Below are 71,788 nucleotides of genomic sequence, written 5' to 3' on the forward strand. Positions count from 1 at the left end.
TGCCTCCTCTTTAAATGCCGCCTAGAGATGCTCTGTGAAGCAGGGCTTGTCAGGGGGAGCACTCCAAGTGCTCCCAGATTTGTCTGCTCTGAAGGCAAATTAAGTCGAGAGGTTTAGGCTAAAGTGGGATGGATTTGAACTAGACACCGGGAGGGACTTTCATCTTGTCCACGAGGCTGAGTGCAGGGAATCTCAAGAATATCGTCTGCACCAATCTCCTCAGCTTCCCTCTTGGCCGTGCCTCAGGGCCTTTGTACTAGCTCTTTCCCCCCTTTTTACTGGACCCTTGGCATCACCTCCTCAGGGAGGCCTCCCCACTGCCTGGTTTTGTTTTATTATCCCACAGATCACCATCTGCCACAGATTTCTTTATTCCAGATCTGGTCATTATCTGTCTGCACCCGTCAGCTTTCGGAATTCTTTCTAGAGAGTCCCACTCCCCTCCCCCCAACCCACAGTTCCTGACACACAGACTTGTGGATGGAGGATCATTTAGCATGGCCCAGAGTGGCCCTGCCTGTGCCTAGTTAGGGAGAGTCTAGCAAGTTCTGCTGGGTGTAGGGTGAGGGTGAGAACGGGAATGGTCCCTTAATGACATGCATCCTTCAGGACAGCACCCAGCAACATTAGCTGAGCTCCAGTCACGGTGCACAGCCCCAGGCTGAGTCCATGTCCCATGGTGATCATATAACAACCCTTCCGGATGCTGAGCTGCGGTCTGGGCTTGTCTGGGCTGCACGTGAGATGCTGAGGTGAGGCGTTGAGGCTGTCTGAGATGGCCTCACAGTGGAGGTTTCAGGGCTTTGGGCACCAGGATATGGTTTGCTCCTGGGTCAGGCAAGACTGGCTATGTTTGGGCTGCCAAAGACCCTGTAGCTCATGATATGGATGCTGAGAGTGGAGTCTCCGGAGCCAGGTGCCTGGATTCCAAGTTGCAGTATATTAAAGGGCGGGCTAATTCACTTCCTTGTACCCCACTCTCCCCATTTATAAAGTCGAGACCAGACTAGCACCTTCCTCAAACTTCTGTTCAGATCTGGAGGATGAAATGAACCCCCAGGGAGCTTGCAGCCTTGCAACTGCAGGGAAGTTAGCATCGTGCATAGCCGCTGCTGGAGCCAATGGCTACTGCTGCTATCAGGCCTCTAGGAGCTATGCCTGAGGTTCCCCTCCCCCACTAGAATCCCAATCTCCAGTACGTCAGAGTGAGCCTCTGATTTCAGATCGAGTCTTAAGTGAGTGAGTGTTGAAATGAAACCATTGCGTGGGGGTGGGGGTGGGGGTGGGGGTGGGGGTGGGGGTGGGGGTGGGGGTGGGGGTTCTAATCCTATTGGGCTGATGTTACTAGAAGAAGAATGGACTAGAGGATGGGGGAGGGGTGCTACACAAGCACACAGAGAAGCCGACACCCCCCCCACCCCCACCCAAGCAAGCCTACATCTTGTTCTTGGATAGCATCCTGGCAGCTGTGGGATGATGGAGTCTGGAGTTTACATTGCTTGTTCTGTGGTATTAGCGTGTTGACATCCGCCGCAGCCCAAGACACTGGATTAAGAACTCCACAGGCTGAGCCGGGGCTGGGTTCAGTGAACACAGTGCTGCTGCACAAACATGAGGACCCCAAGTAACTCGTGCCCTCTTGTAAATGCCGGAAACCAGAGCGTGCGTCTGGGATCTCAGCACTCCTAAAGAGAGGTGGGGTCAGGCAGAGACAGGAGAATCCCCACAAGCTACTAGGCCAGCAGTTTAGGGTATGTAGCAGGGAACATCTACCCCCCAAGTCAAGAAGCTGAAGCTGCCCTGAGTGGTTGTCCTCTGACACGAACGCGCACACACACACACACACACACATGCACACACACGCACACACACAGGGGCAAACTAAAAAGAAAACACACACATAAATACAAAATAAATAAAATATCTCAGGCTCAGAAATCTGGTTTGTAAGCCGGGCATGGCAGCTCACGCCTTTAATCCCAGCACTCGGGAGGCACAGGTAGGTAGATCGCTGTGAGTTTGAGGCCAGCCTGGTCTACAAAGCGAGCCCAGCATAGCTAAGGCTACACAGAGAGACCCTGTCTCGGAAAAAAAAGAAAAGAAAAGAAAAGAAACCTGGCTTGTGTCAGGGCAGCTCAGGCCTCTCTCTGTGTCTGCCCCCCTCCCTCTCCAAGTAGGTGTCACGGTGTCATCGGAGGTCATGGGATTTGTTCACCAGGTCAGAGCTGAGTAAGGAGGCTGAGATGTTTTTGGTGACAAGAAAGCAAACAAGGTGTTCCCTTGCCTGGGCACCTGGGCAAACACAGCCTGTGGCCCTGGGCCCATGCCTGGCTTTTTCCAAGCACAACCTCGGTCTATCTGCTTCAGCCACAGGAGGAGGCAATGAGGGGCCGACTGGAGTGTGGCTCTCTATTCACAACCTACTGGCTGGAGCTCTGTTTTCCTCTGGGTGATGCTCCTGGATAGAGCCAAGCAAGACACAGATGGAGCCAGTTTCGTTTCACAGATGGGGAAACTGAGGCCGAAGAATGTCACGTTGGTTTCCACTAACTGGATACTCAGGGACGTTAAGTGTCAGTCAGAAAGCAAGGGTCGCTTCCGCAAAAGAGAGCCTTCATCCTTTCTCCTCCTTCCCTTGCCCTCAGCGCCAACACTGGAGCTTCTTATACTCCAGGTTAGAGCCAATCCGAGAGAGGCAGGCGAGAATGCGCACAATTGATTGGAGCAAAGCAAGTCTAAGGCGGAGCCAAGCAACTGACTGACGGCCTGGGCGGCTAGGGCCCTGGGCCAGCGCAAAGACTGCAGGCGAGCCAGGCCCTGGCTGGAGGGCAGGGAGTGCAGAGGCTCGGGAGCAGCTGGTCAGCCCGAGGCCTTTGGCAGCGGCAGTGGCTCCGCTCAGCTGGTGAAGTGATGTTCTCTTCTGATTGAGCTAATTATGCTGATTGAATTTCCTCCCTCTCCCTTCGGAGCTTCGTCTGCCGCCTCCTCTCCTGTCTCTCCCCACCGCTCCCGGTAGAGAAAGAAAGGGAAGGTTTCCTTAATGTGACTGGTAATTGTTATGCACACAGTGTCAGATGTTAATGTTGGCCCTGATTGACAGCTAATCAGCCCATCAGCTGTACAAAAAGAGTGAATAACTCGGTAATTTGATTTCCCCTGATTCCCCTGCGTGGGACGGCAGGGAAGTCTAAATTAGCAATCAGGGAGGCTGTGGCAGATCCTGGAGGGCGGCGAGGAGGATGTGGAACCAGGGGCTGGGGCGCAGCTGCGGCCAGGGGCGCCGCTTCCACGATGGGGAGCCCCGCTGGTAAAGAGCAGCTCAGAGTTGTGCCCAGAACATGGGGTGAGTGAATGTGCTATCCCAGGGCTCCCTCAGAAAGGGAGCACTTGGGGGCACTGACATGTGCTTGTCCTCTGGAACCCCATGGTGAGGGAGAGAGAGTGTCCTAGGTGGTAGGCAGGGGCTCCATCTTGCCAGGGTTTCTACAATTGTGACCCAAATTGTCCTCATTTTGGAGGAATAGGAGTTCCCTAGCTCAGCTTCTGGCAGATTCCATTCAGGTAAAATGGAACACCTGGGGATGAAATGGTCTTAAATGAGGGGGCTCTGGTTCACCTCGGCAGGTGGGCAGGTGAAAGGATTGGGTCCCAGCATCCACTGGGGAGCCACAGCCGCCCAAGGACTGTGCCGAGTATCTCCATGGCATAGAGGCTGAAAGACAACACGCCTGGTTGTGTTTCACAGTAAGAACGTGGACAGGTAGGACTTAAACCCAGGGCAGCTCCAGCTTTTTGACTTGTGGGTAGATTGAGCAGGTGTGGTCTGTCCCAGGCGGCCACTTCCTGCCTACACCTTCTGAACACTGCCATAAAGTTTGAACCCAGGATAACCCCGCCCCACCCCCAGCACACTTGTGGCAAGTGTGTCTGCCTGTCTGTACATCTGTTCTTTTACAGTTGGGGAAACTGAGGCTGGCGAGTAGAGGGACTTGCCCGAGATCACATTAGGAGCTCTAGTTGCAGCTGGGGTCAGCCCAGACCCTCCTGTTCTGTTCCTCCCACTCTGGCAGAGGAACTAACTAGGTACCTTTGGGGTTGGCGTTGGCACCAGCTCAGCCTGGAGATGCCCAGTAATGTCAGGTGGCAATAATCCTGTTGGTCTTGGGTGGTAGAGGCAGCTCAGGGCTTCCAGAGAGGAGAGTGAGGAGCCTCCTCACTGCCAACCTCAGTGTTCTGGAAACTTGGTGGCCCTGACCTGAGAGTTCATTCCCGCTGTGCCACAGGTATCAACCACCCAAGGATTAGGACTTCCTCATTGGGCCTCAGAGGTCACCTCCCTTCCAGCTCTCTGTCACCATTGCTAAGGGAGCTGTGCGTGCTGCCTGTGGATCCTGGCTCTGCTGTGTACTGAGTTAACTCCTGCACAGCCTGGCCAGGGGCTGGGAGCGGGGAGGATCAGGGTCTGCAAGGCTGAGACTTTGGGGAGTTGCATCCATGGGGACAGTTGAGAGCTCATTGGATCCCAGTGGCTGGCGGATGGGGGTGAAACTGATAGTGATACTGAGGTTCAGGTGAAAAAAAAAAGCCATCCAAGTCTCAATCCTACAAAGAGGGAGCGCTCTGGTTATGCTTTGGGCCCAGTTTCACCCTTGTTCTCCTGGGAGGCATAGCAGGGATGGAGGCGCGGGCCCAGGGAGACGCAGCAGCTAGGGGTGCGAGGGTGGGCAAGGCTCAGATGACGGACAGGACTTGGATCTCAAGTTCTAGGAAAATGCAGAGTGGCCTTGGGGGTCCCAGGCAAAGTTTCATCCCGGTGAAGTCGTGCCGGGTCGGGGAGAGGTGGTGGGCGTGGGAGGAGATTAAGAGGGTAGAGGGACGGGCGTGACCAGGATGTATTGTATACACATAGGAACCTATCGAATCACAAGTTAGTAAAAAAGGAAACGTTCCTGACTTAGAGTTACTATCCCTGTGATGAAATGCCTTGACCAAAAGCAAACTGGGGAGGAGAGGGTTTATTTGGCTCAAGCTTCCACATTGTAGTCCATCGCTGAATGAAGCCAGGGCAGGGACCCTGGAGGCTAGAGTCAATGCAGAGGCCATGGAGGGGTGCTGCTTCCTGGCTTGCTCAGCCTGCCTGTACAACCCAGACCACCAGCTGAGGGGTGGCACCACCGGCAGCAGCAGGCTGGGCTCTCCCCCCATCAATCACTAATTAAGAAAATACCCTACAGGCCTGCCTACACCCTGATCTTAGGGAGGCATTTTTCTCAGCTGAGGCTCCCTCCTCTCTGATGCTTCTAGCTTGTGCCAAGTTGACATAAAACCAGCCAGGACAGTCCAAGAAGGTTACCAAGAGCCAAGAAGAACCAAAGGAGCAAGTAAGTGTGATTTTTGAAAGCAAAAAGGAACATTAGGGGAAACGGAGGAAATCTAAATAGGCTGTGGATATTGTTTAATAATAGTTTGTCCGTATCTGTCCAGCGACTGTTAACTGAGTTATTGCAGTGTGCAGAACATGGCAACACAGTCTATCATTGCTATTTCCCTATGAATCTAAGATTGTTCTAAAAGAGACTGGGAGGGCTAGGGATGTAGCTCACTTAATAGAGTGTCTACATACATGAAGCCCTGGCTTTGATTCCCAGAACTGCTTGAACTGGGAGTGTTAGTCCACACCTGTAATTCCAGCACTCTAGAGTGGAGGCAGGAGGATCAGAAACTCAAAGGTATCCTCCAGAACATCTCAGCCATCTTCTGCCTCCAGCCTGAGATATGAGACCCTATCTTAAAAAAGGGGTGGGGGCGGGGCTGCGTGTGATGACACAATCTAAGGCCAGACTTGCTATCTAAGCTTCCTAAGGGGCTCTGAGCTGTGGGGCTGCCTGAGACAGGAGGGGCACCTAGCATTCCACGCAGCTAAACTGGCCCACAGGCCTCTGGCTTCCTGACAGCCAGTGTGTCTGAGCAAATGCTGTACAGAGGGTGCCAAGCAGGGTGCTGGGCCACCTCAGGACACCTGTGGATCTATCCCTACTCTAATGAAGCTCACTGTTGTATGCCTGAATTGCACTGTGTAAGCATGCACGCTGGTGTGTGTGTGTGTGTGTGTGTGTGTGTGTGTGTGTGTGTGCACGCGTGTGCACATGCTGACATCACGATGTCTCTTGCAGGACAGTGGTGGTGACTGCTACCATGGACTGAGCTCCACCTTTGGGCTCTGATTTAAGGGCTTCATCTTGAAAGACTTGTTCAATTCTCTTGGCTGGCCATCCCAAGGGGTGCCCCTGATTCTCCCAGAGGCCACTCAGCTGGGAAGCAGTAGGGCTCACCCAGGACCTGGGCTCTTTTCAGCAACCACATCAATACGTTCTTCTGAATGGTACTGAGGCCTTAGAGAAAATCAGAGGCCTGCCGAAGTGGCCAGCACTGGGGAACTCATAGAGTACGGACACCCCCCCTGCATCATGTTCTCCTATGAACCGGAAGGAGAGGTGGTTAGGACCCCCCCACTCCTAATCAAACCCAGGGCAGCTCTCTGGATGTCATAGCCACTGAGACCCAGAGCTGCCATCTGGAGTGCTGTCGGCACTCACCAAGTGGCATGGGTACCAGTTCTGAGACTATTCAGTCCTGTCCTCACCTTCAGCCCTTGGAGATGCAAACCTGAAGGACCTTTACCTCCACATCTCTGAGTAGCATTTTTCCTACTCTGGCTATGCTTGGCCCATAGTAGTCCCTGAAATGGCTTGCCACACCAGAAAGGACAGCTCCACTGCAGGTCTGGATCCAGAAATGGTCCCCTCCCATTTCTTTCCCTCTCAGCCATCTTCTGCCTCCATAGGTCACTAATGGAGCTGGCTGGGGGTTGGGCCTCTGCCTGTGTTTCCTTGGGGATACCTGCCCCACTGGGAAGCCGGAGCTGGCATTCCAGACCCATGGCATCCTCCTCTCTATTCCTTGCAGCCCCAGTGGCTCCCTGAGGGTGACCACCTCCCAGAGCCACATGGAGATCACTGTGATCTCAGGCTCCTCTTTTATCATGGTGGCACCCGTGGTGACCCACTGACACTGTCCATGGCTGCCTCTTACAAGTCTCACCTGGAAGTTGGTCCCACACACCCATTGCATACATGAGTGACTGACCCTGGAAAGGGTGGCTGAGTGCTACTCCACCGAAACCTGGTGAGAAGCAGAACTGTCAGTTTTGGGGAGGTGGAGGCAGGGGGAATCAGGGGTTCTAGGCTCGCTTTCGCTACATTTTGAGTTGGAGACCAGCCTGAACTACATGAGATCTGGTCTCAAAAACAAAAATGCATGGCTATACTTTGGACTCTTGAGCTCAGACTAGAAGCATCTGCTGTCCTGTTGTCTCCTAGTCTCCCCCCCCCAAGCCCCCCTCACACCCTCTCTCTCAAATGCTAAAATGTACACCAAAGAGTCCAGTTCCTCCTGAGGGCACATTTGCTCTTGTACCACTGCTAAGCCTGTATCCCATTGCTAGTGATGCAGGGGTTGGGGTATTTAGGATAAATTGAGGATGGGGTCAGGCATATAGGGCTGAGGCTGAGTAAGGGCTGGACCAGAGGTCAAAGGTACAGAGAGAATAAAGGCTCTCCAGCCTAGTAGTGGGCCTGGTGGCTTTACAATGTGGCTAGAGAGCTCTTAAGGGTCAACAGTGGAGTGGGTAGAAGGAGAGGATCGTTATCAGTAACTTCCGTCCTCACTCCTTTCCTGCCTGTGGAGCACAATGCCTTGTGGGCTGACTGAAGTCACACAGGTAAAGGTAACCAGTCTGGAACAGCCCCCACCCTTGCCCAGAGTCCTGGCTCAGTTTGCATACGATCCTTCCTTCCAGGTTTGCCATGGTCTCTGCCCCAGCCACTTGTAGATCCTGCAAGGCAGGAGCCTCCTAGAGCAGGAAGTCAAAGCCATGAGTAAAAGTGTGGTTATGACCAAAGTGTGGTCAGGAGGGCTTAGCGTGGCTGTCTGTGGAAAGATGCCTATTTGTCTATTTGTCTGTGACTATTTGTCCTTTCTATGTAACCTTGACTGTTCTGAGCCTTACTTGAAGGTTTTTTCCGGTGGTTGTGCAGCCTTCATCTTTCAGGAACACCCTCGGCTTCTTATGAGCTCACTTGTCCTTTAGGGGCCTACATTAATCCCCAAAGAGCCTGGACAACCTACCCTGGGGTTCCAGACCTGAGAATTTAGGTGCTCATCCTTCATCTTCCAAACAGGGAGCCCAGACTTTTCCACTCTTGTGGCCTTGGCCTCCCCAGCTGTGTGGAGCAGTGGTTCCTATCCACAGGTCTCATTAAGATGTGCATCCGAGCTTCTCAGGCTGGGGGTTGAGCCCGTTTCTAACCCATTTCCAGACGGTGGAAGCTGCTGATGGTGGAGCTCTCTCTGAGTTGCATGGTCCTGAGGCTGGGCTGCCATTTCTCAACTACTATAGACCACAGACCTTGACTCCCCCACGTGGAACAGTCACCCCTTATCACAGCAGTCCCGTCTTCATAGAAAGTGCCATGCATGGAAGATGGGCAGAAATACAAATGAAGCTAGGAAGAAGTGGGCTTCTCAGTGCAGTAAGTAGGCTGGCTAGGCACCCATTAGACTGTACTCGATGCTCAGACCCTATCTTGACTGTATGGCCCTGGGCACACTATGAGCCTATGCCCCACTCCGTTTACCTCCTGGGTGGCAATAAATCATCTATCTACACAGTGTTTCTTATCGAAGGAGGAGGTCTTAGGAATTCATTCTGTACAGGGAGTGTTTAGAACTGGTTAGGAACCAGTTGTGTACAGAGACAAAGTTGTGGGTCTCTGCGAAGCCTATGGCAGAAGGGTTGGTTTTCTGGTGGGGTGTGTGTGGGGGGGCATGGGGTGGGAGAATTGGGCCACAGTGGTTGGAGAAGTGAGTAGAAAAGAGGTCAGAGACTCAGGGGCTGCCAGGTGGCCCAAAGTGGAAGTCATTGTCACAGTTCAAATGCTAAAATAAGGCCAGTGGGCACTGGCATGGGCATGGGTAGAAATGCAATAATGTACCTCTTCAGGACTGGTACAGGACTGGCTTGTAAGGAGTCAGGAGGAGGTGGCCATGGAAGGTTGGGAGCCCCATCCCTAGCTGGCCTTGAACCAAGCTCATAAGCCCAGCCTGGAACTCCAACCAATAAGAATAGGCAGAGAAGTGCCTCCCCCACTGTTCTAGAAGCTTCTTAATCCACCAGGACCTTGAAGGAAAAAGCAGAGATGCCCAGAGGGGAGCTTTTGAGGGATGCTATTTTGCATCTTAATTCTATGCTAAGCAGGCCCCATGGGCAGGCCAGCTGCAGAACATTAGGCACCACCAAACGGCGGTGACTCAGGCCATGGGGCCTTAAAATATTCATTTTCCTCTGCCGGTGGAATTCAGAGCCTGTGAGGGAGGTTGCGGCACTAGGAAGTACAAATAGAGACCTGTTGGAAGCAGCCAGGTGAGAGGTGGGAAAGGTGGGGAGAAGTCCCCGAGGCCTCACGCTGTTTGTTCCCTGGCTCCATGACATCACAATTCTATGTGGGTTCACATCTTCCTGGAAGGCGTTGCCACTTGGACCCAGAGCCTGCTGCCCAGGGCTCCTGCTCCTTCTGGTCCGCTTGAGGACAGAATCTAGTTTCTAGTCAGGGCCCAGGAGTGTGGGAGTCCTAGAAGTGTCTGAGATGGGGTGTATTGGGGGACACAGTGACAGCGTAATCTGGAAGGCAGCGGGGTTGTACTGAATCTACCCCTTTCAGCCAGCTCTTGGAAGCGCTCTATCCTTCATAGAAAGAACTGGGCCAGAACTGGGCCGTGTGCCTGCTGCTCAGAGAATCATGATGCTGACTGGCGGTGGTTCTTACCCGGCACCAGCCCAGTACCAACTTCTGGGTGCTCCAAGCAGATGTTGCAGTCATCAGCGCCCTCTATGGGACACATGCCCTTCTGACCCAGGGGAAGCTGGCTGAGGACCTCCAGGCTGGGACTGAGGAGTAGGTGGGGGAGTGAGGGGTAGGGGGTAGGGAAGGGGTATGCTGTCTCTCCCTCCCCACAGATGGCATCTGGGTTGCCATGGAGGACTTAACTGATGGGTGACTCTGGTCCAGGCTTTTTATCATCACAAAGTGAGAGGGAGTTGGTGCCTTTTGCAGCTGGGCTGCTTGCACTGGCCCTGCTGAGCAGCCAGGCTGCCTGGGATGGGGATACCTAATCCTGGGAGAGCTATGCACACACAGGGAAGCCTAAGGTCATATTTCTGAAAAAACAGACAAATGATTGAACCTAGTGAATGCTTGTCCTGCCTGAGGGATCCATAGCTCTGAACCAGAAGCTGGGCTGTCATCCTTTATCCTGCCACTCCCGCTCGCCACCCGCCTGGATGCCTCAGAGACATGAAAGAATGACCAGCCACCTCTAATCACCCTGCTGCCTTGCCCGGGCCAAGGATCCTGCTGATGAGGGGACACAGGCAGACCTTGGGAAGATCTTCCTGAAGGAATGGCTGAAGGCTGAGGTAGAGAGGACTGCCACAGGAGGAATGAGCCAGGACATGCTGCCCATCCCACAGGGAGAATGGCCAGCTTGTGGAAGGGACCTGGGAGCAGGGCTCGGGCAACTCTGGGCAGTTCTGTCCTGCTCTGATTGACATTCAGCTAATTGGTATGGCTGGAGTGGCTGAGGAGCCAACGATGGCTTTAGAACGCTTACAAGCCCTCCCTGATGAGGATAGAAGTTAGCCGTTGGATGAAGTTCTAGTGAGTGAAGGCTTGGAATGGAGCGAGGGCCAGGGGAGTCTGTTTCTTTACAAAGAACATGGCCTTTAGCTCTCTGCCTTCCTTCCTGTCTTATTTGCATTGTTTCTTGTATGCCACCATCTTTTCCAGGCAAGGAAGGAAGGCCACATACCCATCCACGGTGGCCTAGATGCCACCAGAATCTCTGAATCTTGCTGGTTCTTATTAAGAGCTAAGGAGTCCTCAGAATCCAGCCTGGAGCAGGAGCAGACGTGGTAGGGCAGAGAGCAGAGACTTGGAGCATCCCTCCCCCATGGCTTCTTCTGTGTTAGCTCCAGAAGTGAGTCAGGGCGCTTGATGTACAAGGAGGAGACCTTGGACAGACTAGATCAGCTTCATTTCTACCCTGGGTCCCTCAGCTGCTCGTTGTGTGACAGGCAAGCACAGTGACTTTTGGGTTCCCTCAACTACAGACTGTGAGTAATGATTGCACTGGTTCTTTCTCTAAGGCTGCAGAATAAACTCCTCAACACTTAGCAGCTAAACACGCACGCACGCACACACACACACACTGGTTACCTTAATTCCTATGAACTTGGGTTCAAGCTCAACTCCGGCAACCCCCACCCCCAATCTCACAGAGCTGCTGTCTCTGTGGAAGGCCAGACTAGAGAACAGTCCACTTCTAAACCTGTGTGTGTGTAGGTGTGTGTGTGTGTGTGTGTGAGGGAGGGAGGGAGAGAGAGAGAGAGAGAGAGAGAGAGAGAGAGAGAGAGAGAGAGAGAGAGAGAGAGAGAGAGATGTCGGCAGGATTCAGCTTCTCAAAGGCTGTGAGGTCGGTCTCAGGTCCCTGCTGCAGCTGGCCAGCAGCCTCAGTTTCTGGTGACATGGACCCCCCCAGGCAGCTCTATCAGAACAAGAGCTGGAAGAATTAGTGAGAGAAATAGGAGAGGGGAGGAGGGGGAGAAGAGGAGGGGAGGAGGGAAGGGGAGGTGGAGAGTGAGTGAGTGAGAGACTCTCTCATGTTCACATGTAAGTAGGACAGACTTTACAGTCTCTTATAACCTAGTCACGGAAGTGACAGGCAGTCTCCTCTGCCCTCTTCTCCTCATTAGATACAAGCCATCATGCCCAGTCACTCAGAGGACCCAGGAGAGGACTGCAGAACGTGAGCATCTCTGGCAGCCAGAATAGAGCGCTATTGGTTTTGTAGGAAACTGCTGAAGGTTGCATGAGACTTGGCATGGCGATAGTGTCTGTACCTGCTCAGTACACTGATGTTTTCACAGCTCCTCTTGTCTCAACACCCCTGGGAGAGTCATGTGCCACTTCCCTGTATCAAACCTAGCCTACCACCTCCCCTCCCTTGAACCCCACTGAACACCGCATTTTCCTTTCACCCTAGGCAAGTCTACAGCGTTTGAAGCTTACAGATATCTTAGAAACGACAATGAAAGATATGTATGAGCACACACACACACACACACACACACACACACACACACACACACACATATAAAATTTGGGGAGAAAAAATGTGAAGTTTACCTCTCTGGCAAATAAACAGAGCTGTGACTGGTGTATCAGGATTGACGCAGCTCTTTTGTGTACTTTTGACAGTTATAGCTTGTTCCTGACAGCTACAAGCTTTCTCTGCCTCTAAAAAAAAATCGGGGGAGGGAGTCACGTGATACCTTCCTACACGGAGTGCATGGCTCACGTTAAAGATGAGGAGATTATGATTCAGAGTAGCTAGGGCCCTGGTCCAAGGTCACAGAAATTATAGATTTTTCAGGGTGTGAGAGACTATGCATGATCTTTGTATTTCATTCATTCATTCATCCATCCATCCATTCATTTATTCATCATTCATTCATCCATTTATTAAAGACATAGCTTTCAGTCCCTGGGATGAACCAACCTCTGAATCTGGGTACTGGGGTCATAGCAATGAGCAAGCCTTTGGATCGATCAAACGGCCTTAATTTCCACCTTCTTCCCTGACTCCTTCCAGATTGAGATTTTCTCTAACTCAAAGGTCACTTTCCTAGCATCTCTCCCCTTCCTGTTTCTGCTGCTAGGGAGGGATTCTGGAGCCACGTTTGAGTGGAAGGCAACAGAGTCACCTGAGATCCTCAGAGAGGAGCCAATGAGATACAGTAGTTGGGCCATGGGTGGCCAAACTGGAGCACCCATGGAAAATGGGGACCAGAGTTTATGGGCTGAGGGAGTGCTTGGCTCTTCCCCTGAGGCCTTTCTCCACTTGGCCAGAACCTAGCCTCTCTCCTCAATGGCCCTTCAGGAGTTAAAGCCGGGCTGCTGCCTTCCTGCCCAGTGAGCCAGGTGATGGGATTGTGCTTAATGGTAATTTGTAAGAGTTTGGTCAGCTAGAAATACATAAGGAGATGGAAATATGAAAATGCCCTGGGAGTTTGTACAATTGATAGATTGTAGCTCAGCCAGCTGTTAACTCCATTGCAGGAGGGAGGTGTAACCAGCCTCGAGTTTGTGGTCTAAATCCCAGGAATCCCACTGCATAAGGCACCGCCCAGGGCAATCCTTTAGCTTAGGACATTCGTGTTCCAGGCACTGGGCATAGGAGCCGGAATCTCCTTCCTAGAACCTCCCTGTATCGTCCGTGAGCACTCACGCCTGGGAAGGGAGAGGCAGTAGAGGAGTGGGTTGAAGGAGGAGAGCCAGCTTAGGGGGTTCTAGATGAACAACTGGTGCCTTAGCGAATTGTAGAGGGCTTCTAAGTCACCATCTCTCTGCTCTACCCAGAGCCCATTCCACTTAGTAGCTGTGTATCTTTGGGAAAATGACCTAACCATCCTGAGCTTCAAATGTCCTACCTACAAAGGGACACTAATGGTCTCTGCCACAGAATTATGTGAGGTAAAGTGCATCATAGTTCTGCTTCCGTTGTAAAATGTTCTCGGTGTGTGAGATGTTATGCCTGCAGCAGGGACACACTGTGTCCGTCCCCTTTTTTCTTTCCTACCTCAAACTAGGACCAAGCATCTTTGTGACTCAAGGGCACCCAATTCATGGCTTGCCATTCAGGGTCAAACATAGGGAGACAGTAGCCCTGGTGAAAAAGGCCTGTAACATTTGAATAAAAGTTGACTGGAGCTTAGAATTGTTAGCAGGAAGAAGACATGGTGTGACTTGCAGGTTGTGTGCAAATGAGTGAGTTCATCTGTGAGGAGACTCAAAAGCCACTACATAGGGCCTGGCCTCAGCAGGTGTCTGTGTGCGGATGAAAATGGTCCCCATAGGCACATATGTTTGAATACTTGGTCCCCAGTTAGTGGAATTATTTGGGAAGGATTAGGAGGTGTGGTCTTGTTGGAGCGAATGTGTTACTAGGGGCAGGCTTTGAGGGTTTCAAATGACTCATGTCTTTCTCAGAGAGCTCTCTGCCTCCTGGTTGTGGCTCAAGATGTGAGTTCTCGTCTGGTGCTCCAGATATGCCTGCCATCGGCTGTCTCAGTTCTACCACCATGGACTCTAATCCTCTGAAACTATAAACCTCAAATAAACTCCCTCTTTATAAATTGCTGTGGGCTCGGTGACTTATCACAGCAATAGAAATGTAATGAGTGCAGCAGGCTTCAGGGTCCACTTGCTTCTTTCTCCTGAAAGGAACATTATGGATTCCTAGCCAGAAGGGTTTTTGGTTCTAATTCTGATATTCCAGAACAAACCACAGTCCAGAAAATGACCCTGGCTCTCAGCTCTGGTATTCCAGGTGCCTCCTGCCAGACAAGGAACCTAAAACTTCTTCTTGCAGATGCTCCTTCCTGTGGTGGGACCTTGCCTCTCTCAGGCACCTGGCAACTGGCCTTGATGTACTCAGGAGGGGTGTCCTTGAGTGTTTTCTGTTGCTGTCTGCATTCCCTCCTGTAGGGAGGGCCTTGAGACTCTCTCTCTGTGTCTCTGTGTCTCTGTCTCTGTGTCTGTCTCTCTCTCTCTCTCTCTCTCTCTCTCTCTCTCTCTCTCTCTCTCTCTCTCTCTCCTCTGTTCCTCTGGGTTTGTTTTACAAAGGTTCAGCAAACAAATGGAGTTGCTTGCAAACTTTCCACTCTTGTGGGTCTCACTGGCTGCCCTGACTCTTGGCATCGCTTCATCTCTTCTGTTTAGGTCCCCACAGGGGAGTGGGCTCCTGGCTCATGCCATCCCTCCAGCTCACCCTACCCCTTCTGGTGTACTACCACCTGCAGACTGCAACATACAGGGGTAAAAGCTGTTCTCAGATGTATCCCATTCTCCATAGTCACAGGATGCGAGCAGACTCCTTCCTCTCTGTGGCACACTCCCAAGCCTGGCTCTCTGCTTTGGTACCCTACCACCCTAGAGTTTCTAGAGAACATCAATGCCTGCTCCACTCTGGGTCGACGAAATTGGAATTTCAGAGGAGGCTCCTGCAGGTAGGTAGGTACAGTTCCTTGGCCATTCTGAGAAGTCGAGGACCATGAGCCATTGTTTCAGAGAAAGGACACAGTTCAGCTTTGCCTCTCAGCCTCGCCAGTCCTTGAATTTTCCCTGAGTGAGATTCAGTGTTCTGGCTTCTCTTCATTCTTATCACTGTGAACTTCACATACTCAAGATGGTCAGTGTCACTTGGGAAATATGACTTCTCCACTGAACTGGGCTGTCTAGAACAGGAAGACCAGCTCCTCCTTCGCTCAGGATGTTGTACCTCTCTCTAGCAATGTAGTTGCAAATCAAATAAGCGTTTTCTCTCCATGGTCCTCATACTTAAGGCCAACCATCCTGTTCCATCCAACAACACCTCCGTTTTCCTAATTTGCTTCTGGTAACCTACCAAGGCCCATTTAAGTAGGCTGAAAGGCTACTTCAACGGACACATGTGCAAGGCTCTGTTGAGACTCTTCTGTCTCAACAGGTCTGTCCTGAGGTTATCTGTTCCCTTTGGTCCTGCTTTGGGATGCTTATAATGAGCATCTAACTTCCAGCCACTGGCACCTGCTCCGCTTAAACATAAATACCAGATTCCGTTAGACGAGCATTAGCATAGGGCACCTGTAATTAATTTTTCTTGGGAGGAATGAATAGTTCAGAAGGCATGCAACAGAGCAGCGCCTTACACACAGCCTTACACACATTTCTCCTAATTGATTTATATAAGAATCATGTGTGTGTGTGTGTGTGTGTGTGTGTGTGTGTGTGTGTGTGTATTGGGGCTTGCACCCACTGACCCAGGGTGGGGGGACACCATGTGGGCCTCTGGAGTTGGGGAAGGCAGCAGGCTGGAGAGCTGGAGCTGAGGCCAGCGGGCACTGATCACAAACAACATAATGGGCCAGCCTCGGAGGTGGGCCGGCCCTGGAAGCTTTTAGAGGCTCTCAGCAGCCCTTGTAGTGCACCCAGATTACACACTGAGCTATTTCACATCATTAAACCCTCCTATCTTATCCCTGGGTACCACACATGCTCTCAGCAGCAGGCTGAGCTTCAAAGCAACTGCTCTGCCAAAGCAGGTGTAGCCACTGCAGCAAGCTGACCCTGGGATGCTGGGATGCATTTGGCGGCTGTTTGTTTGCTTGCCAGCCTCACAGCCACGGAAGGACTCACAGCTGCTTACCCTATCTGTTTATGTCCCTGCTATTGTTGGCCTGGGAGTCTGGGGGTGGGCACCACGGGGCTTCAAGACCCCTCAGAGCCTTTGCCACCTCTCCCTACCCTTTGTTCTGGCCTCAAACCCACACTTCCTTATCTGCCTGCCATCCGTGGGCACTAGGAATGATCCTCCCAGTGCTGGACCAGCTTGACTGGGTTGGACCTGCATTTATTCTTCTCCTGAAGAAGGAGCTAGGTACCAAAAAGGCAAAACAGATATCAGGGACAGACTCTGGGCCTGTGAGGCTATCGTTAGCCTCTTCGATTTCCTCTCTTGCCCCCCCCCTTTTTTTTTAACTAACTGGATTTCTTGTGTAGCCTGGGTTTGCTTTGAAGTTGCTATGTAGCTAAGAATGACCTTGAAGTTCTGGTCCTTCTGCCTCTTCCTCCCCAGTGCTAGGATTACAGGTGTGGATTGCCATGCCTGGTTTATGTGATACTGGGGATCAACTTATGGCTTTCGTATACTAGGCAAACACTCTACCAAATGAGACAAATCCCCTCTCCTCCCTGCCCCCAGCTCTTATCTGTTCATCTCCTAAGTTCCTGCCTGAAGCCCTGTCTGATGTCCATGCTTCTCCCTCTGAACTCCCACCGTCTGGCACCTGTACCTCATCTCCTCTCCCTCTAGTCTCCAGGCTGACCAGGGTTGCATTTTTCTACCCTTCATGCCCACCTCCTCCCTGAACCTGCCCTGGCCATCTGGAGTTGGGTAAAGCCTGGTCGGTTGTTCCCACGTAGTCCCCTGTCTCACTCCTTCAGGTTGCGTAGTTGCTCCACCAGGACCTGTCTGGAAACAGTCGTCATCAGCTCTACTCATCCTGTCAGCCCAGAGCACTCATACACCCAGTCTCCACCCAGCCCTTGCAAGTTGTATTTCTGTTCTCAGGGCTGAATCCTGTTCCCTGTGTCCATGGCAAACACTTATGAACTAAGGAAGTCATGATGTAGCCCGTCTTCCAGGTGTGACGGACTCTTGGGTGGAGCACCAAGGATACCATACCAGGAAATACTGCATTCTGGTCCCCCCCCCCAGCCTCTTCTATCTGCCATGGTCCTACTTCCAGGAAAGCTACAGAGTGGGGCATATCTTTAGGGTCCATAGCTTGTGCCTATGGCCTTGGGTAACTCCCTTCCTTTCTCTGAGTTTCCCATTTCTTATCTGGGGGATGAGGGGGTTGAGGATAATGATTCCCAGGGGTCCTTTTACCCTAGAAATAAAATGGAAAACAATAGGCCCTGAAGATAAGGGGGATTATTATGACAGCCAAATCAAGCTCTGCATCCTCTCCCCTCTGCCCGAGGCTGCCACAGCATGCAGCAGGGCTTGGCACTAGAGTCACAGAAAACTCTCAGCGCAAGGGCCTTGGGCTCTCACCTTTGGAAAACGGTGCAATTTAATGGTAATGCAATTACAGATGTGCTGAGATTGAAACGGCCCATCTTATCTCAAACTCATCTTCCCCACCAAGTATCAGGGCAGGTGCTGATCCCTAATAGCTCCTGAAATGAATTCACTAGGCATCTGGGGGCTCCTGGAGAAGAGTGCTATGTGCAGAGAGAGGAGAGGGGAGGGAGGCAGGTGGAAAGGAACAGGGAGAGGGAGAGAGTATATAAGAAAGGAAACAGAGGGGCAGGGACCAGAAAGGAATTGCTGGTTGAGGTGTGTGTGTGTGTGTGTGTGTGTGTGTGTGTGTGTGTGTGTGTGTGTGTCTGAGAGAGAGAGAGAGCGAGAGAGAGAGAGAGATACAGAGAGAGACAGAGAGAGAGAGAGACAGAGAGAGAGAGAGAGATCCATCATCATTTCTGAAATCTATTCTTCTTAGGCCCGCCCACTTAAGGGGAGACCAAGAAGAGGAAAAAAGAGAAGAAATTTTGAGCTGGGTTGTGAACTTTCCATAATGAAGCAAGCACGAGAGGAGGTGCTTGGAAAATCTGATTGAACTAAGAAGGGCTAGGGAGTCCTTGAAAGAAAACCCCAAAATAGGCTCAGCTCCCCGCATTGCGGGCCTCTCTAGCTTCAGGAAAGAGGACAGAGTCTCACTGGCCTGGGCCCCATTCCTCCAGTAACAGTACCGCGGACAGCGCCCTCCAGCGCCTGTAGCTTCAGCACTGTGGACAGCACGTCCCGCTGGGGTCAGGGCCTCTGCCCAGCCCCTCCCTGGAAATGGCTCTTTGGGGCAGCTGGAATGCAGGCCGGCCAGCAGCTGAATAGATCAATTATTTTTCAGAACATGGTTTTGATCCCGATGTTACTTCTCAGGATCACTGAGTGGAAAGGGCTTGCGGAGAAAATGGCATTTTTTATCACCCTGGCAAAATGCTCCCGCGCTGATGAGATGAGGCGCCCGGCGAGCGCGCGCGCGCACATGTGATACATAACTAACCAGAAGCATAATCTTCTAAATTGAAAGCCATAATGTTTGCTGTTGGAGCTAAATATTAACAGGGCGTTGTCTCCCCCAACGACCCTCGGGAGGCAGCTGGCTTAGCGGGAGGCTGGCGTCATATTCAAGCAACTTGATTAAATTCCTTTCTGCCATCAGAATTAAGAAATGAATAGTTTTATGAGAGTCATGCCACAGAGGACAGGAAAATGAAATGTTGAGAAAAGAGGGCAGGCGGGTTGCCTGTTTTGTGTTCCTGGAGGGAGTGCTGTCAATCTACCTAGAAGGGGCGGGCTCAGGACTGTGTATGGTAGGCAGTCTTGACTCTTCTCTGGTCACATGGAGCCTCCTCGGGAGATCTCTTTGTTATTCATGGGAAAGTCTGACTTCATGGCCTCGGGATCTATAATCATTGGAGTCGAATTGCATTGCTGTTGCTCCCTCGCTGTGTGACCTCAAGCAAAGTGTCTAGCCTCTCTGTGCCAAAGCTTTCCTAATTTTAATAAAATGAATGTATCCCAACATTTACCCTGCAGAGCCTCTGTTGAGGATTTATTGAGTCCCAAGACTCTTAGGACTGATTTTAACTTAGTAAAGAATATATAAAAATACTAGTGTTATCATTAGTATTAGAAGTAGGTCATACTATATAAAATTGCTGTTTGATAAGTTAAAAAAAATCACATTACCAGCAACTTAGTGTGATGTATGCATAAGTAATGCTATTTGTGCAGCAAGGATTTTGTCTGTGTGGCCACTCTTCCCCACCAATATGATTCTTCTGTTCTTAGAAAGGATGAAAGCACATTTTTTTCATCTATAAAATGTATCTGGCAACCAGCTCACAGGATTATTGAGAACATTAAGAAAACTTAAAATTGCAACAAAGCTGACAGGGCAGGAAAGGTGGGTGGGCACAGTTGGAAATCAGATCCTAAAATATACTTTGTACTGGAAAAGAAACACTCACAGGGGGAATGAGAGACAATGCACGATTTTTAAAATATTATTATTAGAAAAATCCCAGATAAAGTCAAGTGGGATGGTACATTCCTGTAACGGCAGCACTCAGCAACCTGAGGCAGAAGGACCAGGAGTTTAAGGCTAGCCTAGGCTGCAGAGCAAGACCCAGTTACAAATTACATACATACATACAAACAAAGTTAATCTCAGGCCAACAAGTTTGTTTTTGTTTGTGTTTTTGAAGAGGAACTCAAAAAGAACCAATTATTGATGAGCCACCTTAACCAGGTTAGCTGCTGTGTTGTTGTGTTAATCTACTTAATGCTCTCAAGAATTCTGTGTGTGTGTGTGTGTGTGTGTGTGTGTGTGTGTGGTGTGCTGGAGAGATGGCTCAGTGATTAAGAGTGCCACCTGGTCTTCCAAAGGACCCAAGTTCAATTCCCAGCAACCACATGGTGGTTCACAACCATCATGTAACATGATATGACGCCCTCTTCTGGCCTACAGGTGTACGTGCAGGCAGAACGCTGTATACATAACAATAAATAAATAAATCTTAAAATAAAAATAAAAAAGAACCCTGTGAGAGGATGGCGATATGGCTAGTGGCGGAGTACCTGCCTAGCACAGATGAAATCCTGGTTCCCAGCATGAAATGAAGTGTGGGGGGGTACCAGCCTGTCATCCCAGCACTTAGAACATGGAGGTAAGAGGATGAGCATAGTGAGTCCTGTGAGGTGAAGCAGGAACCTTGGGTGAAGAAGCCGAGGCTCTGAGACTCACACAGCTAGCAAGGCAGAACAAGAGTTTGAACTGCTGCCTTGCCCTAGAGAAAGAGGTGGGGTTGGAGTACCACGTTTGCTTAGCCCTGGCTGTGCTCATCCATCCATCCTCCTTCCTCCCCACGGTCGGTCCTCCCCACTGGTCTCCACACAGGCCCGTCCTTCATCTTGTAAAGTCATAAAAACATGAGGCTGAGGCAACAGCCCTGCTGAGTCTAGATTTTACAAACTCTGTCCTGGGAGGAACCATTTTAAATGCCTGGCCTCACATTTCTGGGGCGGCTGCTCCTATAAATAAGATGCTCGACATAGTAAATAGTCCAGAAAATAGTAGTAGGGCGTGGGCACGAGAAACTGAGTGGGCTGGTGGGAGGGGAGAGTGAAGAAACAGCTGCCCGAGACATCGTTTGTTCTAGAAAAGAGACAGTCACAGGAGGACGAGAGCAAGTGCAAAAGATTCTATTTTCTTCTTCCTTTTTACTCTGAGTCCATCTGAGGCCCAGAGAGAACTGTCAAGAGTATTAATGACCCAGCGAGCCTGACAGGGAGAATGGAGTCCATTTCTCACAAGAGAGCGGGGAAGTCAGGAAAAGACGGGTGCCCTGCAGAGCTTCTGTTTAGGGGGACAAAGTAGGAGACCCACTTATCCTGAGTCTTTATCAGGCATACATCCTTGTGGGAAATACTCACAGGGGTCACGGTGGCAATAGGGGTCATGGTGACAGTGGGGGTCATGGTGGCAGTAGAGGTCATGGTGACAGTGGGGGTCATGGTGGCAGATAGGGGTCATGGTGACAGTGGGGGTCATGGTGGCAGATAGGGGTCATGGTGACAGTGGGGGTCACGGTGGCAGTAGGGGTCATGGTGACAGTGGGGGCTGTGTTGGTAGCAGGGGCCATGGTGGCAGTTAAAGTAGCTGAGGGTGGGCTGAAGAGATGGTTCAGTGATTTAAGTGCCTGCAGAAAATGCCTGAAGACCTGACTTTGCACCCCAAGCACCCATGTGAAAGCAGGATGGGGCAGCGTGTATCTGTAACCCTATGGCTGGAGGGGCAGAGATGGGTGCATGCATGGCATTCACTGGCCAGCCAGTCAATAATGGGTGAGGGCCAAAGAGGAGGACCTTTGTAAACACACAAGTACACACACACACACACACACACACACACACACACACACACACACACAGAGAGAGAGAGAGAGAGAGAGAGAGAGAGAGAGAGAGAGAGAGAGAGAGAGAACGCACCAAGGTTACATCAGAGTCCAGGATGGCTCACAGATAGAGGAGGGAGATAGATTGACTGTGTTTGCTAGGAGGTTCTGTATCTGGAAAAGGCCAGCTTCTTGGTGAGCTGTCTTCTCACGTCCTCACACAGTAGAGGGCGAGGGGAGTTCTCTGAGGTCACTTTTATAAGGCCACGAATCCTATTATATCTCAGAGGGTCTGAGCCCAAACACTGGAGACTCTGCTCCATAATGAAAATTTGAGGACATAGATACGGAGTACACAGATATCAGTGAGAGCTGCTTTTGCTGGGTGACAAGCCATCTAGGCAACCGAGTGGCCACCAAGCACATGGGTGATCTGGCTTAGCTTGGCAGATCTCAGCTGAGCCACCCATATCTGCACTGGACTTGGATGGACTCCTGTAGCTCCTACACATCTGCTGGTCAGGACGGGCAGGGTGAGTGGGACACACACACACACACACACACACACACACACACACACATATCCCATCCTCCACCAGGCTGGCTCCAGCTTGCTCACATGGTATTTGACAGGACTTGAGGACGGTAGGAACAGCTCTCAGGTAGCGCAGTAGTCAAGCTTCTGTTGGTGACATGTATTTGAGAGGGTTCCATTGGTGAAAGCAAATCATGGAGCTAAGCCAGTGTCAGTGTGCAAGCGGCCCAGCTGCAGGGGGGGGGGGCGGCGTTCATACCAACCCGATTGTCACTATTCTCCTCATTGGTGTGCTCACCTGTGGCTTGAGCCGTATAACTCAACAGGGAAGCCTTGGAAGACCATCTCTACATGTTCAGAACTGGAAGGTCTAGCCCAGCGCTCTGAACTATTCCTAAAAGTCCAGAATGAGCAACCTCAATTCCCCTGGTTGGGGATGAAAGTCAGTCAAGACGGTGCTCAGGGCTGCCCTTTGCAATCGGTAAAGCCGAGCGTGGGCTTTCTAGTTGTACCCCCTGCTGCCCCAGCAGGCATGTGGGTCCTGTACTCAATTTCTTACCCGAAATTATCCACTTGGTAGTAAAACCTAGGCTTCCAGGGCAATTTAGCCCCCTTTCCCGCCCACCGTGGGAACAGCCTGGCTCAACACCAAAAGCCGAGGAGTGCAAAATCACTTTAATATTGGCTGGAGACAGCGTAATTAGGAAGGTAAATCTGCTGAGGAAAAGGATCATATTATGCAAATGTGATTAGCAGTGACTTTTGGGATCTCTGTGGCTGGTTGTTGGATTCTGGGTGCTTCTTCATAGGTGTAGACAGAATGGGGGCTCTGGACAGAGATGTGGGGAAAAGGGACCTCCTGCTCTGTGTCCTGGACTTTGAGGAGGGAATTCTCCATCGGTCCCCTGGGGAGAGTATATGGGTCCTCAAGGCCTGGAGTCCTCTGGGAACAGTTGCCGACTGATGGAAGGTACCTTGGGAGAAAGGCCTCTTTCACTGAGGCTGGTGTTGAACATTGAAGAGGAAACCGAGGATATGGTCCAGGGGTGCTGGCTCCTGAACTGTGATTTCTGCTTAAATTTAAGAGAATGACAGTTCATCCAGACTGGAGCAGGGAAAGATAGCTTCTAGAACCTTCTGAAGGTTCTTGGTAGTAAGACCTGCTGTATTTTGCTACATTTGTCATTACTACTATGATCAAAATACTTGTGTGAGTCTAGAGTCTGGAGAGGTCACTGTATTTGGAGGGTGGCGTTGACCAGCAGAATGGGCAGAATTGGGGTAGTTCTTCCTCCTAGGACTGGGTGCATTGGCATGTGACAGGATGCTCCTTCCCAGCTTTGGGACAAACACTAGTCTTAGTTAGATTCAGGAATATTCCTTTGGAGACAGTCTGGCTTTGGTGGCTCCTTTTAGCATGGTGACATGATTACAAAAATAATCCACACGAACCGCCCACCTTGCAAGTGCTTGAATACTTATTCAACTGCAAGTGCTGTAAACGTTCACTCAACATTCCTAACGGCTATGTAGGGTGGGCACTTTTGTAATCCTTATCATCAGAGTAAGACACCGAGGCACGGGGATTGTCCTTGAGGTCAATGCTATTGGCAGGCATTTTCTTTCCGAGGTCACTTTTAGCAGTAGCAAAGCCATGATTTGAACCCAAGACCCCTGATTTTTGAATCTGTGCCAGAAGTTAGCAAACAGCAGAGCCCCCTTCTTCTCTGCAGGGCACAGCACCAGTGTGTCTCTGATCCCTGTCTGGGGCCACGACACCCCACTCACTCTTGCTTAATGTGTGACCCTTGGTCACATTTGGGTCACTCAGATAAGATGCCAGAATGCCAAGCGTGATGGACGATTGTCACGGTCACGTCTGCTAGTTTTAGAGTCACCTGAGAGAGGATGTGACACACTTTACTTCCAGAGAGGGTAAGCTGAGGGGAGAAGATCTGCCCTGCATGTAGGTGACACTACCCCCATGCACTGGGAACCCATATGGGATGAGGCAGGGGAAAGGTCAAAGGCAGCCTGTAGTCAGCGTTTCCTGTTCTCTTCCTGGCCTACTGGATATAAGCCACCCTGCTTGACCATACTCTGCCCACCACAATGGATGGAATCCTCCTAGACCACGCACCAATGTGAATATCTTCCTCTGAGCTGTTCTCACAGGTGTTTTGGTCATAGTGATGATAGAGGTAGCAGGGGCCGGAGAGATGGGTCAGTGATGGTGATTACAAGTGTTTCCTGCTTTTCTAGAGGACCCGAGTCCTGTTTCCAGCACTATGCTGGGTGGCTCCTAATAGCTAGAACTCCAGCTCCAATGTTCTGATACCCTCTCTGGGCTCTGAAGGCACCTGTGTGTGTGTGTGTGTGTGTGTGTGTGTGTGTGTGTGTAAGAGATTGCTTCCTTGCTCGCCTTCTCTCCCTCTCTCTCCCTCCCCTTCCTCTCTCTCACACACATACACTCACACACATATACTTTTTTAAAAAAGTAATAAACACACCCCACCTTCTTCAGAAGGTTCTAGAAGCTGGTCCTCCCTACTCCAACCTGGATGAATGGCTCTATATGAACCTGCAGTGGTCCTGTGCCTTGAATACAGTCCACCTATCCAGGCCATTGGGACGGCTGAGTCTGGAGTGAATGAAGGTCTTGAGGTGCCCTTGGGGGGTCCCTGAGGTGCATATGTACTCACAGGTCTCCTCTAGCCTGGCTCATCCTTAGATTTCCAACAACCAAGATTTCCGTGAGGGATGCTCATGTTTCTTAAGTCCTTTGGAGGACCATAGACATGACGTGTTTCCCTCATCGACATCTGCAAGTTCTGTAAAGCTCCGGGAGGTGCCAGGAGAAGCAAACCATTACTCCTGCCCAGGCTGTGCTAGGAAAAGCTAGGGGAGGGCATGTGGGGAAGTCAGCTCTGCCTCTTAGAGCCAGGGAGCACTGGGTGTTGGTTCTGGGGGAGCACTCTGCTATTGCTCCAGGCTCCCCGTGAAGCCCAACAAGGCCTTTCTAGACACTGGTCCCTGACTGTCTCAGGACTACCCTCTTCCCTGAGCATCTTCAGATCGGGTGAGTCTACAGTTGACGTTTTGCTGCTCACACTCGGTCTCTTCAGTGTTCCGTACCTAAGGGTGACATCCATAACCCCTTCCAGTCCCCCGCTCTCACATCTCATCGTCAGCTATACCCACCTGCACTGAGCAGCTGTAGACCGGCCTGCAGGGTCACTGTGCTTCTTCTCTGTCTCGGGTCCCCTCCCAACCTCCCTCCTGCATTATCCTAAAGACTCTCAGGGTATTTCTGTCCTCCTGGCTCCTGTGCCTCCCTCATCTGCCACTGCATGATTATCCTCTAATACAAACAACTGTCCGGCTCTCACCGCCTAGTATCCAAGGCCTGCTGTGAGTAGCCTTTCACTTCTGCAGCCCAGCTCACCCGGGGCCTCTCAGCCATCCTGCTTTTTCCCATCATGAGCTCCACGCCCCGACCCCTTGTGAGGTGTGTCCCCATTACTTCTGTCATCATTGCTGGCTCCCGGGGCAGGGTGTCGCCTCCTCCTTCAGCCTCCAGCACTAGGTCACTTCCCTGTTAAGGCTTTGTGGTCTCCTCTCCCAGCACTATTGTTAATGGTTTACAAACCTGGCAGGAGCACTGGCTTATTTGTTGCTAAGTTCTCAGCGGAAGGCCCAGCACATAGTATGTCCCAGTCAGTGTTGGTTGAATGGGCCCTTCTCACAGCTAATTGGATCGGTTTTTATCTGGCAATGACATCCGTCCAAAGAATTGAGCTTTGCCTCTCCCAGGGATGGGTAAATCCTCTGCCCACTCACTGGCCATTCCTTTGGAAGGAAACCGCTTACTTGCCTATGCAGCCCACAGGGGAGGGTGGGAGGTGGAAATGCAGCCAGCTCGGTGTCTTTCAGGGAAGGTGTGTGCAGCCGAGCCCCTCCCCCCAGCCTGAGCTGGAGGTGAAAACCAGGGCCCTGTATTACTTTCCATAATGGAGCCAGAGGCTAAAAGTAGCCTTTCTCCTCCTTCTTGGTTGACAAATAGGGGGAATAAATTACCCAGGCACTAAAAGTTGCATTAGGCAAATAAACATTTCGACAAGAATTATATGTGACATTCAAGAGAAAGCAAATAAAGCCTAAGTTATGGGGACCTGTCACCGCTCTAGGAGAATTAAGTAACTAAAAATCGTTAGTAGCAACTTGGACAGGCTCTTAAACCCTCCCGGCTCTGCCTCTGCTCCAGGGCGCCCAGGGAGACCACGTGCTCCCTGCTATGAGATGGGAAATCAGCAGGTTCCAAGGACTTTGGAATTTGAGAGCCACCGGACAGGGCTTTCACACACTGTCCCACGGGGCCCAGACTGATGCAGGAGACCTTGGGGTTTGTGGGGAGTGGAGGGTGAAGCCCCAGGCTTGGGATCTTCCCATGCCTGGTTCCTGGGACTCATTGCTTTAGAGTAAGAAATTCACTCTAGTGGAAGAAGCTTGCTGTTAAGCAGTCTGAACTGTGGCAGGGGACAAAGCCAGCTGTTCAGGGAGGCTCTCCTTTAGGGCTGGGAGGTGGCTAGCTGGTAAAGGCAAAGTGGTGGTTTTGCAAGTGTGAGGGCCTGAGTTCCATCTCCAGAAGCCAGGCGACGGTGCCAGGCATGGTGCCACATGCTTACAGTCTCTGGAGGTAGGCAAATCTCTGGAACCTGTCAATCAGCTAGCCTGACCTACTTGGCAAAGTTCCAGGCCAATGAGAGACCCTGCCCCGGCGGGTGGACCCCTTACACACATGCACGCAGCATACCTCCCCTCCAGTGGAAATGTAAACATGCATACACACCCAAAGAGAGACCCCCCATTAGAACACAGAGTAAGCAATTACTTATCGACCCTGTTGAATTCCTCCACTGATGGGGAGCTTACTCCAGGGCTTTCTGGTGGACCTGTTGTTGTCTCTGAGGGAGATTCTCATTCAGGAATCCTCTGCCAGAGGTTTGAGCTTGACTCTAACTCATCAACTCATTTACTCTTGGACTCTTGGAGGCCATCACTGAAAGCCCTTGTCCCCGTGCAAAGGAGAGAACATGGATTAGTCTCTTGTTGCTGCTGTAACAAATGAGCACATGCTTTGTGGATTAAGCAACACTGACCCATCTGGAGGTCAGTATTTCAAGCCAGTCTTTAAGAATACACATGCGTATACAGACATCTATTATAAATAATTTTTAAATATGAGTTTTATATAGAAAAGAGCACATAGGTATGTGTCCTTCTGAGTCTGGCTTATCTTACTTAGCATCATGACTTCCCATTTTCCTGTAAATGCCATGATTTCACTTTTCTCTCCAGATGAATAAAATACCATTGTGTGTATGTATATCTGTATCTGTATACCAACTTTTAAAATTTATTAATTTTCTGGGCAGTGGTGCTACACACCTTTAATCCCAGTACTCGGGAGGCAGAGGCAAGGTGGAACTTTGTGAGTTCGAGGCCAGCCTGGTCTACAGAGCTAGTTCTAGGACAGCCAAAGCTACACAGAGAAACCCTGCTTGAAAGAAAAACAAAACAACAGATTGTTTATTTATTTTATTATTAATTTAAAAAGATTTATTTATTATGTTTGCAGTGTTCTACCCACGTGTACACCTGCACACCAGAAGAGGGAACCAGATTTCATTATAGATGATTGTGAGCCACTGTGTGGTTGCTGGGAACTGAAATCAGGACCTTTGGAAGAGCAGCCAGAGTTCTTAACTTCTGAGCTACCTCTCCAGCCCCTATTTATTTATTTATTTATTTATTTATATACTTACTTATTTTGAGACAGGGTCTCATTATATAGCCTTGGCTTAGCCTGGACTTGTGTGTTGACCAGGCTGACCTCAGACTTGTAATGATCCCTCTGCCTGTCTTCCAAGTGCTGGGGATTCAGGCATGCGTCGCCGTGCCTGGCTTTACCGTGTTTTCTTTACCTAGGCATCCACTGGTGGGCACCTGGGCTGGGTGTGCAGGTGTTTCCATATTGACCTGGAGTGCATTGGGCGAACTCCTAGGAAGGTCATATGACACTCCTATTTTAACTTGTTGGGGAGCCTCCATATTGATTTCCATAGCAACTGTGTAAGTTTGCATTTCCACCATCAAAGTGAGTTTTAAACAGCCAAAATTAAGGTGTTGTCAAGGCCGTATTCCCTCTGAGGCTCTAGGGAGCCCTTGACAGTCTAAAGGCCACTTGCCTTCCTTGGCTTGCAACCTTCTCTGTCTTCAAAGTGTACTTCCCTAGTCCTACCTCCTGACTGGTCCTCCTGCTCCTTTCCAGAAAGAACTTTGTGATAAGTCAGCTGCCCCCCTTCCCCCAGATTACTAGCCTTGCTTAGGATACTTAACTTCCTAATATTTGCAGTGTCCTTTGCCTTCCAGAGGTCAGGATGTAGTGACTCCACGGCTCCTATTCTGCCTCCTACATGGCAATAGGGGCAGAAGCTGTGAAGGCTGAGTGAGGGGGCGGGGCTCTGGAAGATTCAGTGATCCTGTTGCAAACCTCTCCTGTGTGGTCCTTCCAGTTGCTGCCTCCTTCTGCCTCCCTGTAGCTTCAGGACAAAATGTCCTCAAGATGCGCACATCTTTGTGGACAGATGATGGCAAGATGAGGCTTGGAACAGAGCCAGGGAGCAGTGTCTCCATTCGAGAGCTATTTACAACACAGGATTGAGAGCCCTTACCCATTAACTTGAAGCCTGGCTGAGTGAGTCAGGATGGACCTGGGCGGTCTGGTGGTGCTCTGGCCGGCTGTGGGGACACGCTGGTCTCCTTGAAGAAGATGGGGGAATTGCAGGAAGTGCAGGTTCAAGGAGGTCAGTGGGTTCAGACTACAGACTTCTGGACGGGCATAGACAGTGGGACAACCTGGACGCCGGGCGGGGGGGGGGGCGGGCGTCTAGAAGGATGTTGAATGGAACTTTAGAGAAAGAACTAGGTCAGAGGTGGTACTTATGGAGCAAGTTCTGAGCCTAGATGTGGAAATGAGGACCGTGTGTGCAGGTCACTGGCTGTAGGGTGAGAAAGAAGGATGGAGGATGTATCCCTGGAAACTGGTCTTCCTGGGAGAAGAGCTGTCCGTGGTGGGGGAGCCTGAGAATATAGCTTGCTTCTCCTCCTTTTCCTTCCCACACATCCAGATCTAACCAGACCTGCCAGTGAGTGTCACCCCTACATGCTCTGGGATAACAGCAGCTCAATGATCAATTAAGCTGGCTTGTGACACTGAAACAAGCTGTCTGGTTTCATCTGTGTCCCCATCCTACTCTGCAGGAAGAGCCCTGTCTGCCATTTGTCGACGTGGTGGTTTTGCCTCATGGGTGTGGGGGTGAGTGGGCTTGGACCCAGGGCCTAGAGCACACTACTCATGTGCCTTGTCACTGCACCCTATCTCTCAGCTCCTTCTGCCTTAAAGACAAAGCTATTGGGGCTGAGAGAGGCCTTGAACTTGAGGATGGCAGCTGGAGGCTCTAAGCTGGGGCTTGAACTCAGCTGTCCTTACTGTTGGAGCTCTGAGCTTCCCCGTAGACCCTGTCTGTCTGGAGATCATGGGCCTGCACAGTGGGATGTCACTCCTCAGCCACACCCTGGGTGACACTGAGACTCAGATCCGCCGTGGGAGACTCAGAGGACAGATGGAAAGACCCAGGCGCTCATTGTAACTGGAGACCGACGGGGTAGGGTTTACAAATTAAGGTCTAAGACCATCTCCCTCCTGGGAGGATGGGAGGTCCCATGTTCCTCTGATTTTTTTTTTTTTTTTATCAAAGGGGCCTTAGCAAGAGGCGCTGTTGAAAACCGGGTCCTAAGTTGCTGGTCTTGGTCTAGACTGGCTTTCAGACTCTTTAGGTACCTTGTCTGACTGAGTCTCCTTCTTCTAGAACCTGCTGTGTTCTGGCTTCACTCTGGGAGACACTCACCAAGTCCCTACAATCTCCTTTTGTAGATGAGGAACTATTAGGAAACAGAACTTGGGCCTAGGCCAGGTGTTCTGTTGGAGGAGCCCGGGTGTTCAGGTGGCAGGTGCTGGGGTGAGGAGGAAGCAGACGGAGTGATGCTTCACCCAGTTAGCCTTCCTTGTACTTGCCTTCCCAGGAGGCAATGAAGGTCATAGTGTGGCGAGGGAGTGGACAGCTGCCTCCACCCTGCAGCACTGTCGGGACCTAGGAACGGTGGTGACCATGAGTCAGTTTCAACCAGACAGCCCTGGAGCGAGGACTTAGTTCTATGAGACCCTCTCGTCCTGTCCAGTTCTGAACTTCAAATCCTTACTCACCAACTGAATCGTCTTCCCTCTCAGATTAAAGTAATAGTGGTCCTCCCCGCCCCCCCCCCCCACCCCCATGGCTACCATCCCAGATGTCTGGACACCACCTCCAGCCATTTCCTTCAGGTGTATCCAGCAGCCATGTGACTCAAGTACTCTGGTCCAGACTCTGTTAAAAACAGACTTAACAGGCAGAGTAGCTTTCCTGAGGATGCTTAACTTCCAGTCCATGACCCCAGGTGGAGCCTCTCTCTCCCTTTCTCACAGCCTGAGTATCCAGCTCAACAGATGTGGGTGTCTGTTCCCCAGGAAGAGGATTTTGTCCCTTTAGCCACGTGTGGGCTTTCTAGTTGTACCCCCCGCCGCCCCAGCAGGGCTGTGGGTCCTGTACTCATTTCTTACCAGAAATTATCCACTTGGTTGGGACCAGAAGATGGGACAGGCCAAGGTGGGGCAAGGACGCTCTCCTCCCACTTGCTCTTCTGCAGCCCCTGCCCTGAAACCTTTGGTTCCAGAGAGGATCTTTGCTAGCACCGCATGAATACTCAGCCCCCAGCAGCAGGGGTCTAAATTTAGACCCCACACTCTGTGAACGAAGTGAATAATGATAATTAGCATAACAATTCTTCCTGTAATTAGCTGGGGAGGGGGGTGAGGGGGTGGTAGGAGTCCAAGAGGAAATTACAGAGGGAGCCTGGCTTTTTCCAAGACCTCTCTGGAGGTGTCTGCTTGGCAAGGCTTCTTCTTGCATGGCTGGATCCAGAGAGAGCAGATTGGGGCGGATGAAGGAGTGTGCGCATCTAACCTTATTGTGATGTGTTACTGGTGCGTGTGGCTAGGAATTCTGGGAATGAAGAAGCGCTCACCTGCTCCTGAAGGTGCGAGAAAAGCAGAAGCCGCATCACCCTGGAGACCACAGTTACTGCTTATTCCCTGAAGTTAAGCAGCTTAGAATTTAAAGTTGGACTCTGGGCTGGTTTATTTAGGGATGTCTAATTGCTTGAACCAACCCATCGCTTGAACCTGCCAAACATCACGTAGCCTGCCTGTGGGCCCGGGTGACCTCTTGGTCCAGCAGTCATCAGTGTAGGCCTGGAGACTCCCATCTACTGTTTCAGGCCTATCTCGGGCGTGTTAAGAGGTCTGCTATCTTCCTTGGATGGGACATAGTGGGGCAGCCAGGATGCTTTGGGCTGGGGAAGATGGCGGAGTTGTGAAGTGACCCTCGAGAGGAGGTGTCAGGCCCCTCTACTTTCCAGAGGCTCTGAAGTTCCTCTCTCTAGTTTTCTTGAGTGCTTTTTTCGGCTCATATTTTTTAGACTCTACTTCTGCTCGAGCCCCGGGTCATCTGGCTTTCTTCTTGAGCAGTAGAGAACAGAGAGCATCTCCCATCTCTGTCACCTTGCCTCTATTGATACAGCTCACCCAAGGTCATTGCGTGGTAACTGGCCATATAACTCTCTGGATCTTAGGAACTTGTGGATAATTAAGGCAATGAGAAGAGTGAATTCACTCATTTCCTGTTTGTCGTAGGCATCGTGTTAATCTTTTGGGATGGCAATGAGAGGTATAGCCTGGGAGAGAGAACAGGATCCCAGAGGACAGGCCCTGGGATAGAGCCTGTAAGGTGGGAGGCTGAGAAAGGCTGCCCCTAGGAAGTGAGATCTGGGCTTTGAAGGACGCATAGGAGTCTGACGACTCACGTTCACAAGAACTTCCAATTCAGGTCCCTCTGTATTTTGTGTTTGGGTCCGTAGTACTTAAAAGCAGGCGCAAGATGTTAGATTTATTGTAATTAAGCGACTGCCTTGGGGGGAGCGGTTGAGCTCAGTCGTAGGGCACTTTCCTAAAATGAACGAGGCCTGGAGTTTGGTCCCCGGATTTAGAGGGAGAGAGAAGGGAAGGGAGATGAGGGGGAAAAGGGAATGAAAGATGAAGGCAGTGGTGAGGGGCAGGGGCGCTGCAGTGACACACTGTTGAAATGCACAAGCTCCTGTGTGTTTTTAGAAGCATTCATAGACTTGACCCAAGCCCCCATACCCATCGCCAGGCTCGTAGGACTCAAGAGTCTTCAGTGAGTTCTGACCACACAAAGAATTCTCCCCTATCTACCCCAGCCCCACATTATGACTGGAACGTGAACCATCCTCCACAGGCTCTGTGTTTGAATGCTTGGTCCACGGCTGCTGGTGCTATGGACCCTTAGGGCCTGGCTGGGGAGAGTGGGTCACAGTGGAGAGAGGGGACAGTAAGGGTCATAACCCAGCCTGATTCTGGCTGTCTTTCTGCTTCCCACTCCTACTGACACCGCTGACACCACTGACGTCAGAATAAGAGACAGACTACATCCTCTGAACTGTGAATAAGGATAAACCGTTCCTGCTTTAAGTTGTTTCTTTCGGGTGTCTTGTAGTGTGCCCCGTCTTAGCTAGAGTTTCTACTGCTGTAAGGAGACACTATGACTATGGCAGCTCTTATAAAGAAAAAGATTTAATTGGGGGATGGTTTGCAGTCTATTCAATTGGGGGATGGTTCCGAGGTTTAGTCCATTAGCATCATGGCGGGAGCAAGGCAGAGTGCAGACAGACCCGGTGCTAGGTGGGGTCTGAGAGTTCTGCATCTGGATCCTCAAGGGACAGGCATCTCTCCCCATGAGACGTTAGGGGTCATTTTCCTTCAAACCATGCCTCTTGTGCTCTACTCTCAGCCCCTGTACCAGGGCTATGGACCCTTCCCCCCAACTGTCTGATAGCCCAACCGTCCTGCAGTGTTTGGGGTTTGTCTGTGACACGTGCTGTACTACTTGTCCTGCCCACATCTCCGGGAGGGCGTGGCAGGGCGGGCACAGGACCCTTAGTGGTGGGCAGAGCTCACTCCTCTTTTCGGAGAAGGAAACAACAAATGGAGGCTCTGAAAGATTCAGTCGTTCACTGGAGCTCCAGGGTTGGAAGGCAGGAGAGCTGAGACCCAGCACCACGGGCCACACTCAGCATCAGGCACCTTAGAACTGCCCTTGTCACTGTGACAAAGTTCCGGTGTGGAGTCTCAGGTTACCCAGTCAGTTCACTGGCTTGCATTTCTTGACACCGAGTGGGTTCTCACTTGCTTGACAAGTTGTCTGAACTGGGTCTCGGGAATGACCTGACCTGCGCTCTGATGATGCTCTGACTCTGGGCAAAGAGGGCTGACATATGAGCTGCTGTTTGACTGACACTGATAGTGCTGTAATCTGCCCTGTGCCTTACAGTGTGGATAAAGGGACACAGTGGCCATTTCAAACTAACCAGAAGTCTTGAGTGGCTATTCCTAAGAACTAAAGCCATCATAGACCAGGCATGAAAGGCCAGACCACATACCTTATGTGTATACACACACACACACACACACACACACACACACACACACACACACACACTTCTGTAGAGCTGGTACCCTCATGTGCTGCCTCTTACCCTCCACAGCCCTATAGTGCTAGCTAGCTACTGGCTCTCTGATGACAGATGCACCTCCTCCCTCTGGTGCTCAGCTCTACCTTCCCCCACGCTCTGCACGCAGGACTCGCTGGCTCAGTAACCAGCTCCACCAGGCTGCCTGGCAGGCGTGGTGGATAAAAGGGGATGGGAGGAGGCAGGAGAGGAGCCATTTGTCTGGGGCACTGGGAGAGAGTTGGCCACTTACAGTGGTGATGGATGGCAATTCTGCTCTGCCATCTGTCGGGCTGGCAGGCTGCTTAGCACAGCCCTGCACACCTGGCTGGGGCATCCCCTGTGGAGCTGGCCTGCTCTTCCTGTGGCTTAGGGACCAGCCCCTAGCACCATAGGGCAGGAGGCTGTCAAAAGGAGCTAGGCCATGCACCCAGAGCCTTAGAGAAGAAGGAAGAGCTGTGCATGGCCCTCCAGGGGGATCTGAGGGCAAGCCTTTCTTATTCAGCAGCCCGGGCTTCTGTGAAGCCACGAGAAGCCGACATAGCTTCACTGCCCACTCCCTTGGAATCTGGCACACCTGTGTTCTATGCAAGCGAAGCAGACTGGGTCTCTCTGTCACCCCCAGCCAGCTCCTGGAGATACCTTCAAGGTCACTGGGTTGTCAATGTGGGGGATGGGAAGTAGGGAGTGTAAGATCTTTTTATCCATGCAGGTCCACCCTTAGCATCCAAGAAAGCTCATTGCAAGGACCCTCAGAAGCTGCCTATTCAATATCACTAACTTCCTATAGGAAGTTGAGGTCCTGAGGAGGACAGGGCCCTGCTCAAGGGCCATCAGCTCCCTTGTTCTGGCTCTGTCCTTGTCTCCCTCCCCAGTGCACTTTTTCCAGGATCTTAGAATATAGGCCTCATCCCATCAGCTCTTGACATGTTCCATCCTCTGATGCATGAAGCCATCTTGTTGTCAGGTCATGGGTCCCTAAGCTATTGGCTCTGGACTCTTCTTGTCTAGGGCAGAGCTATAGCTGTGGAATGGGAACAGAGCCAGTTCAAGTCTCCTCCAGGGAAGCTTCCAGGGCTGTAGATGGGTTCAGAATTTGCCTCTTATGCACTGGTCACCCTTCAGAGATGAATTTAGGCAAACAAGGAACGAGCACTTTCAACACCCATGAGCCTGCAGCTGCTGACTTAGAGCTGGACCAGGTAGTGGGACCTTTGGATTTTAGGGTGGAATTAAATATGCTTTAGGTAGAAGAGATGGAGCAAGTGGAGGTGTGGGAGCCAGGGTCAGAGAAGGCCACAGTAGTTCTGTCGCTGCTGTCATGGTACTACAGTGTCACGGAGGGGGTATGGATAGACAGTCCCACAATTCAAGGGAGAGAGTAAAACTCCCACGGCTCCAAGGGATTGAGAAGAAAAGAGATGATGATGTTCGTGCAGTCTTGGAGAGTTTCTTAGGAGGAGGTGGCTTTTTTTTTTTTTTTAAACTTCCAGGTCTTTCTGAGACCTCCTTCCCCACCCTGTAAGTCCTGGAGGAATCAGATGAGTGGAAAACACATCCTATGGAGCCTTGGCTGGAAACAGATGGGTGTGGTCACACAGAATAAGATGAGCCTGGCATGGTCATGTGCTGTTTATAACGGTAAGGGCAGTGTGCGGGCAGGAACCTTTTAGGATGCAGTGTACTGGGGCTCATGACAGCTAAGCTGTTATCAACTCAAATGAGGAAAGAAAGGAGTGGTTACCAGTCTCTGATGGACAGAGGGACACATTGGAAAGGGCCTTCCATGAAGGGACATACAGTTGGAGAGACTCTCGTGGTCACAGTTAACAGAAGTAATGGAGACAGGATGCTCTGAGGTGCCATGCATGTGCAGGTCAGCCACTCAGGGCAGCACTCAGGGAGGAAGGGAGAAAGGAGAGGAGATGCCAGGCTGGGTGACTTCTCTCCAAGCCTCCCTTCCCTAGGGACCCAGACTGGAGGCTTCTGAAGGACAAGCACAAGGGAAGATGCACCTGCCGGCTGCAGCTCGCTGGGTACCGGGGCAGATAAGGAGGGGGACATTGTTTGTCCCTCCAGAAGAGGGGCTTATCACCACACTCTGGCTAGCTAGTGTCTTACTATTTCCATCTTGGGGCCAAAGCAAAGAAGGGTTAAGCCATTCGCTCAGGGCCTCCTAACCAGGAGGAGACAGCTTAGGGGTTGCCCAGGCAGCCCTGCTTGGCTCCCCAGGCAGAGACTGCTTTTCGGGAACCATTCATGCCCTGCAGGAGGCATGGCCCCTGCAGGTTGCTGAGGCTGCTTTCGAAAGGATGGGTTCAGCGGGTGGCATTGGCTGCTGAGGTGAGCAAGCACTGCCATGCCTGCTTCTAAACGTGACAGCTGGCCATTGTTTGCCAGGCAGATGTGGGCTGCAGTTCCCACAAACTGGGGACGACTTTGGAAAGCCGGGCCTCTTCTTAATCGATCTGCAAATGTGCTGAGGAATTGAAGTAATTTCTTTGAATTTTACTCGTATTCAAATTTTAGAGGTAAGCATACAGAAAGAGCCAGCCAGCACCTACACTAGAAGCAGAGAGAGGCTAGCATTTTATGTTATTTTTACCCTGGGCATCAGGGAGGCAGACTCACCATGAATACCTCATTACTTGAATTTCGAATATTTCTCTCGAGTCGAGCACAAAAGGAAACTTGAAAAAAAAAACGAACACACTCGCATGCTAGAGCCATTTCTCCTTTTGAATATGTGACTCACATCGGCCTAGTTAGGTTTTAATAGCACAATTGTAAGAATCAATCAGTCCTAGATAGATGTGTGTACTTAGAAGTACCGAGGGAGGAGGCCATTCTCGGGAGCATTACGATCTCAAAACACCGAAATTATCTTTACCAAAGGACATTAGCGGCAAGCATTTGTATTTGGTTTTTCTGTTTTGCTCACCTGGGCCCCAAGGTCAGGACATAGGGGAGAGTGAGGAAGTGTTTAAGACGGAAGTGTTAAGATGGAGTTCTGGAAAGAGGCCTGACGTTGACATCCTTCTCCGTCTCCATATAAAAACGCAGGGCTGCTAAGCAGTGTGGAGTGGAGACTCAAGCCATGGGCTTCGCCACCAAATAGACCTAAGTGAAAATCCCTGGCCACCACTGCATTAACTGTGCACCTCCGTCAGGTTACCAGACTGTTCCAGGCTCCCACTGAAGGTTAAGGGGAGGCAGGTGCCTCCTGCTGTAGCAGCAGCAGGGATATGGAGTACTTGTCTTTGGATGTTGAGCTTGGCCCGGTGGCCTTATTCCAGCAGGTCTCCGAATGTGAGTCTTGGGACTGATGAAGTTTGAATCCCACTCAGGCCCAGAGGAGTCCTCCTGTTTAGCTGCCTTAGCAGGTGCGAACCTCCTTTTAGGAGCTGAGCTCACCTACTTTCAATCATGTCCCGTTCAGAACCTCAGTTTCCCCATGTGCCAAGGGCCTCCCTCACGAACAGGCGAGAGTGCAGTGTCCACATCCCAGAGCTTAGCTGCCTGGACCCCTCTTCCTCCTTACCCACACACTGCTAGTGCTCATGGTCACCTTCCCTTCCCTGTGTTTCTAGACCCAGGAGAACACTGTGCATGAGAGAGTGGTGCCTTCTTTCTGAGGGTGGGTGGGGAGGCCCAGCCTAGATGCTCGGCAAGCCAGGAGCAGCGGAAGCCAGGGCCAGCAGAAGGCAGACCTATAATTAATCCCCAGCATCCTCCCCACCATTGTCTCTTCCCCATTGAGAGCAGCCAATTAGCGGTTCTGCATTCCTCTGCGTGGCAGCCGCTTATTAGTGAAGACAAAGGCAGCATTGATTCCAATTTGTCCCGCGTTTGGCTGTCTCTGAAGTTAAAGATTGCATTCAGGGAGCAGCAATGGAGAAGCAACGGAGGGGCCACGGCGAGGGAGCACCTAAAATTAGTTGAAATAATTTTAGCTCTATTGTGAATGGCTAAACTAAATATAAACAGAGGAGAGAAGAAAAATCTCCGTAACGTTAATTACCCATAAGCATTAAGTACCCAAAAATGAGGCACACGATTTGTTTGGTGACACTCCGATAATTAAATCATTTTCTCTTACTGAGGCTCCTTGCAGGTTTGCACGGGACCTGGCTCCTCCCGAGTGGCTTCTCTGGCCCCAAAAGATCTCCAGATTCTCATTCTGGGTTTCTGAGGCTGTGGTTTCTTTCCAGCCCAGGTGAGGTGTGCTGTGTCACCGTTCACTTGAATGATGGCTCGGGTTGTGTGCAGCCTCTGGGAAGGAGACAGGCTGAGGTCTGGGCTGAAGTGAGCAGCGAGAAGGCTCACTACCAAGCCATCTCTCCATCAGCCTATCCATCCATCGATCCATCCATCGATCCATCCATCCATCCATCCATCCATCCATCCATCCACCTTTGCACCCAATCTATCCATCCACCCACCTGTTTCCCTCCCATGTATGTATGTATGCATTCGTCTTCTTGTTCACCCATCCACTATCCATCCACCTGGTCACTTACACATCCCTCTATCCATGCATCCATCCATCCACATGTCTGTGCTTTTTCATTAATGTATTTATTGTGCATTTTTTGAACATCTCTATTATGTTAAAAAAAAAAAAGACCTTGTGAATCATGGATAAAGAAATACAGTCTTGGGCTGGAGAGATGACTCAGTGATTAAGAGCGCTTGTTGATCTTTGTGGAGGACCCAGGATTCAGTCCCTACTACCCATATCAGGGATCTCACAACCAGCTGTAAATCCAAATCAGGGTTTGATGGATGATAGATGAATGATTGATGGATGGATGGGCGGATTGGTGGTTGGGTAGATGCGTGGATGGATAGTGGCTGAGAGGGTGTGTGTGTGTGTGGATAGAGAGATCACAGATGAGTGCACAGACACATGGATGCATGGATGAGGTGGGAAGTAGGTAAATGGGTAGATGGTGGTAGATGGACTGGCAGTGAGGCATCTTGATGCCCTCTTTAAGCCAGACCGTAAGCTTCCAAGATGGAAGGTCTTATCTCTCAAGAAATTGTTATACAACACCATCCCACCAGAGAGGACCAAGACAAGAAAGGTATGGCATTCCCAAGGGAGCCAGCAGGCTTGGGTAACAGTGAGGGGCCTAGGAAGGCATAGAGGGCTTGAAGAAGGAAGAGATTCTTTTAGATTGCTTGTTCCAGCTACCGGTTTGCCTCCTGTTTTTCCACAGAGCGGGCCCCATTTCCCTTTCTCACTGCAATTTACACTAAGCGATTTATTTGAAACTCTTTCCAGTTGACCACCGCTATGTACAACCGAAACAAAAGTGTCACAGAACAGCGTATTAGTGTTTTCTGGGCGCAGAGTGCTCTCACGGTTTAACTCTGTCCTGCTTTAACCCTTCTTTCACAAAATGCGCCTTTTCACCTGCGTGTCTTTATCAGGGCATGTGCTCTAGAGCCAGGCAGGTACTCAGAGACCTAGGTTGGCTCCTGTGGCCCAGGCTCCAGCCTGGTCTGGATGGATATGGGCTGTCTACTGCGCTCTCTACCTTCTAGAAGACCCAGTGACAAGTACGCTCTGTAGGCACTGGTGCCTGGCAGGCTCACACGGACTTGCCTTGGTGCTAGGCTGGCTCTCATAGTCCCAGGCCCCAGAGCACACCCTGAAAACCCAGAGTAAAGGCCATTACCCACAGACCCAGGCCCAGAGCTAGGTTCTCACTGGTATATGTTCTAGTGGATTTAGTGTCCGGGCCTGTTCCAGGAAGCCTCAGTTTATGACCAGCTGCCTTGGACCCTGGTTTCAGACCCGATCTCACGGCTGTGGGCTCAGGCTGTACCTCAGAACTAGATCAGCAGCCATGTGTCTGGCCTCTAGACAGCCCCCACAGATTCAGCCTCCTGCCTACTCCTGCCGATCTAGAGGTCAGGCTTATTCAGTGCTAGCCTAGTACAATCGCCACAGACTAGACTCGAGGCCTGCCTCAGCCCCAGGCTATCCCTAGTGGACACGGTGTCAAAGTCTATTCCTACAATGCAAGTAGCAGGGCTGACTCCATATTCCTGAACAGCCAGTTCTCCCCCTGCCCCCGCCTCCGCCCCCAGGGTCCTGCAGCCAGGCCTTGAGGCTCACCTCTGAGGACCTGGAATCTAGACCAGTCTCTCTGGAGGAAGGCTCCAGGGCCTCCATCTGCTGACCCAGCAGCCGGCCAGCCTGCTTGGGATCGCCAGCTGTAAGCCTGCTTGCAGAACCTACCAGATGGCTTACCCAGATTCTCTGGGCTGGCTGATAGGTGAAAGACTCTCACCCACAGGCAGAATATAAAAGTTAGAAGGGGTGCCAGCTTCTAACGTGAAGACGGGACCGCATGGCCACGGACTCATAAACAATCAGGGACATATTCTGACCAACAAAGAAACAAAATAAACTCCAGCAGTGAATCCTAAGGAACAGGGAGCTATGGATGACCTGATCTCAAATGATCATCTGTGTGGTAGTTAGTGTTGTCAACTTGACAGGGTCTAGAATCATGGGGAGATGGGCCTTTGGGGATGCCTGTGGGAGGTTGTCTTGATTGTGTTAGTTGACATGGGAAGAGTTGCCCACTGTGGGTGGAGCCGATTTCTAGGCTGGGGTCCTGGATCCTGCAGAAAATGGAGTGAGCTTAGTACAAATGTTATTGTTCCTGCTTCTTGACTGGGGTTGTAGTGTGACCAGCTGCCTTAAGCTCTTGCTGCCTTGACTTCCCTGCCTGATAGACTGTCCTTGAACTGTGAGCCCAGACAAACCTTTCCTTCCTTTAAGTTGCTTTTGTCGGGGCATTTTATCACAGCAGCAGGAAAAGAAACCGAGACAGCCTTGAAGATCTCAGTGAGCTATGAGAGAACACAGGCAACTCAGGGATGGAACAACAACTCCAGTAAGGAGACAGAAGTCAGGAAAAAAAATCTAAAAAATAGATCAGGAAAGCAATTCTAACATCTACAAGACAAGAAAAATACTCACAAACAGATTAAATTAAGAGAAAAAATTTCACAGAAACTCCAAATTATTGAAATGAAAGAAACACAAGCAGAAAGACCATCAGTGCTTGTGATACTATTCTTTTTCGTGTGTGTGTGTGTGTGTGTGTGTGTGTGTGTGTGTGTGTGTGTGTGTGTGTGTGTGTGTTGCATGTGTCTGTGCATGTTCACACACACATGGAGGTCTGAGGTTGATGCAGGAAATCATCTTCAATCACTTGTCCACTTTGCTTCTGAGTCAGGCTCTGTCAGTCAAATTCGGAGCTCTCTGATACGGCTAGTCTCACTAGCCATCTTACTCTGAGGATCTGCCTTCTGAGCCTAGAGTTAGAGGTGTGCTGCCATATCCCCTGGTATTTAGGTGGGTTTCAGAGATCTGAGCTCTGGTCCTCATGCTTGCACAGTGCACTTGAACTAGTTAGCTATCATCTCCCCAGATGGAGAATTACAGTTTTAGAATGCTGTATTACCCAAAGCAACGTATAGATACAACCTAGTCCTTCTTAAAACCTTCAACGATACTTTTCAAAGAATGAAAAACAGACAACTAAAAAAACAATTCATACAGAATCCCAATTTTTTTGTATGATATCACAAAAGACTGAGCAACACAAATAATCTTGAATGACCAAGGTATCACATTACCTGATTTCAAACTATGCTGCAAAGTTGTAGTAATCAAATAGCACAGCAGTGACATGGAAGTGGACAGGTAGGACCAATGGGCCAGAAGTGAGAGCTCAGAAACTGATCTGGTCACTTCTGCATAAAGGTGCCAGGGGTGTACAGCTGGAAGGGGACAGTGACTGGTGTTGGGAACCCAACAGGATCCCTATATGCGAAGACTGAGATGGGACCTTATCTTCTGCCACACACAAGAACTAATTCAAAGTGGTTTAAAGACTAAAAGCTTCGAGAAAACAATGGGGGAAGCTTCACTGCCTTTTCCTATGCAGAAGTCCTTTGGATTTGACCCTAAAAAACACAACAAAAATGGAGGTAGACACATGGGCAAGCGTCAAACTAAAGAGCTCCCCACCACAAGGGAAACGGGCAGCAGCCTGAAGAGAAAACCCAAGGCACAGGAGAAGGGCTGTGCAAACCATACGCCAGCCAAGGGGTCGGAATCCAGCGTAGGAGGAATTCATATAAGTGAATAGCAAGGAGATGGGGAATAATCCAGGCGACAGGATTTAAACTTTATATCCATGGATGCTTTGCCGGCATGTGTGCCTGTATGAAGATGCTGGGTACCCTGGAACTGGAGTCACAGACAATTGTGAGCTGCCTTGTGGGTGCTGGGAACTGAATATGGGCAGCAGGGCTGAGCAGATATCCTGACCAGTAACAATTGAAACCCCCCAACACTGCCCCCAATATTCAAATGGTTACTAATTATATGCAAACAAACACCTTGATGGGGTGGGATGTGGCTCCTAGAATGGCCATCATCCAAAGGATAAAGATAACAGATGTTAGTGAGGAGTTGGAGGAAAGGGAACGTTTATAGGCTGTTGTATACAAGAGTGCAATTGATATGGCTCGTACAGGAAAAAAAAGACCCAAAACATTAAAAATAGAACTGTGAGCCAGGGGTTAGTGGTGCTTGCCTTTAATCCCAGCACTCAGGAGGCAGAGGCAGGCAGATCTCTGTGAGTTCGAGGCCAGCCTGGTCTACAAAGCGAGTCCAGGACAGCCAAGGCTACACAGAGAAACCCTGTCTCGAAAAACAAAACAAACAACCCTCCCAAAACTGTGGCATTATCCAGCAATACCATTTGTAGGAATATATATATATTCACAAAAATGAACTGAGCACTGCTCTGCGTATTCCCATGTTCCCTGCAGCAGCAAACACAGATTCAACCCAAGTGCTCACTGGTAAATGAGTGGATAAAGAAAATCTGAGCAATACTGTCTCTCCGGCATCCTATTCAGCCTTAAAAGGAATTACACATTTTTAGTAACATGGATGGAGCTGAAGAATGTTTTACAAGTGAAACAAACCAATCGCAGAAAGCTGAGCTCACGTCTGTGGGGATGGCGGTCTGAACGGACAGAAGGAGTGAGTTCTGAAGCTGGCCTGGGCTGTACAGAAATGGTGAGGGGCGATGACAAGAGCATGCCGCATCCTTGAAAACAGCTCAGAGGAAACGGAAGGCCTGTGAGATGAGGACCTAGCATGAGCTAATTGTTTCACAGTGTATAAAAACACCCAAATCTCGCTGGGCGTGGTGGCGCACACCTTTAATCCCAGCGCTCGGGAGGCAGAGGCAGGCGGATCTCTGTGAGTTCGAGGCCAGCCTGGTCTACAAAGTGAGTCCAGGACAGCCAAGGCTACACAAAGAAACCCTGTCTCAAAAACAAACAAAACAAAAAACAAAAAACAAAACAACAACAACAAAAAAACCAAATAAACAACCCCCCCAAATCTCACTGTGCACTGTATGAATGGATAAAAAATGTTTTGTCCAAGGAAAATTTTAAAGAAAAAAAGAATTCTTTTCTACAAACAAATATGGTGATCTTGGAGATTAAATCAACCTTGTAGAGCACTGGCGGTCCTGAGCTGATCCTCTGGAGAACTGTTCTCAGTATGGCGGCTTCTTTACACCCTCTTTCCCATGGTGAAGACTGCTCTTTCTCCTGGAAGCCCCGCAGAGGTATCCTTCCCATCTTTCAAGTTTTATTTCAAACACCCTTCTGCAAAAGGCATTTCCTTCAGTGCCCCAAGTAAAAGGGCAGCAGAGCCCCTCCCTTGGCTGACCTTTTTACCTTCCCTTTTCCCATTGAAACCACCCAGGTCTTGCTAGGCAGAGCTTTCCAGCCTCTGCCCTCCTGGAGAGTCCTTCCTCAGTGTGTTCACAGACAGGACCTCAACAGAACAGGTCAGGCCAGCAGTAGGCGCTTAGTAAGTGCTTGGGCCGAGCGAGGCTGCTCTAGGTGGCCTCACCAACTCTTTCTGCAGCTGTGCCACATTCTGGGCTACCATTCAAGGGACACCGCGTCCACTGCTGAGTCCAGCCTACAGGATTGTCCTCTTTCCCCTTCTCCTCTCTTTTCCGAGGAAGGCTTGTAGCAACCTGTACAGACAGTAAAGTGCAGAATGGTAGAAAATGAAGACTCAGCAGCGAGAGATGGAGAGGGTAGAAGAGTCGGATGCAGCCACAGCGCAGGCTCCTTAACAATTCTGAGGGACCAGACTGGGTTTTCTCAAGGGTAGCTGCAAGACCCGGATGGTCTTCATCCCCCAGGGGGCTTGTCACAAACATCGTTTCTCTGAGAAAGTCTTTGATGCAGAAGTGTGACGGAGGGCTCCAGGTTATGTTCTCGGGAAAGAACTTGTCAAATGGGTTTTCTCTCAGGTATTTGTGTGTTTTGACAGTTACTAGAGAAGGTGACATATTTTTACAATAAAAAATGGAGGGTTCTGGCCAGAACCTGTACCTGTCTGGGTGTCAGTTCTGGGAATTGTCACACTCGCTCCTCTGAACTTGTGAATGGAAGTCACTTCCGTCCTGCCTGCCTTCCTGCCTTCTTTCCCCTTCTCCATCCTCCCTATTTGTCTTTTTCTTTCATCTCTCCCTTCTACCTTACCTCGTTCTTCTTCTTCCTCTTCCTCTTTCTTCTCAACTGTTAACACAGGTTGGCGTCAAACTCACTCTCCTCCCTTAGCCTCCCAAATGCTGGGATCACAGGTGTGCACCACCACGTCTGACTTGCACAATGAACACTTAAAGGACACATTAGGGTTTTCTACTTGTCTGGTTGGCCTTGTCTCAGCGTGTGTGTGTGTGTGTGTGTGTGTGTGTGTGTGCATGTGTGTGTGCGCGTGTGTGTATATGTGCATGTGTGTGTGTACATGTGTGTGTGTGTGCATGTGTGTGTGTATGTGTGTGTGTGTGTGAGTGCATGTGTGTGTGTGCATGTGTGTATATGTGCATGTGTGTGTGCATGTGTGTGTGTGTGTGTGTGTGTGCTCGCATCAAGGTCACATCAAGGGTTTCTTCCTCCTTGCTTGGGTGACTCCAAAGATGATTCCTAAAAATTCTGCCTCCTGGTCCTTCTGCTCCTTCAAGATTTCCTCCTGGGAAGTCTGGGATGGCTTGTGATTCAGTTTAACAAAAAGAACAGAGAGCTTCAATGTAATGCCAGGTCTAGGTTGAGCCTCAGGGAAGTCTGGAAGCATCTCCTTTTATGACTCTGAGCTGCCAGATAAGAAACCAGACTGCTGTCCTATATCCTACAGCGACCACATATAAAGATCATGGCTCGTGGTAACGTCACAGAAATGGGGACAGAACCCAGCTCTTCTGCCAGCCGTTTAAGCATGAGACACGTGAAGAAACAAACTGGAATCTCTCAGCCTGGCCCGGCGGCTGCGTGAAGCACCCAGCTGACCCTGTCGGTCTCTGCCCATGCAACTCCCAAGAGATTGGTAGATATTAAGCTTCTAAGTTTGGGGTGATTTGTCAGCCACCACAGTTAACAGAAGCACTTGGGTACCACACCCATTCCTACCTCTGTGGCTCTCCACAGGAGTGGCTGGCCTGGGATGTGTGAGGGGGATGGAGTGATAATGTCCTGCTCTTTCCACCCTCCCACTGTGGGCTGCCCCGCCCTCCTATTATTTCTTCCACAACATAGGCAGGGATGCTATTAAACTTTGATCCAAGCAAGTGGTTAAATGGAGTCTGGGATCTGGCTTGGAAGTCCCCTTAGAATGGGTCAGGGGCCTTTTGGAATTCCATCGACATGTCACCTGGCAGACAAGCACCTGCTTAAGTGGCTAATTCAGTCAAGGAGCCGAGACGTGCTGCACTATGCCTGGAATGCTAACAGGTGAAGCTGAGATCATCAGACCCAGAGGCATGCTGACCCAGCCCCAGGCAGCCTAGGCTGAGGTCTCCCCAGGGATTCAGAGCCTTCAGGACTGCAGCCAGCAAAACAAGCTAGGGTCTGCCTATCCAGCATCCTAACAGCTTCCCGGAAAACCTTACCTAAGAAAAGAGAAGACAGGAAAATCACTTGCAGACTGTTGGAAGGGCTGAGATCTGGGCTCAGGGGAGGATTCCTCTGGAGGTACAGATCCCAGCCCACTTCGGCAGAGGGCAGAGGGCAGAGGGCAGAGGGCAGAGGGCTGTAGCTGCTTTTCTTGCTGGAGCACACAGGGAGATGGAATCTCAGACAACACAGAGATACTTCCCAGGGCCCAAGAGACTCTCAAGGGTTTCCTTTCCATTTCTTCCTCAACTATGTGCTACCCTCCCCTCTCCTTCACACACAGGCTGGAGCCTGGTGACCGATAGACCAAGATAAGGTCAACAGGTGTACACTCTAGCATCCTCCCTTCAGTGATGCTCATTCCCAGCCCCCAGCAGAGTTTTCTAGTAGCTTCTTCTTCCTGATCCAGGCAGCTGTGGTGGGGGCCAAGCAGCTGTCCCAGGCATGGCTTCCAGGCATACCTGCCTACGCATGGTCAAAGAGAGTGTCTGTGAGAAGCTGAGCATTGTGGGTACTGCCCACGGGTGTACTTTCCACAGTAACAGACCAGAGAGATACAAATAAGGTGGGAGGTGGGGCGTTAGAAGAGGACCCGTCACTGTCGGAGTTGTCCAAGTGCAGCATTGGCATCTTGGCGACACCCAGCGTCTCTTTCAGCTCTCGCTAGTCCTGATCCTGGCACTTCCTGCACCACCACTGCTCACATTCTGGCACCCTGGAGAGGCCCAAGGGAGGCTCCGTGGCCCGGTAGAGCATCTCATTTGTGTTTGGAGTTGCTGACAAAAACGGAGACTCCCTCAGTGAGCACAGGCATCGGAGGCCAGTGGCCCGAGTGTACCTGACACTCACCTGGGAGCCCCTGGAGAGCTGAGGGGGGCGCCTAAGGGTGAGAGAGTGTGTAGAGGCTGCAGGTCAGGTTTCCCTAGGGTTGGTAGAGCATGGGGCCAAGAGAAAAATGCCAATTCATCCCTGTTTTTGTGGCCTTGTTCCTAAACTCAGACTGGGTGGCTTGCAAAAAAAAAAAAAACAGGTTACATCTATTTTCAACACACTTTCCCTTGCCTAGCTCCCTTGGTCCATCTAATGTTCCCCCAGTGGGCAGCAGGTCATCTGTCTTTGTCCACATGTGGTAGGCTGAGGGTCAGAGGGGCCAGAGCACTCATTCAACATTCACAGCATCCCAGAGTGAGGAAAAGAATCGTCAAGGAAGGAGATCTTTGTCCTTGGAGAACCATAACCACGAAGCCCACAGCCTAAAGGCCATGTGGTCAGCCTAGTGCTGGAAGCAACTCCACAGACCCTCTAAGCTCACCCTGGATTTCCAGACTCATGAAAAGCCCTTCCTCATCCTGTGTTGACAGTGTGCTGTGTGGGATTTTTGGGCGTGGGTTCGGGCTCCCCAGCCCTCTTCAGCCTTACCTCTCCAGGGTGCTTCTTTGATTCCCACCAGTGCAGGGCATCTCACCTAGCGCCTGCTGCAGCTGCTCCTTAGCCAGAAGCTTTTCATCCTGTCCCCTGGTAGTCCCCAAGGTCACGCCTCACTTTAACAAAGTGCAGAAGGACAAAGCCCAGACAGGTGGCAGCGTGAAGGACCCACAGTGGGGACACCTGTCCTGACCTTCCCAATCCCCAGGTCCCCCAACAGGCAGCCATAGTGCCTTTGAAACTGGAGCCTGTGTTTCTGCTCATTAAAAAAAAAGGGGGGTGGGGCTAAGTCTTGGCTGGGTAAGATGTACACATGCAGCACTTTGTCTTGCTTGCTGTGGCCAAGGGCTCCGTCAACCTTGTAGCTCACACTCAAGTCACCTGTGCTGGGCAAGCATCTGCCATCGGCATGCTCCAAGGATTCAGCAGCTAAAGCACATTTGCAGGGAAGCAGGCTGTGGGTCTGAGGAGATGCAGAGGAATACAACTAAACAACTAAACAACCCTCAGGTCAAAGAGGAAATCACAGTGCAAATAAGAAAGTATTTTCAACGGAACAAAGATGAAAATAGGAGCCCATCAAAACTCATGCGATGCGGTGAGAATATTCCAAGCTGATGTTCTTCACCTGGGGGCAAGAAGTCAGAGACCCTGTGCGATTGGCAGGAAAAAATGATATGTATTCACATATACATATACTCTCTCTCTCTCTCTCTCTCTCTCTCTCTCTCTCTCTGTCTCACACACACACACACACACACACACACACACACACACACACACACACACACACAATCTGTTTTCCCTGGAGTTAGAAATTTAGCACTCCCCTCAATTAGGGACACAGGCAGTGTGTAGTGTAAAGGTCTTAGCAGTGCGTGTTGCCAGTATCATGAATATTGCTTCAGTCCTGCCTGTCCACTTAGAATCAAAACTGTTTATTTCTCAGCCACAGCCTCTCTACCTCCCAGCACGCACTTGGGTTCACACCAGCACATACACACGAGTGGCAACAATTATGGTGCTTGAAAGACGCCTCTGAATCTTCCAGAAAGGTGACGGTGTGCATAGTAACATCCCCAATGACTTTTGGCTCTCCCGGATTTGCCTGATAGTAAAAATACCACCACTATCTGGTTCCTCTAATTTTCCTTTTATGTTTTGAGTCAGGGTCTCACATAACCCACACTGGCCTGGCACTTGCTAGGTTGCTGGGGATGACCTTGAACTTCGGACCCTCCTGCTTCTACCTCCCAAGTGGTGGGGTTATGGTGTGGACCACCACAATTGCTTGATAAAGTGCTGGGAATGGAACCTAAGGCTTCATGTTTGGTAGGCAAATACTCCATCAACTGAGCCCCAGCCCCACCCCTGTCTTGAACTTTTATATCCTTGTTTTCTTTCAAAATAACTATAGATGCACAAGAAATAGCAAGGGCAAGGGCGAGAGGCCCCAGGACCCTTCACCTATTTAACCATCTCGTTTAACTGTGGCACAGCATCGAAGCTGGACCTCAGCATTAGAGAAAAGTGTGGATCATCTCTGTGAAGTTCTTTCTTGGTACAAACTGTATAGCCAGCACAATGAAGACACTGAGCCAATGTTCCTTGACAACCCTCCCACTTCTCTCGTCAGCATCTTTCCACTCTCAAAACCTTGGCAATCATTGCCCCAATCTTCATTTTTATTATTTGGCATTTTAAAGAATACTGTGTTTGTTGACTTAAAGGGTTAATTTATCACAGAGCATTATTTGGGTAAGACTTTCAAGCTTGGCTTTATCCCCACTCTGACCTTGAGCTACCTCCAGGTCTCACATGCTCGAGTCATTTCCTGACCCCCCCCCCCCCCCATCTTGTTCCTGGTGTGGACTCACCAGGGTGTTTAAACCTTCTCATATTGTAGAACATTTTGGTTGTTTCCAAACGTGGGGCTGCGTTTTCGTACTGCCACGCTTCGTTTCTCTGGGACAAGAGCCCAGGAGTAGAAACCAGAGAGTTGTGTGCTTCCGGGTGTGTTTAGCTTTTAAGGCACCGTCCCGCTGTTTTCCAGAGGACAGCGCCATCTTACATCCCATTGGCAGAACAGGAGGCAGCTGGCTTCTCTGCAGCGCCACCAGTACTTGGTGTGGCCACCACCGACTGGAAGGGCATTGCAGGGTTTTATGTAGCACAGGCTGGCTTCAAATTATTTGTGTAGCCAAAGCTAGTACTGGAATGACAGGCAGGCATTCATCGCTGTGCCAGGCATCTCTGTAGTTTTAATTTGCATTCTCCAGTGAGTAGGGATGTTGCAGTTAATGGGTTTATTTGCTACTTTTATATTATCTTTGTTAAAATACATGTTCATGGCTTTTATTTTCTCATTTGTTGAGTTTCTAAAAATTATAGGAAAATGTACACAACAAAAAATTCCATTAATATTTTTTAGGTGTGTGAATAGGTCTGTGTATGCAATGTGTTTGTGTGGCCACATATGTGGAACACACCCTCAGGCGTGGTTTGAGGCAGTGTCTCTCGTCGTTCATTGCAGGCTCTTGGCTTTAACTTCTGGGAATTCTCCTGCCTCCACCTCTCATCCCTCTGTGGGGACACTGGGATTATAGAGATTACAGACCCGTGTGCTACTGTATCCAGCTTTTATGTAGGTTCTGGGCATCTAAACGTGGCTAGGCTTGCATGGCAAGTGCTTTTACCCAGGGAGCCATCCCCTCTCAACCCCGATCTTAATAATCTGAAAGTGCTTAGTTCACGAGTACTGTATATGTCTATGATCACACACCCATTTCCAGAACATTCTAATCTTACAGAACTGAAACTCTCTGTCCTTTAAACAACTCTTCACTCTCCCCACTTCACCCCTGATAACCACCCTCCTTCTTCCTATGACTTTGACTGCCCTAGATGCTTTATATGAGCAGAGTCATGGATGCTTATCATTTTGTGACTGGCTTATTTACTGCGTGTAGAATCCTTGGCGTTTGTTGATGTGGAAGCATGTATCAGACTTCTCTCTCTCTCTCTCTCTCTCTCTCTCTCTCTCTCTCTTGAATAATCTTCTGTGCATACGACACATTTCATTTATCCATTTTTTTCTGTCACTGTCTGAGTTGTTTCTACCTCTTGCCACTGCAAACAATATGTTTTTGGGGGGATGCAGGTGTGCAAACATCTCTTTGAGACGCTGCTCTCAGTTCTATTGGGTCAGAAATGGAACTGCTGGGCCATGTGTTCCTTTATTTTTATTTTTGAGGTGGGGTTTCCTTCTGTAGTCTTAGCTGATCTGGAACTCGCTTTGTAGACCAGGCTGGCCCGAAACTCAGAGACTCGCCTATCTCTGTCTCCTGAGTGCTGGGATTAAATGTGCCACCACTGCCTGGCTTATTTTTAATTAAAAAAAAAAAAAAAGAGAGACGCCCTGTTGTTTCCATAGCACCTGTATCACTTCGCATTCCCTCCAACACTATGCAAGGGTTCTAGTTTCTCCTTGCTCTCAGTGCCCACTATGCCCTGTGATTTAATGTTATAGTTCATTAAAGAGTGGGAAGGGGCACATTGCTGAGTTTTATGAATTCTTTATGTATTTAAGATACTAGTTCTTTATCAGATATCTGCTTTTGATTTTTTTCTTCTTCCAGGATAACTTGTTTTTATTCTGTGAACATGTTTTTTTTTAATTTATCTTATTTTATTATTTTTCCTGTGGCTATTTTGTATGCTGGGAATTGAACCTGGGTCTTCTGCCTGAACAACAAGTACATGCATCCTAACTTGACCACTGCATCATCTCTCATGGTTCTCTTTAGACTAAATTTTTTATAAATTTGGTAAACTGGTGTGTGAGTTACCAGCTGTCCTTGTACAGAGCAAGAGAGGGGCAAGAGTTTGCAAGGTGCCTTCACTAGGTAAATGTACCAGTAAAGTTCAACTTATAAACTTTTCTCTTTTATAAATCATGATTTTGGTGTCATGTCGAAGAAGTCTTCACCAAGCATAGCTCAGACGATTGTGTTTCTTGTTTTCTTGTGAACATTTTCACAGTTTTGTGTCTTATATTTGAGTTGATATGTTGAGTGGACTTTTGTACAAGGTGTGAGAAGGTGTGTGGATAACAGCTGCTCCAACATTAACTGTTAAAAAGGTTTCATTATCATTTCCTTGGCCCATTGACAAGATGAATCACACAGATAAGTTTTCAAATATTGAACTCATCTCTTATTTCTACAATAAACTTTTTTTTAAAAAATTGAAGCTTACAATTGCTATTGTTTATGGGTGCATGTGCATTAAAGCTCTTCCATTGGGTCCATGCAATGTAGAGTCACCATGTACTTTTGCTATGACATGTACTTTTTCATGACATTATATGATGTTAATTTCTATCCCTGTCAATCTTCTTTGGGCATATTTCATTTCACGCTGCTCCAACAATCCCTGTCTTTTTTTTTTTTTTTTTTGACTTCAATTCGTTACTTTAAACCTGATTCTATTATTATTTTTGAAATGAGTTCCTTATAGACACCACATAGTTGGGGTATTAATTTTTTTCATCTTTTGCTTAATATATTTAAACCATTTACGTTTAGTGTACTTGTTGTCACGTTAGGGCTCAAGACTATCACTGTAGTTTTTATTTTCTTTGTTTTATGTTTTGTTGTTGCTTTATTATTTTAGTTTTGCTGAACATGTAGTATTTTAAAGAATCAATGTTTAGGGGCCGGGAAGATGATCACCCACGGGAATGTGGTCAACCTAAAAGGGAAACTATTGAAGGTGTAATGAGATGCATGGCAGAAGTTCTCTTCGGTCCATTTGGTTCTCAGTAATGGTCACAGTACTCCAGTGTTGAGCAGATACTTGCCAACAGATCTCCTTGTCATCATTCCTTTCCAACAGGGCTGTAATGGCCTTTGTGCTGGCTGTGGTTCTTTTATGAAGCCTACTGAAGACAGGCTTCTCTGATAGTCATTGTCAGGCAAAGATGTAGGTGCCTCCCCCTTTTTTTTCCTTGAGCCTCTGGCCTTATTAATTTCTGTTTGTCAGCACATGGATACTCATGAAACCACTCGGATTCAGCCAGTTCTCACGGGTCCGGTTCTATTAGTGAAAAGAATAGGGGAAACCCATCTACTCTGTGTTTTGAAGGAGGAGTCTGGCCTCATCTGCTGAGAAAATGGTGTGGGAAGATAACCACATAAGCTCACTGTCTGTACCCCTACGGATGCTGCGATTCTCTCTTCTCCAGGCAGTGCCAGCTCAGCGCACATCAGCTGGCCAGAGGTTTCCACATCCTGTAAACAGCACTGGGCCTTGTTATAAGCAGTAATCGTTGGTCCTCCAGGCTATTAAAATTCCACTTATTTTGACATGTTTGAGTGTCTTGCCTTCATGTACATATGTGTATCACCAAACCCAGGTCCTCAGGAAGAACAGTAAGTGCTCTTAGCCACTGAGCCATCTCTCCAGCCCAGCCTTACAGGGTTTTGACAGAGTGCACTCAGCTCTGGAAAAAGAAGCTTGCTGCCTAAGCCAGTTGGTGCAGTGCATTGCTTTATCATTAAGGTAGACACTGAGCACCCCCCCCCACACACACACACACAGTCCTCAGGCATTCTCAGTTAGGTCTGATGTGTCAGCCACCAGCTGTTCTTATACAAAGCAAGAGAGAGGCAACAGCTTTGCAAGGTGCCTTTACCAGGTAAATGCATCAGTGTCCACCCCCACCCCCAGGAAAAAAACAATGCAGCTGCCTTTCCGCTGAGCACCGAGAGGGAGAGTCATATGTGGAGGTGAGGAGGGAAACAGGCTTTGGTTCTAGAAGCTTCCTGTGCTTGCCCAAGGGCTGTTGATGCCTCTCATGGGTCAAGCCTGCCAGCATTTCACCTCCATCTGTTCATATGCTGGATCCATGGTATCCCTGGAATTCATATTATCTTATGGAAATGTCCTTAACCGGTTATTTTAGCATCAAGAAATTTACATTTAATGCCTTACTACTGTAGCCGACTTTGGGAACACAGCCCCATAAAAGGCCCAGGATGCCAACAGCTGCTCAGCCCCAGCATAGCTAGGCACAGGCATGCTCCTCTTTACCCTCCTGACTCATTCAAACAGGCCCTAGAGCGTCCTGAAAGTGCACCATTTCATCGCTTAGTGTGGGCATCATTCCCAGTGTAGCTGTGTCTTTGCCCCTAAACATTCAGGCAATTTTACAGCTCAGTCCTTCATCTTACTCCCTCTGTCACCACTAACCTGAGTTTTTCCTACCAAGGTGATTTTTTTTATTGAAAAATTATGGCAAAATACAGAATGAGCAGCATTTGCTGTCTTATCCATTATTAAGTGTGAGTTCTGGGACATTCAGTGCACTCCTGTAATTGGGGCTGTCATCACCTTCCATCTATGTTTGGAAGTGGAACTTCTCCTTCCCCAAGATCCTGGCAACTATTAACAGACTTTCTATGAATCCTACCACCTGAGAGGTATATGAATGGAGCCATTCAGTGTCTGTGTGTTTGTGATTGGCCTGTGCCACATGGTCTAACACTGTTCCTGTAGGTTTCCAACACCGTATCAGTTCCTCTTTCTCATTGTTGAGGACAAAAGCAACTGAAGGAGGAGCTGATTTTGGCTCTCAGTTTGAGGGGATACAGTCAGTCATGGTATTTGTTCATTTTTTTCCATTCTTCCCTTTCATTCAGGCTGGCCTCTCAGCCCACAGGGTGTGCTGGCTACATTTTTAAGGCTTATCTTCTCTCCTGAGTTATGTCTCTCTAGAAAGACTCACAGACATTTGTCTCCCTTTCAAACTGACAATGAAGTTTAATCATCACAACTACTGTAACAAAACACCCGGGGCATGATCATGTTGGTAGAGAAAAAGAGGTTTTATTTAGTTCATAGTTCTAGAGGATGAAGGTGGGAGATTGGCAGCCATATTGGTTTAGCTTCTGCTAAGGCCCTAACAAGTGAGGTGGCAACAGTGACCGAGAGTGGGAGGAAAGGATGACATCTGGAAACAGGAACTGAGGACAACTCAGGATCTGGAAGGTGGGTCCACTCTCAGTCCTCTCCGAGGGCAGCTCTCTCACTGACCTGAGGTCTCGCAGCAGCCTCCACCTCTCACGGAATCCGCCATCTTTCACTCTGCTGCACTAGGCACTAAGTGCCCAGCCCACCCACTCTTGTATGATACCCTCAAGTCACATCTAAACCAAAGCAAATGTCCCCAAGGTTCACTGCTGTGGTCCTATGTGTCAGAATTTCCTTCCTCTAATAGAATATATTTTTAAAGACTGAATAATATTCTATCGCATGCAAAAAACAGAATGGCGTTTACTCCTCTGAGAACGGATCACGTGTGCCAGGACTACGTTTTGTCTATTATCAATAGTGATGCTATAACATAAGTGCACAAACATCTCTGAGAGTCTTCCCTTAATTCTCCAGGGCATGCTTCTGGTTCACATGTAAATTCTATTTTCAATTTACTGAGGAGCCACCGAGTCTGGGATGGTTAACTATAATCGTCAACGCGACAAAGCCTACAACCACCTGGGAAGAATTTCAGTGAGGGGTTGTCTACATTGGGTTGGCCTGTGAGCATGCCTGTGAGGAACTGCCTTAAACTGATGTGGGAAGACCCAGCCCACTATGAGCAGCACCATTCCCTAGGAAGGGGTTCATGAGCCATATAAGAGAGGGGAAAACTGAGTTGAGTGCAAGCAAATGAGTCAGCATGTACTTATTCATTTATCCTTGCTCTTGACTATGATTACGACTGTGACTGGTCATTTGAAGTTCCTGCTGCTGAGACGAGCACCCGACGTGATTCACACCCACAGTCACAGAGGTTGCAGATGTCAGATGTCAGGTGTAACTGACAGATGGAACATCATGTGTTTGTAGCGCATGCCGTGATGTGCTCATGTCATATATGTATGCATTGTGATGTCACCACTGCAGTCAGGCTAATCAGCATGTCTCCCACCCCACCTACGTTATTGTTTGCTCCCTTTCTTTATTTCTCTCTGAGAAGACATGCTGCCCTCTTAGCCGACTCCAAGAATTTCATACGTTATTGCTAAATGTAGCTTCCAGATTATGCATGAGAGTTCCAGAATGTTCTTGCCCCGTTAACTGAACTCAGCACCACTAGCCCACATCCTCCCATGTACTCCCTCCCCGAGCCCCTGGTGACCACTGCTGTATTTGATGCTTCTGTGAGTGTGATGGCTTCCGGTCCCACAGGTTAGATTCCATATCTGGCTAACTCCGCTCAGTGGGATGCCTTCCGACTAGGGCCGAAAATGAATCTGCAGATGGACGTTTACATTATTTTCATATCTCAGCTATTATGCATAATGTTACAATGAGCATAGATGTGGGGCACCTCTGAGATCCTAACTCCATTTCAACAAACAAAAACCTGTTAGAGCTGATGGACTAAGCCAACGCAGGTGCGTGACACGAAATCAATATATGGAAGCTTCCGAGTTTACTGTATACCATTGATGAATTGTCTCAAAAGGAAAAAAGAATAAAATACTCAGGAATAAACCCAGCCATATTAGCGAGAGACAGATGTTGAACATTAGAATCATAAAACGACTCTGAACAGCCAAAGCCATCTTCAGTGGGAACAGCGAGGCTGGCGCTCGCAATGTGTTTTCAGAGTACATTATAAACCTGCAGGAATATAAAATAAGCCTGATGTGGACACACATGTACAGAGCAATGGTTTGGAATAGACAGCCTAAAAATGAGTTGATGCATTAGAGTGCCAGCAACACTTCAACAGACAGTGCTGGGAAAATTGGATGTCCATGGGCAGAAAAATGTGACTGGACCGCATCTCACATTGCATACAGAGCAATGTCTAACTCAAAATAGTCTAGGCAGTGAAATCTAAAGACTTGGACTGAAAAACTCCCAGCAAAACACACGCACACACGCACGCATGCATACACACACATGCGTGCACGCACAGTAGAAATGAAATTAGGATATCAGACATAGCTACATCTCCATGTTTAGTGTAACACCGTTCATAGTAGCCAGGGTATAACAAAATAACCAACTGTCCATCAACAGACTGATGAATAAAGATGAGAGATGAATATCCAGCCCCTGGCTTGAAGATGCTGAATGAAATAAGAAAATTCTTTGCTTTTCCCTATTTCCTGGTTCCCATGACTTTTCTGTTTTGAATCTTTCAGTATTTACTGGAGTGTTCACTTCCTAGTGTTCTTTAAGATTTCATAGACCTTGTGGAAATTAAAATAACAGATAACTAATAAAATGGCTCACTAATAATATGTGAAAGGCTTTTATTAGGTATTTAATCATGCCATTGGTATATTCTGATTTGCAGTGTCCCATGGCCCAGTTTCGGTAGATTACACATTCCTCCTTGGTTTTCCTGTTTGCTGATGCCGCCCTCCCCTGACGGTCCCCGGTGACCCTTTGTGTTTATGTGGTGTTGCTTGAAAAGCCTTGTTTTGCCATGATTGATTTTATTTGGAGTTTCCCCTCTTAATTAGTGTGTTAGTTTGTCACTGTGACACACACCTAAGAAAATAACATAAAAGGAGGAAAAGTTTATTTGAATTCGTGGTCCAAGGGGTGTCACCCCTTGGCTGGCTTATTTCATTGCCCTGGGTCTGTGGTAAGCTGATAACCAAGACAGAAGAGCAGGGTGGAGTAGAGGGGCTCCCATTGCAGAAGCCAGGACGCAGCAACAGCACAGGACCAAGGACATGTTGCCTTTCAATGGCATATCCTTCCAGCCTTCCAGCCAGGCCCCACCTTAGAGAGTTTATACCATCAGCAGCTGCGACCAAGGCTTCCACCCCTGGCCCAGTGGAGGATTCCACATGACAGCCACAGCATTTAGTGTAGCTAAAGGGGTTTTGTTGTTGTTATTGGTGGTGGTGAGCCCCTCAATTTTGTTTATTCTTAAAAAAAAACCTCAACTATTCTTCTTCTTCTTCTTCTTTTTTTTTTTTTGGTCATTTGTATTTTTATAGTTCTGGTTGATTTTGACCCTTATCCTTATTATTATTTCCTTCTAATTTATATTTGTTCTTGCTTTTCAGATTTCTTGAGTTGCACCATTAGGTTGTTTACTGGAAATCTTCCTTCCTTCTTTTCCCTCTCTTCTCTTACTTCTCCTATTCCTCACCCCCTCCTCCTCTTTTTCTTCTTACTCCCTCTCTTTTATTCCTCTTCCTCTTCTTCCTCCTCTTTTTATTCTCCCGCCTACCTCTCATCCGTCTCTTCTTCCTCTCATCCTTCTCTTCTTCCTCTCCTTTTTTGACATAAGCTCCTCTGTCTTACAACTGCTTTTGCTGTATCCCATGGGCGGTGGGATGTTGTGACTTCATTTCTTTAAAGAGAAATTTCAATGTCCCTTTGATTTCTTCATCGGCCTATCTGTCAGTCAGGAGAATGTTGTTTAATTTCCACATGTTTGTCTCACAGTTTTTTAAACTCACAATTTTTTTAAGTTTCTTGTTGATTTCTATCTTTATTACCTTGAGATCAAAGAATTTACATGTTTATTGTCTTTATGTATTTGATCTTCTGAAGCCTGTTTTTGTCCTGACATTGTGACTTATCTTGGAGAATGTTCCATGTACTAGTGAGAAGACCATGTTGTCTTCTGCAGCTATCGAATGAGATACACTGTAACTTTCAGGTACATCACTCGGTCAAGTGTATACTGTAGTGTATGTCAGCTTCAGTGTTGTTGTTGTTATTTTGGGGGGGTGGTAGGTGGGCCTGGTTGATTTGTCCATTGATAAAAGTGTAGCATGAAAGTTCTTAACTATTTTGTTAGAGTCTATCTTTCAGGTGTTTGGTTTATGTAAATGTGTGTTCCAGTCCTGGATGGACACACACACACACACGCACACACACACACACACACACACACACACACACTCCTCTTCAAACAATGCACCCAGTAACCTTAGAGGCCCTCAATGCTTGCATTAGGCTATACTCAGTCCCATATTTGGATAATAGCATATTTTCCCTGCTCCTGGTAGCAATAACATTAAGAAATTTTTATTCAAGCATATTCTTTATGTCTATATATGAAGAATGGAATGGCCAAGACAGTCTGAGCTGGGTTTTGGTCCAGGAAAATTCTGGTAAGCTTTTAGGGAGAACCTACTATTTACCATCTTATATCCATGCCTTAATTATGCATATTATTGCATATCATTAAAACCATATTTACTATGGGATAGGACCTATGCAGTAGAGTAATAACTGTATAGCTCGATCTATCAATCAAAATAGAGAACCACTCACACTATGCCCTGTGGAGAGCAGAGGAAGCAGAGTATGTGAAGTCCTGAGTGGGTGTGCATTGTTGACACGAGCCGACCATGTTATGGACTAAAGCCAGCTCAGAAGGAGCAAAGTCTTCCTCTGGTCTGGGTGTGAATGCTGATAGTATGTGCAGAAATTGTCTACTACAGCTTTCCCCCGGGATATTTATAGCTCAAAGGCTACTTCCCTACAGAGACTGTTGTTGAAGCAAGTCATTAGTAGGGGCTATTTCTTCTACCCACTCTAGCTCCCAAAAGGATACAGAGACCTATTAGATTTATTCAACAAGCTTTAAGCTCTATAACTGGGCAGGTATTCATCTAGTCTAACCCAATTTTGCTAGTCTGGCCACCTCCCAGCCACTTGCCCTTTTATTTGCCATCCCAGTCTTGCCTTGGCCTTCTGCTGTTATCTCTCTGTCCTCATGGTGAACTACTTATGGTGGCTCCTCATGGCTTCTTTCCTCTCTGGTCCTTACCTGAGTGAGACCCCCTTACTAGGAACGGAAGTCCCAAATTCTGTTTCCTCTGCCCAGTTATTGGCTAATCAGCTTCTTTATTAGCCAATCAGAGAGAATTGGGGACTAATTTTTACACAACATTGAGATGGGAGATTCTTCATAGAAATGGCAATGCCCATGTCTGGACTGCAGCCAGATCTCGGGGCACAGAAATCAGCCTCTGAATACACAGTGCACAAGACCGCTTCCCAACAGACTGCCCCTACCAAGATTAGCTAAGCCTGTCTCCTTGATTTAGTTGGATGCCTGTGGTAGTTTGAAGGAAAATGGCCCCAAGAGGCTCATCCTGGAGTGGTGCTATGAGGAGGTGTGGCCTTGTTGGAGGAAGTGTGACTGGGGATGGGTTTTGAGGTTTCAGATGCTCAAGCCAGGGCTAGTTTCTCAATCTCTTCTTGAGGCCCGCTGATCGGGATGTGCAATTCACAGCTACCTCTCCAGCACCATGTCTGTCTGTGTGCCCCCATGCTTCCCAATATAATGACGCTAGACTAACGCTCTGACCTGTAAGCCAGCCCCCTAGTTAAGTGCTTTCCTTATAGGAGCTGCCATGGTCTTGGTGTCTCTTCACAGCGATAGAAGCCCTAACTAAGACATCCCATAAACCCTGCCTCCCTGTTCGACTGTTTACAACACACACGCCGAGCTTCTAGGGTGCTGCAGTTTCTCTATCAGAGAGTCCAGGATACCTGATCCTAGCTCCTCTGTGTGTCTCTGTGACTGTCCTTTTTCATTCCTTTGCTACCTCAGCCAGGCCAGTCCCTGGGGCTGAGCAGCACGCTGTGATGTTCCTTAGTAACAACTTCATCCCCTCGCCCCCCCCCAAAAGACCATATGGGGCCCTTGAGCATCTTCATACATGTGACACACTGACCTGGACATGTAATCTTGATCACCTATACCTGTTTAATCTGCACTCTCTTTTAGCTCCAAATAATGTTATTTTTGCTTCTTTTGCAAGTCTGTGTGAGCCCTTATTTTTAATTCTCTGGATAAGGGTCTAAGAACCTGGAAGTGCCTGGCTCCCACTCTGCACTGGCAACACTTGAAGGTGTTTTTTATGATTACAGCTTCTATGTTTGGGGTGTAGGGGTCAGGCATCAGGCCCCACTCCTGGGCGTACTTCTCAGGAAAGCAGAGGCTGTGGAGGGAGAGGTGTCACTCAAATGGGAAGCGAGGTAGTCGGTGGGGAAAGGAGCGGCTGCCAGCCAATGTTGAGTTTCCCCCTAAAACTCTAACAGTAGTGAAACAGCTGTATGGGTAATGCTGGCTAGAGCAGCCCAAGACCCAAACCCACCATCTTTCTGGAAGAGCATAGAAAGTCAAGCACATGGAGGATGAGTTAGCGGTTTCAGCATGTAAGTTACAAGCCTGTGAGATCAGCTACTTGGAAGACCGAGGCAGGAGGACTGTAAGTTTGAGGTCAGCATGGGCTATGTGGTAAGACCTTAACTCAAAAAACCAAAAACAACAGAAACACATCCCTCCCCTCACCAAAATGTCAACCACTGCCCCCCCAAAAAATTCTCAAACTAAAAAAACCAAACCAACAAACTCTCTAAGCTTTCATCAAAACAAAACAAGATAACAAACATCACGGGAAGGAGCCAGATGCGCTTTCCTGGGTGACGAGGAAGTGGCCAGCAGTCCGTGGCTACCAGCTCATCACTTCCCGTCCCTAGAGAATCGGGAAACATGCTCTAGTTTGAGGAGTTAAGAAGAAGACACATCAAGATGAGGGGCTTTAGAAGTGTTCAAAACAGGAAAGTCTGATTTTCCCCAGAGCGCCAGCCTTGCCCCAACCCCCACCCAACCACACACAATGGGTCCCATAAAGGTGAACCAAACGACTGCAGAAGGTGCCATAGAGACTGGGGAACTCTGCCCCACACTCCTCTTTCCCTGGGGGTGACACTGGGATATATCATCCCGCCTTTAGTCACATACCATCCCCCTGACTCTGCTTCTTCTCTTTCCCAAGGCCACAGAGCTGCCTACCACAGCCCTCAAAGGCCCTTTCTCTAGCGCGCATCAAAGGCCTGATCCTAAACTTCCCGGCTGCCCAAGAGGGAGGCACAGTATAAAAGAGCTGGTTCTGGGGCAAGGGCACAGACATGGGATGTGCTTCTCGGAGACAGGGTGAAAGAACAGATCATAAAGAGGGAGCCCGGTCTGGACAGCATGGGTCCTCCCTGCTGCTTGGGTCCTCCCTGCTGCTCGGGTCCTCCCTGCTGCTTGGGTCCTCCCTGCTGCTTGTGTCCTCCTTGCTGCATGGATCCTCCCTGCTGCTCGGGTCCTCCCTGCAGCTCTGGTCCTCCCTGCTGCATGGATCCTCCCTGCTGCTCGGGTCCTCCCTGCTGTATAGTTCTCCCTGCTGCTCGGGTCTTCCCAGCTGCTGAGTCTGAAGACAACCTTCAATTACCAAGGCAGAACCTGGTCCTGACAGTTCAGAGTTGTTTTCAGAACCCACAGCTCCCTGGGGGAAGTTTTCTGAGGGAAAAGTTGTCACTAATGCGAGGGCAAATTACATCTGAATTCAAGGCAGATCTTTCAATTAACTAATTAATTAATTAATAGATTGATTAACAAATTTCACGACAGTATCTTGAGTACCTCAGGTTTGCCTTGAGCCCCTGACATACTTGCTGATGACCTTGATATCCTGATCCTTCTGCCTTCATCTTGAAAGTACAGGGATGGCAGGCACGGGCCACAGTATCCGGCTGCCGTGGAGATGGAGATCGAAGGCAGGGCTTGCTGTATACTACGCAAGGACTCCGCCAACTGAGACGAATCTTTCAATATGATGTCGGCTCCATAATCATGATGCCAAAGCCTTTTTTCTGAAATGGAATCTGGGGGCGGGAAGGCATTGCACCATCTTACAAGGCACGGGCAGTGTGTTGCCACTTTGGGCTTCACGGGAAGCCGGGTGGGGAGATAATTTCCAGGATCTCAGAGAAGACTGGGGTGGGGGATAAGACTCCAGCCATGAAAAATGAGCCCAAGCAAGCCAATAGCAGAGGGGATTGCCTTCACAGTGTGGTGGGCGCCGGCGTCAGGAGCCGGAGCCAGTTGCCCACTGCAATCCCCTCCTGCTCCCCAAGAGCCCTACCATAAAGTTTTCTTGAATGTGACCATCTGGTCTTAGATGCGCTTGGGGGATTGGAATGGGGACTTTTACGAGAGTAGAAATCACCCAGAGAAATGCAATGGGAACTCAGGACTGAGCTGCTGGAAGCCAGGTGGCTGCTTGAGTTTCACATGACAAACCAGGACTGTTTTGTGGGATACAGGGATGGACAGGGCTATTTCAGATGTCCTTGGGGAGATACATTGATGAAAGGCCAGGCTTTTTTTTTTTTTGAGACTGTTTGGGGACTTGGACCGTCACTCTCTAGATTTAAAGGAGACAGTGGATTTTGGAAGGTTGTAGAATTTATTTGTATGCCTAATTTATTTATTTTTATTTTTATGTGTGTTGGTGTTTTGCTGGCATATATGTTTGTGTGTGAAAGTATCAGGTCTTAGTTACAGACAGTTGTAAGCTGCCGTGTGGGTGCTGGGGTCTGAACCTTGGTCCTCTAGAAGAGCTCTTAACTTCTGAGCCATCTCTTTAGGCCCTCATGGAAGATTTTTTTTAAAAATTAGTAACATCCTGGTAACAATTTCTGGAAGCAGAAGTATGAGGTGGCTTGGCCACTTTGTATTCCCAGGAAGGAAGGAGGCAGCGCACCAGAAATGGCCCTGCCACCGCTGTCAAACCTCAAGGGCTGTCCCTGGAGACCCATTTCCTTCAGTGAGGCTCCACCTCCTAAAGGTTCTACAACCTTCCAAATCAGTGCCACCAGCTGGAGAGCCAGTGTTCAAACACATGAGGCCAGAGGGGACATTTCACATTCTAGCCGCCACAAGCAAGACAGATGCCAGGCACACGCAGGTCATCTGTGCCAAAACTGTAGTTGCAGCTAGGAGCATCAGAGACAGTTCAGTGGATGTTTCCTGCAAGCTCCTGCCTGGTCCCCACAGACTCAGGCCCAAACAATCCCTGACGCATCTTTCAACTTCTCACTGGGATTATACTAGTACTTTCCACCTCAAGCTATCACAAACTATTCTCAGAAATCTCTGAAAAACTCTAGGAAGCCTTTCAAAAGGGAAGGAAGCAAACAAAAGCAGAAACAAGGAGCACAGAAAATTCTAGAATAGCAACACTGCCTCCTCCTCATTTTTATAGATTTCAATTCCAGTAGAATGCCTTTGATGCCTACACTAGGGTTTTATATTTTGAGTTGAAGGCACTCCCCCGACCAAGTACAACAACAGGTAAAAACACTCCATTCCTGATAGGAATTTGAACCCTGCAAGACCAACAAAAGTCGCACAGAAATTTTGATTCTGCTTATATCATTAGAGAACAAGAAAGCCACACCTGCTGTACCTGACGGGAAGTGGCTGGCTGCTATGGCCACAGCAGCGGAGGATCGCAAGGTTGAAGCAACTACCCAGAGTTATATTTATGGAGTCCCAAATTTGCATTTCCAGGTTCTCTGACGCAGGCTTCCAGTTTCTTCCTCTTACTGACTGACAGAGTGCTGGCTTCAAACTGAGCTACATTGGCAGGGAAATTGCTCAGTCACCTGGAACACAGAGAGGAGGAAGGCCCATCCTGGTGGCTTAGAGCATCTGGGCTCAGTTGCTCCACAGGTGTCCCCTCTCTTGGGCAGACTGTTCCTGGGGCTTCCCTTTGCCATTGTTATATTGATATATATATCGTGTGTGTATGTGTGTGTGTGTGTGTGTGTGTGTTCCCAAACTGTAGCAGTCCCCTGTCCAGGAATTCACCAAGAGGCCAAGAGCAAATGCTCTGACCTACGTCTTTGGAATCAGAGAGCTTTGAGGTTATCTCCTCACTCATCCGGTCTCCTCATCTGGGTGACCCTGGGTGACTGTTTGTCACCTGGCCTGGAAATCAGGGTCAACACAGCTGACAGGGGTGCTGAGGTTAACAAGACGAGGTGAGTGTGGACTCAGCACAGTGCCCACTAGAGTGCAGGCAGCTGATATCACTTCTTCCCCGAAAGAAAGCAGAGCAGAAGTCCTTTGCGTCTAAAACAAAAAATTCGTATCCTTATATAAAATTCTATGAAGAATAACCATTGTTGAGCAAAGACCCTGATATTTCTTGTTTTAGCTTTGTCTTAGAGCAGAAACAGAATAAACTGGCTTGTTTAAAACCACATTAGCTCCTAGCTAATCAATGCACATAACAAAGGTATCATTTGAGGAGGCCCGAGGAGGAGCAAAGCAGACATTTGTCCCTTAAATGAAGGGCCAGCCTGGATGGGCGGATATGTGACTAATATCTTGTCACCACCCTCTGCCTTCTGCCCCTGCTGTGGCAGACATCATTAATCAATCAGAGCATCTCATTTTGCGAGCCTGGATTCTGTCTTATCACACTTTTCATTTCCTTTTTTTTTTTTTTATCCTCTGTGCTAAAGTGTTTTTGAAGAAAAATCCCAGATAGTAATGCCATTCCACATCAACGGAGCTCATTAAAAAAAAATAGATGTTTTCTTATATAATTACATTATCATACTTAACAAAAATTAACAGTATGTTCCTTGTATTTCCTAATATCCCTTTCCTAAATAGATGCCCCCAAGTATCTCAAATATTTAAGGTTTTGTTCAACACAGCTGGGGAGTCCCTCTGGGGACCAGACAGGGTTTTAGGCAGAAGAGTCAGAAGTATTCATGTCCATTCTTTGGGGACTGGAAGGAGGTGTATTTCTGACCTCAGGTTGACTCTGAAGGCTGTTTCCTGAAGGCTGACTTCCTTTCTCAGGATCCTAGTTCCCTGAGAGTGCTTTCTTCTCCTGGGGACTCTCCTGCAAGAGGACACTGAAGCTTGGATTATCCAGGGTTGACCCAGCAGACAGCATACTGTCTTGTCCTTTGTCCTGGGTAGAAAGTAGCTGGGTGATGCTGGGCGTGGTGGCACACGCCTTTAATCCCAGCACTTGGGAGGCAGAGGCAGGTGGATCACTGTGAGTTCGAGGCCAGCCTAGTTTACAAAGTGAGTCCAGGACAGCCAAGGCTACACAGAGAAACCCTGTCTCGAAAAACCAAAAAAAAAAAAAAAAAAAAAAAAAAAAAAAAAGGAGCTGGGTGATACAGAAGAGGGGTCATGGGGTTAATGCCACCCTGCAGAGTGACCATAGGATAAAAACCTCCACCTGCCCAAGTGATACCAGGTCATCCGAGCCCTCTGCAGCCCAAGAAACAAGCCTCCCAACTGCTTTGGAACCAACAGCCACTGTGCTAGCAGGGACAGGCATAGATTTTCCATTTCCTGTGCATGTCTGTGAGGAGATTGAAGGCTCAATTTCAGGATGCCTGGGCCTGCACAAAGGCTGTGATGATGGCTATTGTCTGCAAAATGGTCCATTGTGGAGATGGGGTGAGGGGTAGGGAGTTAAGGCAAGAGTCTTCGATCAATGACTGTTGATTCTTTTTTTCAGGAGCTGAGCCTGTACTCTGACAGACAAAGGTCTGATTTAGTGTGGGACACTCAGAGGTCCAGGGATAAGATGTCCTGTGGGAAGCTGCTGAGAAAGGGGACTGAGACGCCGCAGCACTCAGGGGCCTTGCTATCCAGCTGGTGGGAGACTTAAGGGCTCAGGAGACAGGGCAGCATTGGGAGTAGGCAAACCAGGGATCGTAAGAGATTCCGGGACAGAACCAGGGAGCTGAAGGTTTTGCTCTGACCTCACGGCCCTCATGACATTCCTTTAGACGAGCTGGGGACAGTGGAGGCTTTCCTGGTCCTCTCACCACTTTGTTTTCCTCTCCCCTTCCTCTCCCTACCTTTCATTTTCTCACTCGCTCAACCATTCTGACAAGTCTGATCCCGTCATCAGTCGTTACACTGTACCTACAGCGTAGGCTAAGAAAGTGGGGAGACCCAGTGTGGGACAGATGTGATGCTGTGAAGTGTGTAGGTCACACCGTGGTCTCAAACTGCTTCTGACCCCTGGGAAGGGTGTGGAAGTGCTGAGACAGGAAGTCAGCTTTCTTGCTTCCTCTGTGTGTTACCTACAACTGAGCATTTTCCAGCACCCCCTCTCCCCCAACTCCCTCATGGCTGCTGTTACAGTAGTTGCTTCTGCTCATCTATCGGGATTCGTTCTAAGACAATCCTATGGAAACTTCTAGTCATGAACCTGGATGCTCTATGGTTTTCCCTATGTATACATACTTATGATAAAGTTTTACATACATTTTGTAAGATAAGGTTAATAATAATAATAAATGGCCCTAGAATAGCATAATAATATACTATAATGCAAGTTGTGGGGGTGGGGATATAGCTCAGTGATAGAACACTTGCCGGCATACACAGGATCCTGAGTTCAAGCCCCAGCCCTGGAAACAGGGGGGGAAAAGAGGTGTTTATAGGGGCTGGAGAGATGGTTCAGTTGGTGCCATGCTTGCTGCACAGGCATGAGGACCTGATTTTGGATACCCAGACCCAAGTGTAAAGGCTGAACATACTGATGTGCTCCATAAGTTGTGGCCTTCCTTAGGGCTCTCTGGTCAGCTGTTCCTAGCTGGATCGGTGAGCCCCAGGTTCAACGAGTGAGAGAGCACATCTCAAATCATGACCCAGAGCAGGAATTAAGGGAGATACCCAACACTGAGTTCTGCCTTCCGCATGCAAGTGCACACATGTGGGGGTACACACACACACACACACACACACAGGTTGTGTGCATTGTCTCTCTTTCAGAATTTCCTTGTTGCACTGTGTCCACCCTTCCCTTGGTGATGGTGTGAGGAGGTGACACAATTGCCTGCACGATGAAATAGAGGGGTGTGAGCGATGGAGGCTTCTGTTAAGATACTTCCTGGAGGCTACAGGAGCACAGGCCGTGGCCCTGGCCTGACAGTCTGTGAGCTGACAGCCAAGGAGATGTCTCTGACTAAGGTAGCAGTGCGCATAGCACAGCTAAGGAAGGAAGGGGGACTCACATTAAGGGCGGGAATGGAGCAGGACAGCAAGAGATTTCATCCCCATGCTAGGAATTTAAAACTCATCTGGTGCTCATTTCTGGAAGTTTCCACTTAATCCTTTCAGATTGCAGTTGAGTGTGGGAAATTTAAACCGAGGACAGTGAAGCTGCAGATGTAGGGGACCACTGCGTTCAACTCTCCCCTGTGACCATTGCTGCCTTTTTGTCCCAGCTGCTGGGCTGCAGCTCCTTGGCTTTGGCCAGGAGATAACTGAGATTCTGGGCCAAGCCTCTAGAACTTTGAGTCAAGAATTCCTGGTACTTGGTTGGGCTTTGACTTTGAGCTCCAGACCATTCTTGAGCCAGAGACGTTTATGGCCACACAAATACATACTCTCTAATTTCCATATACAGTAAAATATCCTGGTCTTGTTCTGCCATTTTTCATTTATCTGCTAAGACTCAGAACTGGATAGATATTCACAGTCATGATTCTATATTGACTACCTCCCGCCATGGTCTCTACTTAGTTCACACAGTTGTCTTTTGTTATATTTTCTCTGTCTCCTACTATCATCACCACTTTGAATCCGAATTTATGCTCTCATGGTACATCCTTTTCACCTTTATGCGCTGTCATGAAGATAGGATTATATGTTGCTTTTGTTCCTAGGGATTCCTATCTTTTCATTGGAATTTTTGTTCCGTTTACATTTAGTGTGATTGTTTATTTGGTAGATCGTGGAAGTACTATTTTGCTATATGATGTCCATGCTGTCTTCTCACCTACTTTTTTCTGCCTTCTTGGAACTGTCAGAAAAATGTTAATATTCTAATTTTATATGGTACTGAGAATGGAACCAGAGTCTCACAAATGCCAGGGAAGTGCCCCCCCCCCACTGGTCTTTGCTCTCAGCCAATATTCTAGTTTTTAACTCATCTACTAGGTTTTAAAAATGCATGTCTTGCGGGTTGGAGAGACGGCTCAGAGGTTAAGAGTACTGGGTGCTCTTCCAGAAGACCCAGGTTCGATTCTAAACATGCAGATGGCAGCTCACATCTGTCTGCAACTGCTGTTTTAGGGGATCCGACACCTTTAGACAGACATATGCAGACAAATGTACACAAAATAAAAATAAAAATGTATGTTTTTAAGGTAATTTAAAAAAGAACTTCTATATACATTAATTATTAATTAATTAATAGGATCCTTTTATGTAACTCAGGGTAGCCTCAGGCTTGCAATCTTCCTGCCTCAGAACCCTGAGTGTGAGGACTCACTCACACTACCATGTCTAAAGCAAAAGACATTTTAAAAGGTCTTTGGGAATGCATATGTGTGCAGGTAAGTCGGTGTGAGTGTGGGCGTGTACATGCTATGTTGCGCATGCAGAGGTCAGAGACAATCCTGAGGGCTGCTACTTGCCTTCTGCCATCTGTGAAGAGTCTTTTGTTGCCTACTGATGTGCATGCCAGGCTAGCCAGCCCACAGACCTCTGGTGATTCCCCTGCCTCTGCTTCCCAGCTCTCTGTTGGAATGATGGGATTGCATATGTGTGATACCGTGTCCAACTTTATGTGGGCTCTTGGGGTCTGAACTCAGGCCCTCAGGCTTATGAGGCAAGAGTGCTTCTCCCATTAACCCATCTGGCTAGCTGACCACACATGCTCTTAAATTGTCAACGACCATCTTTGGTACATATTACTTCACTGCACATACAATGTAAGCATCTTTTACTGAATTCTGTTCTGTTTCTTCCCTCCTACATTTTCCTTCACACTTATTTTACTTTTCATTTAACTCCTGCTAGCCAATATTACTTTTGTTGGAAATAAAATAAAATAATAAATTTTATTTAAAAGAAATTAATAATTAAGGGGTGGGGAGATTGCATGGGGAGTAAAGAACTTACTGTGGAAACATGAAGAATTGAGTTTGAGTCTTAGGACCCATATCAGATACAGGTATGCAGCACGCATCTGTGACCCTGGTTCTCAGAGGTGGAGACAGGAGGAGCCCCTGACCTTGCTGGCCAGCTAGTCAGCCAAAACAGCAAATTTAGTTAGCTAAAGACTCTCTTACAATAATAGTCACAATCAATAGAGGAAGACATTTGGCATTGATCTGTGGGCTCCACACATACACACCTGGGCAAACACACCTATACTCCTGTGCTTATACTAATACATATTAGCTGAAAAGAGAAGCAGGAAGTAAGTTTTTAAAAGAAAAAAATTTTTTAAAAAGAATTTTAAAATTTTAAATAAAAAAAAAAAAAGAAATTCCTTTTTTTATTCAGACTCCGCTTTTCTTCTTCTCCGCCTTCTCTGCCCCCTCTATCTCCCCCTCCTTCTTCAAACAAGACAAAACAAGATACAGTAAAAGGCAAAAGCCCTCCTCTCAAGGCTGGACCAGGCAACCCAATAGGAGGAAAAGAGTCCCAAGAGCAGGCAAAAGAGTCAGAGATACAGCCACTCCCACTGCTACGAGTCCCACAAAAGCAGCACGCTAACAGCTAGAACATATTTGTAGAAAACCTGGTGCAGACCCATGCGGGCCCCATTCCTGCCATTTAAGTACCTGTGAGCCCTTATGAGCCCTGATTGGCCGACTCTATGTCCCGTGTTCTCCTGGTGTCCTCCATCCCCTCTGACTCCTACAGTCTTTCCTCCCGCCCCTCCTCTTCCTTGAGGTTCCCTCCTCTCCAAGGAGAGGGACCTGATGGAGACCTCCGATTTAGACTCTCTCTTTCCACATAATGTCTGGCTGTGGGCTCTCTGAATCCTCTCCCGTCTGCTGCTGGAGAAAGCCTCTCTGGTGATGATGACTGGACAAGACGCTGATCTATGAGAATAACAGAATATCATTTGGAATCATTTTTACTGATTTTTTTTTTTAGCCAGTTGGGTTTCTCCCCTGGGTCTCTGGGCTATCCAGTCTCTGGATCCTGGCCATCCAGGCAGTGTAGGGCATGCCCCCCCCCTCTTGTGATGTGGGTCTTGGCCATCCAAGCAGTATAGGGCGTGGCCCCCCTCTTGTGATGTGGGTCTCGGCCATCTAAGCAGTATAGGGCGTGGCTCCCCTCTTGTGATGTGGGTCTCAAGTTAAACCAGACATTGGTTGTCGTTCCTACACGTTCTGGGCCACCATTGCCCCAGCCCATCTTGCAGGCAGGTAGGACAGATTGTAGGTGGAGGGTTTGTGGCTGGATTGGTGTTCAGGTTTCTCTTTCCGTAGCCTGCAGAGTACCTTCTCACACCAAACAGGCTGGAACATAGAGGTGAAGGCTCCATGCCGGCGCAAGCTCGACCTCTCTACGTTTGATGAGTTTGTGCGGATGTTGTCCTCCGCAGTGGGGCCCACTGGCAGTTTTCAGAGTGAGCCTCTATCCTAGCATCAGCCTGGATTGTTCAGGGATCTCCACAGGATTCCCTCTGCCAACAGTTCAACCTAATGCAACCCAGTCCCACCAGTGGAAGCCTTGCCTGTCACAAAAGTTAGCCAGTTCAAACGTCATCACTAGGAGTCTTCACTAGGTTCACACTCACAGATTCCAGGAAGTTTCCACGCCTTCAAAGCCCACAAATTCCAGGTGTTTCTCTTCTCGCCAGGGAACTCTGTTCCATCCAGCATTGCTTCCGTACCTTGAAGACCTTCCTATAACACCTGACAGTTCATATCTGTGGATAGTCAATTCCATTGCTTTTTTTTTTTAAATTTCCCCATTTGCCTTCACTTTTAAATTATTTTTGAACACAGACAGTAGAATGCTGAGTCTATTTCCTTTAACCTAAGTCCCTCACTGCCTCCTGACCACCGCTGTGTCATGGTAAATCAGGTGACAGTCTACCCTCCTGTGCTCACTTCCCATCTGTGTGCCTTTTCTCTTCCTACTGCCTTTAGGGTTTTCCCTTTATATTGCTTTCTTTTTTTTTTTTCCTTCAGAGGTTTAGTTATGCTGTGGAGGAGACCACTGCATGTATGTGTGGAGGGGGCCTGCGTATGTTTACTTTGCTTGGGTTTTGTTAAGTTCTCTGAGTTGACACTATTATGACATTTTAAACATATTTTTTTTGTCTTAAAAATGAAAAAAAATTCACTTTTTAATAGGATGCTTTAGGTTCACGACAAAATCATGTGGGAAATGTAGAATTCCTATATAGTCCGCCCCCTTTCACACATAGACTCCCCCACTGTCACCATCCTGCATCCAGTGGTACATTTATTGCAACTGACAAACCAACACTGACACCTTGTTATCACCAAAGTGCACATCTTATTTTAAGGTGAACTCTTGGTGCTACACAATCTGTGGATTTTGACAAATGCGTGGTGACCCATACCCACCGCCTCAGGAATACAGAATAATCTTCCTGATCGAGGAATCCTTCCAGTTGTGCTTGTCCTTTTTCTATTTTTTACCCAACCTCCGATATTTTCACAAACTCCATAGTTTTGTTTTTTTCTAGACTGCCATATTATTAGACTAATAATGAATATCTTTTCCCCA

The 71,788-nt window shown here is 48.8% G+C and overlaps 1 long non-coding RNA gene across 1 annotated transcript; it reads left to right on the top strand.

Annotated features, from left to right (window-relative positions):
- Positions 1–3,647: 3,647 nt before the first annotated feature.
- LOC311600282 lies at positions 3,648–40,882 on the top strand. Its single transcript, XR_014780196.1, has 3 exons — positions 3,648–3,760; positions 5,235–5,381; positions 40,785–40,882. It is a non-coding gene; the product is annotated as an uncharacterized lncRNA (long non-coding RNA).
- The last annotated feature ends 30,906 nt before the right edge of the window (positions 40,883–71,788 follow it).

Source organism: Acomys minous (genome assembly GCF_964271855.1).
Source record: "Acomys minous genome assembly, chromosome: 6".
Taxonomy (NCBI): Eukaryota; Metazoa; Chordata; class Mammalia; order Rodentia; family Muridae; genus Acomys; species Acomys minous.